The following is a 71,381-nucleotide window of genomic DNA, read 5'->3' as shown; positions in this document are numbered from 1 at the left end:
GGGCTAGAATCACCTCGGTGTGCCCCGTTACTTTAGGCTGCATGACAGAGCTGGCAGAGACTTGGTGTGTGGTTCAGAGAGATGCACATCCCCTGTACAAAGTGTGTTAATCATACAGCCGTACGCATGCTTTGATCTCTATATTTTTTTTTTTAAAAACGCTGCTTTGGGGTATCCCCGTTTGCACCCGGACCTCCTACACAAAAGGCTCAAGCACGAATTTACTTCCCTGAAGCAGTGTAACCAGTCGTGCAGATCCACCACCGCTGCTGCAGCGCTGTCACATTTTAGAATTACTTCCTCACTGTACATCTGCACAGCCTGGCTCCCTTCCCCCCCCCCTCCGCCTTTCTTTCTTTGCTACCTGCAGCACTGCAAGCCCTGAGAGCAATGGGCAGACCCGAGAAATCCCCCAAACTCACTTAGCCGTGCAGCTACTCAGCAGAGCTCTCACAGCACTCAACATGTGCGCTGCTCGCCCCGCTGGGTTTTTTGACCTTTTTCTGTGGCCTATCATCATTTAGCACCCTGCGTCACGCTACCTCACAAGCCCAAATAATGCGTTCTGGGATTAATTGCTGTGGTTCAGGGGCTCAGCCCAAAGTGCAGGGCAGAGGCTGCTGTACAACAGTCAAAGCTGATAATAAACCCCCAAGTGGAAAATTGAAAGAGGGCTGAGTTCTCTCCTCACCTCTACTCTCCTCTTCTTCTCCCCTCCCCTTTCTCCACACTTTCCTTTTCTCACTGCAAACTCAAACACTCAAAGAATATATATATATATTCTTTGAATATAGATGGGAAAGAATATATATATATATATATATATATATATATATATATTGGTAGAGACACATCAGAGTCTTCTTTTTTTTTTCTGTTTGGATATGGTAATCAAAGCTTTTGGAGTAGTCCCACAATGAAATTGCTCAGTACTGCAGTTTTACTGTGTGAAAAATAGCATAGCAAAATATGCTTCTTTTTTTTTTTTTTTTCTATTTTCACCTCTCCATCTACTGCTATGGGAGTAGAATTTTACCCCCAAATGTGTGCATAAATATTTGTGGATACAATTATGAAAAACAATTTTGGTTTAGAGTCAGAAGGTTGGAGAAACAAGTGTAGGACTGAGAAGTAAGAATGCTTAATCCCTGCCACTGACAGTGTTTTTGGCCAGGGGAAAGTTGTGTAGATTTTTTTTTTTTTTTATATAGCATTCATACACTTATTTCAAGTTAATGTATCTCATTTTTTGCGTGCCTACGTTGAAATAGATGGGGGTGTAGCAGGACAGATAACACCTCTGCAGGGCCTCCCCTGCTGCTGCTGGTGCTCTGGGGAATCGCGGTGCGCACAAGGCATGAAGGCTGGCAGAATTGTGCCCCTTGCCTGAGACAGGCCCGTGGGTGATGAAGTTTGGATACCCCCTGCTCAAGGAGAGCCTGAGCAGGATTTTTTTTTTGCCCTGAGTGGGAAATTTTGTGTTGCTTCACAGGAGAGCTGTAAATTACGATGGTGATTTTTGATACAGATTTTGATTCAGTCTTAGGAGGCGTTACTGCCATGCAGCATGGTGGCCTTTTGGCCAAATTTATTTATTTATTTATTTTTCCCCTAAGAAAGCGTATAAAAAATAAACATCAATGAAAAGATGAGAGAAATGGGAACGGGACCCTGCACTGCACATTAATGGCCTATGTAAATACGTCATAGAATTGAGCTAAAAATAATAAGGTAGTAGAAACCTCTGTGGATAAGTAGTCATCTGCTGAATTAGTGGTATGCCAGGAGCTGAGCAGGAACATTTAGCCTGTGGCTAACAGAAACCAATTTCTTCCTTTTTTTTTTTTTTGTTTGCCTACCAAAACCCTTGACCAAAATGCACTGACACTGCTCTTCTTCAAACATCTGTGTCTCATGGCAGGACTTCTTACTTTATCTGCAGCAGTACAGGCAGACCTGCATAATATTTGGTACCGACCGCAATGGAGTATGGATCACCTTTGGATTCCTCCAGGCACTACACTAATAAAAATCACAAGACAAATAGTGAGCTGCTTGCTTAACCTCCTAGGTGTCAGTGGTTGTGCTGCACAGACATTTAGCCAAACCCTTCTCACCGGTGACATGTTCTGAAGCAACGTGTTATTTTCAGGCCTGATGGAAACAGGCCAGGATTTTACTGAGCCTGAGGTGTGCCGGGGTATAACTTTTGAAGGCTGTGTGAGTATAAAAACGTGGTGTTCTCTAATTCTTATGGTTTCATCCCTTGTGATGCAGTGACTTATTTCTTTGTGTGCATGCACACAGCAAGTAGCGCTTGTAGAGCTGTTCTTATGTTTTCTGGGGTGGGTTGGTACATGACTTGCTAATGCCAGTGTCCTCTCTTCACGACATTGCTTTTGGAAAGTATTGTTCTGACAAAAAAAAATAAATAGATTGCAATTTCATTTTCATTTCCATATCCAACCTCTTCACTTGACTTGTCATCCTGGAGCAATATAAAACCTAAAATCATTCTTTCACTGTGTTGAAAGGTCTCTGGAGAGGAACTACATCTTAATAGTTCTTGGTGTATCCCATAGCATTAATTATTTCCTTTCTCACTTCCACTATACAGTTGTACAGAGCCCAATTACATTTACATCCTAGGATTCACATAAAAAGATTATGGAAATACCATTTATATTGTTTGAAACAGAAGTGGAAATGCATGTCTGCCTGTGTCTGCCAAGATCTGTCTGTGCAGGCACCTTGCTGACAATTTCTTTTGTCTGTATCATCGTCAGTCATCGTCACCCACTGCTCACCTTCCTCTGAACCCTGCTGAGAGCTCTCCTTGAGGTGGAGAATCTGTGTGATGGGAAGGAAATGGCAGTGGTCTAGCCAGATGTCAAACGTGCATCAGTTTTTCCTCGCTGACAGCAGAGCTCCAAGATGTGTAGAAGAAGGGTTCAGCTCAAAACTGTATTGCACAATGCAGCTAACCCCTCCGTGCCAGGATAGGCACGTTGTGTAAAGGAGAAGGTGGCTCAGAGCCAGGCGCATCTAGTACAGATCATGAGAGTTGTGGCGGTGCTGCCACATGTGGGATAGGTTACTCTGAAAGGTTTCCTCTGGCTTCCCCTAGAGTCTGAACAACGTACACCGAGCCAAAGGTAGAGCCACAAAATTTGTGAGTGGGCTTTCAAAACTAATTTCGTTTCTCCCCAGATCCCAAGATCGTACACTGTCACGTGCCAAATTTTATTAATAATTTTGGTTCTAAAACAAAAGAGTGTGGGTGTGTGGAGAGAAATGAATGTATTTAAGTGATGTAATGCAATCGTGAAAGAAGAAAGTGAGCCTTTATTCCCCTGTGTGCTTCATATTCCAAATAGAGCAACCTTCTGCGCCTTCAGAGGTAGTACAGGATGCACAGAAAAACAGCTGTAGGCATGAAAACCAAGACAAAGTCTTCAGTAAGACCCAGAATCAAAACCAAGTAACTTGAATGAAAGCAAGACTGTGAGTCTTAGATGTAAATCTTTACTATTGATAATAAATGAAATTGCTTTGTCAACAGAAGGACTAACTCTGACTTGGGCATGAATCTGCTCTTAACATCAGTGGGGTACAAGCTTTAAGCACTCAGCTGAGTGACCTACTGAAGCTTTGGCTTTTGCAATTTAAGAGCCTGTGTTTATGAAGCCAACTCATAATTGAATTGAATGTCACATTGTCTCCGTTTTTCTGGCAGTTTGTTCTGTGTTGGAAGGCAGCACACAGTGTAAGAGATTCTAGATTAACATCAATTAAAATAGCTGTGCAGCAGTGTACCAAATTATTGCAGACAGACTAAGCACAGCTGCAGCTGCAGATACTTCCTCTCCCAAAGAGAAGCCAAAATGTGTTATCCCAGTTCTTAATGAATTTATATTTCGGTGTTTGTCATCCAAAACTCTTCCTTGGAAATGAAACCTTGTTCAGAAGAAGTCTCACATCTGCATCTCATCTCACTGGCTTGAAAGATGGAGGGATGAGCTGATCTTCTGGGGATTTACTCTTCCACTGTCCGTAAATCTAATATTAACGTAGTGGCAGGACTCCAAGGGACCTACCTTGCCAAAGTCTGACTCCGTAGGATCTGATCCGCATGATGCTCTACTTTAATATTATATTTAATATTCCAAATAACATTAAGCCTCATGCTAGTAGTCTGCATTACAAAACAAACTGAACCAAAGACATTTTGCAGCCTGTCGGTCACCACCTTTATGGAGGAGCTGCGGCAGGACAGTGGAGTTCACCTCTTTTCTATAGGATCTTTTCCATATAAATACTACAGAAAAAAAAAATAAATTACAGGCCTACCGCAGCAAGATTTGCAAACTGCCAAAATTAATACTGAACGCCATGAGCCTGGAAATGGTACGTTGTGAACTGATTGCATCAGACTGCAGCCTGATGTAGCTGCAGGCTTTACAATGCCGGCCTGCAAAAGCCCTCACAGGAAGATCTCTTGAAAAAGGAGAAGCTGTTTAAAAGTTCTGTGCTTCCTTCCTTCCTCTGTGGGGCTGCTGTAGTAATACCTGAGTCTTGTGGCATACTTTAGGGTTTGTTCGGCTTTCTTTAGATTTGCCTGGCTGGGGGTTATGCTTGGAAGAATTTATACCAGAAGGACTTGGAAGAGAAAAGATACTTTGAGCTTGCTTGGAAAGTGCAACAAAAATAGTGGAGTCTGCACGGAGGGGCTAAAAAGGGACAGATCCTGAGGAGTCTGGCAGGTATGCAAAGGCTACTCCCAATGCAATGGTAACTGATATCTTAGCACGTGTACTGCAAAAGCTTTTGGAAAGGAAGTTATGAGAGAAAGCAAAGGGACCGCATACATAATGAAACTACGTTATGAGTAATGAAAGTACCACCTATCCTGTGGGCCTCCCTTTCTCCAGGAGCTGCTCAAGCCTTAATTTCTTTGTATCTGTATTCTGCGATTGGACGCTGTTTCATTTCCTCGCAAGTCCAGGAAACTCTTCCCTTGGTGGCTCAGAACATCTGCCCTGTGAGCAGTGCCATCGTGTTCATGCTGGTGACTTACCAGTGTTAGCCAGGACCAGCCCAGGGCCAGTGTGTGCCCAAGGATGGGTGGGGGCAGAAAATGGTAGAAGGTGGTGGAGCTTAGGGGGGACTTCAGATGCTCCTGGGGCAACAGCAGAATGGTGGGAGCAGCTGCTGCTTGTTGCCCTGATGATTGCTGCCTCTGTGAGTGCACCCATCCCTTCATTGGCAGCCAGCCTCGCTTTCCTGGGCTTTGACAAAGACGAAATGCAGCCATCTGGGTATCCTTCCTATGTCTTCTGGACCTCACGCATACTGTCTTCTCCTTTCATTCTTCAGAAACTGACTGAAGCTGGACAGTTCTGATTTTACTTCTTCCATGTTACCTGAGGTTACTCCCAACTGACCAGAGACATGTTGCAATTTTGTGGTTGATTTCTAGAAGCATACCAGAAGCCATAACTTCACCTCAGAAAAACAAATTTTTACATAGTGTTGTCTGCACCAAATTTACCTTCTTGTTTTAGAAGAGCTTTGTGTGATGGGCAAGGTATTTCCAGGTAACTGAATGTATCTAAAGTTTGCTGCTGAGTGTAAAGTTTGGCCTTCTTGAAACGTGACCAGCTCTGGTTTAGAATAGCTGTGTACCAAGAAAAGGGGGGAAGAGTTAAAAGGCTCATCTGTTAAACTGATCTGTAGATTGGAGGATTTCTAGAAGTGTAGGGGAAAGAAAGCATGGGATGAAGCCTAAAATAAAATTCCAGTATTTTTGGTTGAGACAAAATAAAATATGTTGTAAAACAACAAAAACAAACAAAACACCACCACCAAAAAACAACACGTCATATGCGTTGTTTAAGTACCAGCCCTGTCTTTTAGCGACTTTGCCAATCGTACTTTTCAAAAATTAAACCTGTATGCTTTCCTTTCTTCTCAATCTTTCTTCTGTTAAAGTTACTTGTGAGTGTTACCAGGACAGAATCTGCTAAGGGTGTTTTGCATGAAGTTCTGAAGTATCACCGATACTTCACGGTTTATAAAAATTGGATTTCTGCCAGTTCTTTCTGTGTTCACCTTGAGAAAACTGAGTCTTGACTTGAAAGATGCATCAGGAATTGAATAGTGGGTGTACTGATGGGCTGCCATTTGTGCTTTTTTTTTTTTTTTATCAGACTTAATGTCATAAGAATTCTTTTCTTTGACTTTGATGATATTCACTCAACTTAATGTCAGGGGTCTGATTCATAGGGTATCCTCCAGTCTCTTTCATGGCTGGAAAGTCACTACAACAAAGAAGCTAGGGTTTTCCCATCAAGGGAAGCCCCCAGTAGATGGTGAAGCAGGCCAGGACCATTGAAGACTTATTTTGTTTAGAGGCGTGAGAAAAACTTAGCATTCTGGCATACTGGCTCCAGGAGCATCATTGCATGCTGTCATATCCCTCCCACTCTTCCCCTGTGCTTCAGGGTCTGGGTATGTTATAGATGTCACCCTTGATTGCCTTCTTGCTTACGTGGTGTGCCAGACATAGCTTAATCAGATCCGAGGCCCCAGTAAGTTAGTGTAAAAGAGTAAAACCAGCACATCTCCAGTCATATACATTTGCCTTCATTTTTCTGTGATCATCGTTTTCTTTTTGTCATTAAATACATGTAGTTATAAACATACTTTTTGAAAAGCATGTATTCACATAAGCAATAAAAGTAGAGGACAGAATATAAGGCCTGCACTAAAGCACAGATTCCTCTTTTTTTTTTTTTTTTTTTTTTTTTTTTACCTGAAGTAGAATTTGTTATTAAACATTTACACAGTCAACAAAAATGAGGTAGCCATTCTCCCCTCAATTTCCATGGTAAGTACTTCCTCTGTGAAGAGGTTCAAAAACTTGATACACGGAGGTAAAACAACAAAAACTGAACAGAAATCAATGAATCTTTATTGCTTTATTGGCTGCTTAGTACTTTTTACAGAGAGGGCTTTCCCTCCCTCTAGAGCAGTAGTTCTTATATTTTTATCTGTAAGGCTTATACAGTTCCCTTTCTAAAAAATTCCTTTTCTTCTCTCCCATTATTAGAAAGTTTACTTTCATGGAAACTACTTGGGAGATTCAATAACCCTATTTCCACTGGGTTTCAACATATTGCGAATATACAGGAAGGTCACATTGTTATGTAAATTTAGGAGTTGCCTGGCAAATTGGAAAGTAATTTCCTTATGCTACTGTAGTTTGATTCACTGCCAGGGCTCAAAAGGTTTGCCAAAATCTACAGAAAAATGAAAAATTATATTTACTGTACTCAACAACGGTATTCAAATAGCTAGAGCAGAAAGTTATGAATGAAACAACATTTTAAATTTGATTTTAGTTAAATCTATTTCAAGTTTATTTCAATTAGAACTTGGCCAGTTAGGATCCGTACCAGAGGGAACCTGTAACCAATGGTTTGAATTCGACCACAGCGCCGAGCTTTAGAGCCTGTGTCTGCCAAAACTGGCAGGAGGGCCCTGATGGGTTTTCTCTCCTCACAGATCAGTAGCACAATGTCTTCAGCTATTGAGCCTGTGGACCCAACATTATGCTTGCATTTTGGCTTCCCTGATGTCTCGCAGACAGATGCTTATGGGGCCCAGGACTATTGTAGGGAGTTATTAATGACCGGTTGGTTTCACTGTGAAATGTGCTCTCAAGCAAGAGAAAGATATTCTACCTACATTTTCTGGTAGCCCACAGCACCCACATCCTCTGCAAGTGAGAGGCAAAAGGTAACGAGGATGATCAAAGGCGTTGTATGCTCTTTCTGGAACTGACAGGTCAAGATTAGGTTAATAATTAAAGAAAACTCCAAAATGTTACCACTTGGCCTCCAACCCAGGGAAATTCCTCTGCCCCTCCACCCAGCCCCTCTTCTTAAAGAGCACATCAGTGGTGGTGAACAACATTTTCTCTGTTGTATCTGGAAAACTCCACTAGCATAGTGCTTGCCTGTTTGATATGATTAGCATCCAGTACTCCTGTGAAAAATAAGTTGTTCTTGCATTAGACTGAGCACAGAGATGATGGAAGTTGCCTGGCACTGTTCAGAGGGAGTCTTATGGCAGAAGAGAACCTGAATAGCTTGGATATTGTAAAAGTGCTGCAAATTTGGGGCTGTCTTTATACCATTCTGTGCTTTCTTCCAAGTTTCTGCCTCAAGGTAATGGGAAAGCAGCAAAACCTGGTATTGCAAGAAGTTTCTCAGGGATCACAAGGGAAGTATGACACTTGGCAGCAAGGGAAATGGAAATGGCCCTGCTATGGAAGGTTTTCTTTTGCCTCTGAGCGTGATGAGGAATCTGCGTGTGCTGGTTAGCGTGTAGAAACTGTGGTCTTCCTCTAAATAGCTGTCATTACTGGGCGTGCTTCCCTGTTTGAAATGAGCTGAAAATCACTGCAGCCCTGCTACAGCGAAGATCCCCAGGTACCTAGATTGAGGTTTTATATCCATAGCAAATGGTCCATGTGCACCCTACAGTGCTAATGGGGTTTCTTTAGAAGTCTTTGGCTGCTTTGTACAGAACAAAAGGCAGATCATGCAGACATTACACTGGTTTTGGAAGCTGGTGAACTGCATGATTGTCTTCGTCTGAGTCTGGTATTTTGTCGTTCCCTTCAGTGTTTCAGGGGAGTGAGTGTTTCAGTGATATGTGAAGTGAGGCCAGTTTTGCTCGGGAAAGATTATGACTCGTCTTCTCCACGGGCTTTTTTTCCTACTGGTAGTTTCTGGGACTTTTCCTGGAAAGTTGTTCTCTGTGGCTTGCATTTTACGGCAAGCTTTCCAAGTCCCATCTGGCACCTTCAGGAGCAAAGCCAGCTTCTGGTTCATCTCACTACTCCCACTGAGAAAAGTTTTTAGAGCAGTGTAGAGCTGCAGCTATACTTGCAAGGGGGTCCCTTTTCTTTAGCACAGAGCGGTAGAGACTCTTCCAAGCTTTGGGTGTGGGTACAAAAGCTTTGCACAATCTTGACAGGCCCTATGTCCAAGATGTGGAGGAGGAGAAGGTTTATTTCCAAATGCCACAGTTTTTTGTTTCCCTAATGAACACTTTGTGGCTGATCAAAGAAGGAGTCACCTATCTGAAGTCTGAAAAATCCCTGTTAGTTCCTAACAGCAGGCAGATACCTTCTGGAGAAAATTGTGCATGGTGGAATTGAGGTCTCTGGAAATCTGCCCTTAGAACAGGACCGAATGACCTACAGGGTGAGTTGAGGAGAGGAAGCCAAGGGGGGAAAGGTGGAGAGGAAGAGGCAAATTTCTCAAGGGTTTTCACTGTAGCATTATTAGACTAGGAGCAGCTGCTAGTTTCACCCGTAACTGTGCCACGCAGGGCAGAAATCATTTGCAGTTATAAAGTAAGCATAGACAGGTGTTTAATTAAATTCATAGACTCTGACAGAGGAATATTTGCAGCATTTACTCTTGCTACAGCCTTCAGTACCTGGACTTCCTGCCAGACAAGCTGAAATAAATTGCATGCTAAGATCAGGGTGGTGACAACTGCCTCAGGCTGTGTGTCAGGCGAAGCAGAAGGTACATCCTGATGGCCGACACTCTGAAGAGCTGGACTAGGGTCATTTACTGAGGTAAAATGAAGTACGGCCACCTCACAGAGTGTCAGCCAGGATCCGGAGTATTTTTCACTGAGATTTTGTATGCACTCAAATCCACAGTAAAGCAAAACTCCAGGACAGGGAGAACACACCGATTACACTGGAGAAAGCTTGGCCTGAGGACCTGTGCACTGAGCCTGACAAGAGATGCACTGCCTAGTGTGAATTAGGGTCATGTTCCCTGATTGAGAGGGAGAGCATTATATTCTGTGAAAGCTTAAATCTGGACCCAACTTTAGCCAGGCAACACTTGTATGAATAAACTCATTTCCAATCTCTACATGAAACTCATTTTCCTGCTTTATTGTTGATGTGTGTTTGTTTGTTTTTAATGCTTTTTAGTTATTTTGCATAATGCGCTATTTTGGAAAACATAAAAATAAAACTGTTTGAACAGCATTTTTACCCTCTAGGATTCTTGGTTACATGATTGATCAAAGCTCATTTTTCAGTTTTGGTAGTGAAGATACTATTCAAATATCTGTGCATGCAAGAAAAGAGAATATTAGAGTTGAGATTCCCAGTCTTACTTAATTTTTAATTTCTTTCATTTTCATATTCTTCACAGAAAAGTTAGTCCTTGATTTAGATTATGACAAGATATATTGATAGACACCCACAGGAAACTATTAATACAGATTCTTTTTCCCTATGGCTCTCTCTCACTCAAATCTTCCTAAAATAGGGGGAGAAAGTAATAGTTTAGCATTAATTAGTGTCTGTGGCATAAGGATTTAGTAGAATATCTCTGTATCTCAAGATGCAGTGCAGAGATATGGAAGGAAGTGGGATGTCAAGTGAGAAGCTCCTGGATCTGATTCAGTTACAAGTCCAGATAGATGAATTTCTGTGTTCGTCTGAATCTTGATTTCATCCCCAGCACAAGACAAGAGACAGAACTGGACTTGTGGATGAAAGGATTCATATTATATAAAGTGTATCCACTGAACTGCAGGTACGAAATTCCCCCTTCAGAGAAATGATCCAAAGAAAGCATGAGTTGCACTACTTCAGCAGAAACAAAAGATGTCACTATCAGACACAAAAAGAGTTGAGCTAATTAAAGATTAGTCTGAAACTGTTCAGATCACACCATTGTGATACAATAATAATTTTTAGTTTCTTTCTTCATTCAAAGGGAAACCACTGAAGGCACTCTGTGAAACTACTTTATCTGGAAAAAAAAATAAATCTGGTTTATGAAGCTCCTTTCTTGAGAGGAATGTTTATAGAATTGCTTCCAAGTTCCTGTAAATGCCCCCATGTTTCACACTCATCGTATCATGTGAAGCTGTTCTCGACCCCAAAGAAGACACAGGGTGAATCATTAAACCAAAATGAAAGAAGAAGAATATGGAGAATAGAAAGTTTGTGAATTGTGAAGAAAGAGCATGGTACAGAATGGAACAAAAGGGGAAGTTTGCAAAGCGATAGATGTTGGAGGGAAAAGAGCACCTCAGGAAGATATTATCTTGCTGCTATCCCTCCTTTTTCAGTGGAGTTGCACTAAGTTTATTAGAATGATGGCACCATATGCATTTCAATTTTCATGATGCCACTGAGGTCAACCTCCTATTACCTCTTCTGAAAGGAGAAGTGGATTCATGCATTATAATCAGGCAAACCAGTAGTACAGCACTTTCTCAGAAGGAGAATGATTACCAGGAAAGTATCTGTATCTTCAGACACAGCCAGACTCTTTCCAAATCTGGTTGGATTTGCTTATCCTGCCCTCCTGTTCTGGGTTACGTCCTCCAGAGACACCTGGATCTGAAAATCATTTATTGGGACAACTCTCTCTCTTAGAGCCTTCCTGAGAGTTTCTGCTGCTCTGTCTGTTTCTCAAGTGTCATATAGCAGAACATGGTCCTTAAGTTCTCTGCAGTCTTAATGAGATCATCCAGTACTGCAAGAAACGTGCATGCATGATACTCTTTATCCCTGCTTCCACTTTTGCCTAGGCATCCTCTAATAGACTGTCATAACTCTTTGACTCTTGTTCAAATTTTTCAATGCTTGCCCTTTTGAGAGGAGTTAGTTCAAAGGAATAAATTCACTGTCCCTCCGTCAGTCCCTTGGGGAATCTGTACAGTGCTCAGCACAACTGGAGACATTCATTTCTCTGTGGGTCCCTTCTGCTCTGGGGAACTTCCCCCTTTAGGGGAAAATCCACGTTCGGCCACAAGTGGGGGAGTCCCAGACAGCTGGACAAGAGGAGAGAGGGGTGTAAAGGACCTAGAAAGTGCTTCAAAGAAATTAAGGCATCTGTGTAGATAGGCTTCAGCAAACATAACTGGATCTTGGGAGTCTGATGATGAAACAAGCTTGGCCCATCTTGGTCCCATTCCCTGGAAACAGCGAGTTTGGGAAGTTTGTGAAAGCAAGGTGTGGAAAGCGATGGGAAATTTTGCCTGATAAAGCACTGGGGAAAAGCTGAATGAGCACATCAGGATTTTTAGCCAGATGAAAGAGTAACAGAGGAGGCCTCTGATGTTTGCAGAAAGAAAAAAATAATGCTCAAATGACTCAGGCACATTAGTTGGGATATAGAAATTTTATCTACCACGTTGGGTCTCAAGCTTGTAGGTAGAGTATATATTTACATATGAGTGTATACATGGGCAGGTATGGTGCAGTAGGAAGCATGTTGTGTAGCTCAGTTGCTTATAAATACATTTAGAAGTTGAAGCCATTCTTTCTATATTTATTTTCAGGACCAGTTTTGATTATTGGTATTGTAACATTGATCTAACAGATTGATAGGTCAGCTCAACTGTGGACATCATCCTACACTGCGTTTAGAATGAAAGTTTATATATATTTACATCCATTTAGGTAGATTTAATTGTTTATTTATTTTTGTGACAACAGCTCAGGCAAAGAAGTCTTTCGAACATCATCTTCAAACCTGCCCAAAGCAATGGAAGTTTTTCTATTTCTTTCACAGGATCTTTCAGCCAGATTATCGTTTTCTAGTTGAATGATAATAGAAGTATTAGAGTTTTGATCTTACTGAGGATGAAGGACTAGAAAGAGTACGGCGCTATTTTTTCCCCATCTTATGAAAACTGCTAGGATGTCAGCAGAAGATGTATTATGAGATATTTCACACGTTGATAAAAATGTCAATCAGTTTTGGGTCTCATAAGAACTTCCCTAAAAGGTGAAAAGCACAGATTTATTTTCCTTATCTTGGCATCTCCTTAAATGAATCAGCTATGTAACTCAGCAGAGTATAGTGTTACATTAATTGCAGCATGCCTCACAGCATGGAATGAGAGTTAACTGATTTATTTTGCTTCAGGAATAAATCTAAAAGTCAAATTACTTTTGTTTCTTAAGATACATAATGTATAGAATTTGTATTTCTTAAGTGATTTGTATCATTGCCTAAATTTCTATCATTCCTATTTTTTTTTTTTTTTACATGTGTCTCTGTATAGCAAGTGGTTATATGACATATTTATAGATGTTCTTTGGCTGCCACTTCACTTTTTTGTTTTCCAGCAATTTGTTTTCTTTGGTTGTTCTTTCTATTGATGCTATTCTAAAACCTTATATACAGCTCAATAATATGCACTGATTAAAAAAATCCCAATATGTCAAAAGCCTTTTTTTTCAGTCATGCAACATCATAATCACCTCACCTGGCATTCATATCATATTGCACTAGTGGCACGTGTAGACATATCTCTGCAATGAATTGGATGCTGATCTATAAAAAAGTATTTTTAAAGAATCTGCTCAGATATAAGTGTTAGGGAGCATAGTGAGCAGAACTCTTGTGTTCACACTGTATTTGTTTGTTTATTGCTTATTGGATTCCCATAGTGTCCAGACTGAAAATATACGTCGTATGCTGTTGTGCCTGGAAATTAGAGCAAGACTTATTTGCGCTAGTCTTTGTGCAACACTTTGTGTTAATTTATTGGATTCTTTGCTGTATGCTCATTTTACTTGACTGTGGTGGAATAGGGAAGCTGTTGATGGATCTTGTTCAGTACTTAAGTATGATTAAGTTGTGTAATTTGTTATACAATCATCTGAATTATGCAAGCATTTACGAACCTCAGCCGGGATACTTTACATGCAAATTTTATTTGGAAGATGTGTAATTTACTGAAGTGTTCTAGCATTCAGTAGTAGTGAAGAGAACTACCTAATACAAGAATAACATAGTTATTATTTATTCACTTATCTATTCAGTTGCCAGTATTTCTATAATTTTAGAATTTTTACTCAGGAAGCACACAACCCATTGCTACCGTGGCTGTTCTCTCCTCTTAGAGATTCATAATCTAAGAGTAACTCAAAGACACAGCAGAGGAACAGAGTCTGGTGACGAAGAGGGAACTTGAATTGATCTCACCATAGCATATCGTTTTAGGATTTACAACACAGGACTATTTTAATGGGAAATGTGAAGGAACACATAAATAGGATAGAAGCAAATGCAGAGGTGCACATCTCAAAATTTAAGAGGTGGCTGTACCACCGGTTGTGTGAGAAGGCCCTCTTCTACTCAGCACTCCAATAGCAAGCAAGGCAGTAAGTACATTAGTGCTTTATTGTGACAGGCCCCACAAACAGAAGACTGGTAGGGTTGTATTTATAGTAATAGAAAAACAAGAATAGAAGGAGAAATGTCCCAGGAAAGCAAAGTAAATCAATATATCAAGGTACAAAATTTCATCTGTGCTGAAATATTTGCACAGCACAGGATGGTGTTGACAAAGCTAGGAAATTAAAAAGACTATTGCAGGTATCACGGAATCATAGAATCATTTGTGTTGGAAAAGACCTCTAAGATCATCAAGTCCAATTGAACTGAGATAATACATGTTGAGAAACAAATCAAAATTTCAGTTGGATGAATAGAAAAAATGTTATATTTAAGGTTGTTATTCAGAACGTATCTGCAAGATTTATTTGTAGCCTAGCACGAGGATCAAGAGAGAAATCCAAGCTGAACATGATGCTGCCTTTATGGGCCCAAATGAGAGGCAGGATGGTGATGTTTCCAGTGTGAGAGAAAGAAGGGGCAGGTGGGAAATGACTGGGGGAGGACGATTAACCATATTAAGCTTACACCGATGATTACACATCCACTGTGAGCTGTCAGAAAGACATGCTGAGTGGTTAGCTGAGCGAAAATGATTCATGCCTGGAGTGGAAACGCGGATTTGTAAGCTGTGAGCATGAAGTTGTTAAGTGCATTGGGGGAGTGATTAGTTAGAGATAAGGGGCAGAAGGAGAGAAAAGAGCCAAAAGCAGACAGAACACTCTGTCCCTCTTCAAGTGACGGAGGGGGGAATATAGATGATCTGCAAAAAGCTTTGTAAACTGTCACCGAGGTGGAGGAGGATTAGGAGAGAACGGAGACCCTGAAGCCAGTGAATGCCAAACTTTCAGATAGATGGCAGCTTTGTCAAGAACAACTGGCAGATCCAAAATGGGAAGACCGCAGTGCTGCAGTTGTACAGTTTAGTTAAGAAGGCACTGGAGGCTATGGTGAGAATAGTTTAGTTGGATTCAGTTGCCAGGATCTAAACTGGAGGGGGCTTAAGATTTAATTAAACAAACAGCTTCAATAACTTAGGGTATCTGAAATCATTAGTTAGATTTACTTGTGAAGTTAGACCACACTGCAAAATAATTGTGAAAGAAAGAGCTCTTTCCTGTTCCCAGTATCAAGCCTGCAGAAGATAGCTGTAGCTGGTTAAGGGAGAAGACTAGTAGTATAGGATGAATTAGTCATAAGAAGTGAAAATACATGTAAGAATAAAAACTAAGTAGCTTCTTTGGTAAAAAATCCAAAAAAAAAAAAAAAAAAGAAAGGAAAAAAAGGGCCACCACAAACACACCAATGCAATGAGCTAGTTGAAAGAAACCCAAGCTAATAAAAGTAAATGGTGAAAAAGGAAGAAAAGTAACAGAGATGTTGGAAACAACTAGAAGTAATTGCTAGAGTCCCGAAAAATACATTTTAAAATCAACAGGAAGAGCTATGTCAACACTGCACTGATTTTAGAGAGAGAAATTTGCTGCTCTTTTTTGTATCAACTTATTCTACATGTATTTTGGCTGTAATTTTAGTCCTTATGCCTTATTGATAAAAAAAAATAAAAATACATTTACCTGCTCCCTAATGAATCTTACTCTTCAAGAGATGAAAAAAAAGCTGTAGAGGTAGAAGACTTAAAGACAGAGTACAAACAAGGCTGTTTGATTAGGGAAGAGAAAGAGACAGGAAAGAGAGGGAGTGATGCAAGAAGGTGCAAAATAAACCAGGAGAAAGAGGGAAGGATCGTGGTGACAAGAGAAGACATTAAAGGAGAAAAGCAGGTAAAAAACTTCTTGTGAGGTGAGATGAGGGAGAAAGCCAAAGAAAAAGCATGAGTAACTGAAAGCATGCTAAAGTAAGGAAGAAAATCCCACTGTGTTTAGTCAGTGGATCACTTGGAAGAAATTGGTGGCTTCTGGTATGATTTAGCACATGTTCTGAAACATCCATAATGTTCCCAACCAGAAAGGAGACCCATGCAGTCAGACATTAGCTGTAAAGATTCTTCTTAACATTTTTGCCCTGCTTGGCTTTTTCCAGTGATATCAATCTACTTCCACAAACATCTTCTTTTTGATAATGCATTCCAGCTCTAAGTTTACTTTTCCCTTTTCCTTTTATGAAGACTAATGTTTTCATCTTGAGAAAGAGTGTTGAAAAAAGCTCACTTTGTTCTGGATTGTTTGTTCACTTTCCAGACCTCATTTTACAAACCTACGCTCATTGCAAAGTTCATCTTCTGATGGGTACTGGAAAGAGTTGTCTTTCTACCCTAAAAAGTAATGAAGTTACTTTTCATCTTTTCTTTCTAAAAGGGTACGATGAAGCTGCTGTTAGTACGGGTCCACTCTGCTTCAGTCCTGTAAATTTCATCCCCATTGACTTCTTCCTTACTCAGATTAAAAGTCTTTTGGAAATCACCTGAAGATTTGTTTGAATGTGGTCTGCATGCTCGATGCCAAGGTGATATTTTAGAGCTATCTTCAGGACTGAAGACCAAAGGAATAAATCTGAATGATGAAATGAAACTTGGAAGTGCTTGGGACATTGCAAATCAGCAAACCAAAACCAAATTTAAATTCTAATTGGAATGCACCCAAAGTCGTAAAACTAGCAAAACTTCAGTCAGGAGCAAAGGGTGAGAAAAGCTTTGGGAAGTTCCAGCAAAAGCTGAGATTTGGTTAAGGCTAATCTGCAATTTCCCCCACCCACATGTGTCACCTGATATTCAAAAATATTCAGAGAAAACAGAAACTGTATGGAAGATTTTAGTTTCAGCTGCATTTCCTAGCCTTACTTACAGGACCAAGATTAAATGGCAAAAATTAATCTCAGAAGGTAGGAATCTCTTCTGAAAGGCTGCAGCACAGAGGAAGATGCTTTTCATAGAAGACTGGCCTTTAAAAGATGAAGCAGTAAAAGCTGTTGGTCTTCTCTTAATTTCTGCTTAAAACCATGCATTCATTAAAAAGAGTGGATGTCTGGCTTTCCAAAGTAAGTTCCTGCTGCAAAGATCTTAAGATCAGCATAAGCAGATGAAGAAGGGTAAGAGGGAGGAACTAGTGTTAGCCTCATTTTCCCGATGTGCAATTTTTAGCATGGTCTTTGGATATGTTTACCCTCTCTAGACTTCAGCCTGGTAAATATATATCACGGGTAGCTTTAAATAAGGAATTCTACTTTCACAACTACTTTTTAAAGTCTTCATGTGCTCCAGGAGAACCACCTTTGCCTCTGAACTAATTCATATGAAGCTCCACATAGCAGTGTAGACCTTTCTAAATGCAGGAAAGAACCCCAAGTTTCTGAATCTCAAATCCAGTATCTTTGCTACCACCCTTCCCATCTTCCAATAAAAAAGGCAGGATATGAGAACAGGGAGGAGAACAAAGATCTAGAATTCATCTTCCTTTTTAACTTACAGAGATTATTATTAATGAGCTGAGGAGATCAACAGTTTTAGCAAAAACGAAAATAATGGAAAGCAGAAAAATCCCTGATGCTCTAGAATATCTTAAATGAATCATCAAAGACTACAGGGAAAAATGTATAGTAGTAGATATAGTGCTAAATTTAAAACTCAGATCTCTGGCTCCCTGTCTTGGATCCCTGATGAGTGAAAGGGAGGGATGAGTCTTTGAAAGCCGATGTGCAAAGGAACTGTAACATTTGGATACCGCTGGAATATGTAGGTTTCCAGAGCTGGGTAAGTAAACGATGGCACATAATAGTGAGACTGAGCAGAAGATGTTTGTGGTGCCTTGATGACTGAGACTGTGCAGAAGGTTTTGGGGAGAAAGGCTTAAACGTTTTGCCTGTGTTGTTTTCAAAACTGATGGTAGACACTATGACAGAAAAAAAGGAAGGAGGGTATTCATTATGGTGGCAGAAGAAAGGCCAGAGAAAAAAACAGATCTGTGAGGCTACGCCTATTAGTAAAGAGCTACTATCTCTGTGTTTTTATAGATCTCTTAGCAGTAAGTGATTTCAGGAAAAAAGAAGCACAGTCGCTGAATCTGAGACTAATTTAGGTTGGAAGGGGTCTCCATAAGTTGCTTAGTCCAAGCTTTCTTTGGGTTTTGGTTACACACAGTCTCTCTGGGCACCTGTTGGAGTGCTTAACCATCCTCCCTGTGACCAAGCATGAAACTCTAGAGGGCCATGCTGGAGAATGAAGGGTACAATCATTTAATTTGAAAAAGGTGATTGCAACATTGGAATAAAGTGCCAGAAGTTGACAGTGAAAGAGGCTGCAGGAGTGGCAGGACAACAGCAGTTTTATATAATCCCTTAAAGTATGGCAGCAAGAGTCAAGCCTTTGCAAAAAGGCTCCTGTGAGCTCTGGGCATAAGATAATTTAGGTTTTATTTGCATTGTTAGCTGGCCAGTTAACTCATATCATTCTGTAGATGTTATCTCTTTCAATGTTTGACTTGCACATATTTCTAACCCAAGTTTACGCCCTCATCTCTGTGATTTATTCATGGTCAGATACCTCTCCTAGTGTTTAAAATATTCTGAGGAGCTAGAATCAGGACTAGGAACAAGGATTTAATTTAGCCAGAATGCCTTCAACAGAGGGACTTCTGTTTGGAGGATCTTTCTGGCTTTCAGAAATGCCTGGTAGTGCACAACCTTCACCCAAAGCCAAATTCAATAAAAATGTTGTTGACTTTGGTGGAAGCAGAGTTAGGCTGACACTTTGTGGTTTTGAGAATCCTACCCAGAGATGACAATTGAAACTACTCAGAATAATAACTGTGATGGAAAAAATGCATAAGTACTTATATTTGAGACTGGGAGTCACAACTTATAACGTAGTAATATCATGTACTCCTGTAGATGCCAGACCTACTCAGTTTTCTCACCTCCCTGCCACACACACATGAGTGACACCCAGCCCAAGGCAAGGCAGAAGTATCTTATTTATCAAAAGGTGTCTCGGGGGCCACAAAATAATGAAACAATAGTCCAAATGTCACAAGCATACAAGAAGCATGTAAAGCACGTAGCAGATTTTCAGCTGAAAAGCAAGCAGGAGGTTTATGTGGCTGGTTTTAGGATGCAGCTAAAATGTGCACCTGGTCTCTGGAACTGGGGAGTTTTTCCTCTATTTCTTAATCTAGAGGGATCTTCAAGTCCCGTCTTTCATTTCCAAGAGGTGTAGTGCTTCTGACTTTGCTGCTGCCCATCTAACCATCACCATTTCTCCCACATCTTTGTTGAGGCAGTGACCTTCTCCCTGGTCAGCCAGCAAACTAACATTGGGATAGGGTCACCAAAGGTTCACTGCATCCTAAAATGGGATTTGTGTCTGATACTGAGACGAGCCGAGTGTCATTCCAAATGTGGCTCTACTCTGGGTTTGTGCTGTCATATTTTACACAAAAATAAGCACACTTACCAATGGGAAATCCTGAAGATGACCACCATGAAACCCCACTTCACGCAGTAGAACTGCCCCTGAGATGTTAATTTTGAATTCATAAAGCTGGATGGTACCTTTGCTGAGCTCAGTGGGCAGTAGGTGCTACTGTACATAAGATATCCTTATTTTGAGCCAAAATAGAAGAGCATAAAAAGAGTTGTGCCTGGTCAGACTGGATACCCTTTTAGCCCTTTTCCAAGGGTGGATGACAGCAAATGCCTAAGAGGGAGTAAAAGGATAAGGTAAGGTTACAGTGAAATTTTTCCAGTATATTCTTCTGTCCTTCAGTATTGTGTAGCTCAGGGACTCCCATTGCTGAAAGCTTTCCTATTAACTGATCCTTTACGGATTTTGGTAGTTGCTTATTGAACCTTATTACACACAGCCTTTTGCAGCAAGGACTGTCACAGTTTAACTCAGTGTGTAAAGGATCATTTCCTTTGTTCCAGCCTGCTCTGTGGAAGTTTCATTTGATGCCCCTTAGCTCTTGTATTGATAAATAAATAAATAAATAAATAAAATCTAGGAACAGCCATCACCTGTTCACTTGCCCTGTGGCACATAATTTGATAGATCTCTGCGCACATCTTTCTTCGGCCACCTCTTTTCCAGGCTGGAGTCTGTATTTGACACAGAAAACAGATATTTTGGTTTACTTGAAAGCCTGATGTTACTTTTACACTGGAAACCAGATTAGGCAAAACAAAACAACAACAAAAATATCAGTTACTCCCCTTGAGGACAGGTCCAAAATAAAGCTCCTCTGTATGGTCGCTTTCATTCGCAGTGGATGAAGGCCAGATTCCTGGAAGGCAGAAGTGGAGGTAAAGGCAGAATTTCATATAAAGAGAAGCAAGCATTCTGTTGTAACTAGTGTTTGACCCACTTACCATTTATCCTTTAGGTATTATTATTCTGCAGAATAAATTATTCTGCAGTTCCTAGAGAATGAAAGATACTAAGGCCTGGGGCTGTGATTTGTGAGCAAGAAGGGGACTGGGGTACTGAAACGAGTAGTGAGATGAGTGAAGGACAAAGATTAAGGGAAAAGATAAAAGGGGAACTGGATAAATATGTACTAGGGAAACAGGGTAATTTTGCTTCCACGTGTGCAGAAAACCTGTGCCTTGTCTACTGGATTGAGTAATGATTCGTCGCTACAACAGAATAAAGAAAAGAAATGTATATTTCCTTCCTCATTCTGGCTTTGACACATGGGTAGAGGAAACCGACTTCATGGTCTTAAGATTTAGTATCAACGTTTTCAGCAGAGACTCAAGTATGCACTGAAGGTGTCAGACTAACAGCACAGAGACCGAAATCCTCCTTGCATAACCACAGAGAGGCTCGTAGAGGCAGCAGCAGAATTGAGACTTCACAAGCATCATTATAGAGCAGTCTTACTCCGAGGGAATCACTTCTCCCTACCTCCCACGGCACTAGGAATGGCTTGAGTGAAGTCTTCTGTGTCAGAAACTTGTTGGAAGACTTTCAGACATAGGGGCAAAAGATGCAGCTCGACTGATTTCAGTGAATGCTGGGCTCAATGTACCAGACCTGGCTGTCACCTTTGGGTTTCCAGTAAAATATAAACTACATTTGGGAGTTTTAGAAGGTGGACACACAGCTCTCCTATTAGACTCAGCAAATGCAACCCCTTTTACTAAAGGTCTCTTTCAAATTTCTTTTAGGGGCAGGCAGACACTGAATCTGCAGCACGGATGGGATGTCATAGCTCCTGTTCCTCAAGAGTCAGTGTTTTGCCTTGTTTGGTTCCTGCAGAACATACTGTTTTTGTTGCTTATGATCTAAAATAATAAGACAAAAGAGATCTACGTGCTTCAGAGAGCATCCTGCTACTACGTAGGCTGTCCACCAAAACACCAGCTGGAAAAACTTTTCTTCGGTATGATCACTCCTGTGGGTGTCAGCTATTTATCAGCGGGGCAGGCTTTAGTGAGGAAGGGACAGAAGAGCCAGTGGAGCAGCTGCTCTTTGGTTGCTGCATGACCTCTTTTCCCCTTGGGCTTCTTGGGATTGATACTTCAAGCAGCTTGAGATGCTGTCACCTGGATCAGCACCAGCTCGGCTGCTCAGGCGTGATTCAGAGCAACATAGAAAGCAGAAATGTGTCTTGAGGAAGTCACAGTAGCAACATGAACCACCCACCCCAGGGGATGTGTATCCCTGTCCCTGCTACTTCCACTAGCTCTCCTCCTTCCTGCGTCCTTTCCACGCAAGTCTCTTCTGAAATAGTGACATACAAAAATGTTAATTTGCTCATCTCTTTGTGTTGCTTCTCTTTCCTGTTGTATTGTAGGGGCCAATGTGTTTTATTAATATAGTTGCTAGCCTTTTTCAAATGTGTCAGTGCTGCTGACTCCAGGCTGTGGAACGAAGACAAATCTAATGAAGGCGTTGAGATTTGTGTGTTGGGTTCATGAAGTGTTCCTCAGGTCTGGAAAATCTGCAGTAGTCTTTTAGCTCTAGCTTTTTCAGGCATGCTTTCTGGGCACCGAATCTCTGAAACCACTTCTAGGAAAAAAGGGATCTTGTGGTCCAGCTGCCCCAGCTCATTTTTGAAAGCAGTTCTGTTCGAGTGGCTTTTGTCTTTGTTATGTCTTTCCTCCTGTGATATTTTATGTGCAGCCCTGCAGACAACCTGGTGCCATTAAGCTACAGCCATCGCATTGTTCTGTGGTGCTTCCAATTTGCATGGAAAATTATTCATGCTAATAACTCTCCATTGTTCATGTCTTATCTTCCCAAGTCATGCTGGAGAACTACACAATACGAGCCCTACTGTCAAAAGGCTTCTGTATACTTTAAGGCATGCAGTGATTTGCCTGCAGTGAATTCAAATGAATTCAAGGCTTTTAGGGACTTAAGCAAAATCAGCCAGACTTCTTCAGATTTTCTTAATTTCCCCTCAGGTCACGTTGGCCACCTTTGCCTCTGATAGCAGGCTGTGACCTAAATGCTTCCGCCTGTGCCATGGCTGAGCCTTGTCTTGCTTCAGAGAGAGACAGCTTGTCATTCTGCACAGACATGGCATTTTTCCAGTTTACAGTCCAAGGGAAGGGAGTTTTCTGAGCTGAGACGGAGCTAAAAAGTTGCATTACAGATATCAGGTGAATTCAGCAAACACTTTTGCCTAGCGTTGCATGCGCTGCAGAGGGTGTTTTCTCTTCTTATGAACCGACAGGATAATTGTTGGTTACGTGGAGATATGAGGCTTTTAGGTTCGCTGCCATTTTCCCCCATTTGTAGGCAGAAGATAATGCCCTGGAAGAGAACAAATGCTTTTTAGCAGTTAGGTCCATGAGCATGTTTTCCTGCTCCTCAACAATAGTTGACACGCTCAAATTACAAGACAGAAGTTAATACTTGGTTGGTATAATCCAAGCCGCAGAAGCAACACGTATGTAAGACGCGGTGCCTCGTAGGTAACTGCAGAAAACTATTAGATGTTTTAGAGTATGAGGCAGTGCTTTAAAAAACATCAAAGCATCTTTTCAGTTGCTGTTTAAAACCACTCGTGTTTCTCAGTTTTTAAGCACTATCACTCAGCACTGGTTTTGCTTCCTAATGTTGATTTGCTTTCAGCTGAGCTTTTGTTTCACAAAGTTTGTGAAACACACCTGCTTAAACACTTCAGCAATATGGAGCAAATCTGAAAATGGCTCGGTATCTATTATTTCATAACTGAAACCTAGTCAGGTTTCTTTTGTATTTTAGTATGATATTGTAAGCCACACAGGAAACCTACCTTCATTTCTATAGTGACTTATTCTAGAATATTTGGTCAGATATTATCAACTATATAATATTTTAAAATTACTCAGTGTTGGCACCACTCCTAAATACGGGCCCGTCTACGTGCATTATAGCTCTGTTTGGATATTAAAAGAGATTAAAGTGAGTTTCATTTTCTGCCAGACGACAAATAAAGTAACCATCAAAGCAGGTAAAGGAATAATAAAAAGAAAAAAGACAACACTGTGAAGTTTCCTGAAACGTCTTCCTTCTTTATTTACAAAAAAGGTTGTGTCAAGTGATTCTTCTACGACAAATGGTGTTCCTGTTCCTACCGAAATGAATGACAAAGCTTCGCTGACTTCGCTGGCAGCACAAGCACAAACCCTGACTGTGCCTCCTCTGACTCCAGTGTAAATCTGCATTAACCCTACTCGACTTCGGTCCGACCAGAGCTTGGTGTTTCTCGCATCCCGTCAAAGTGGGTTCGATTCCTGCTGATCAAAGCACAGTTGGTTCGCAGTGAAGACGCAAGAGGGTTTTTACCGAGAGAAGCAAGTTCAAAGACATGAGCTAATAAACCCGGACTTAATAAATCCACTGCTCAGCAGAATATTCAGCTGGCGTCATCAGCATTGCCAGATGGATTTCAGTGGAAATGTACTGCTTTCTCACACAGGCAGTGGTCTGGCAGACTGCGCAACTTGCCCAGGTCGGGGGAGGCTTAGACATAAGGAAGACTGGAAACTTTCTGGTCTCAGAGAAGGTTTCACCTTTCCTCGTTCCCCATCCTTCTCCCCATTCTAGTCTCCCCCAGCATTTGTATACCAGTGATTTTCAGAGAACTTTTCACAGGATTCCCTACAGCCCCCCAAGGGCTCATTACAAAGCCCTAGCTTGAAGGAAGGTCCCTTTGTGAATCAGTAGCTGGACAGGGGGTGAAAAGCAAAGGTGGGAGCTACTGATCATTTCTCACAATTCAAGGAAGTCACAAGAGGAAGGCAGGGGAAGGAGACTGTGCCAGATCCTGCATTATCCGACACATTTACAAATGGGCTTGAAAAGACCATGGATAGCCAAGGTGGCTGATGATACAGCGTCGTTTCCAGTAGCCAAAAACAAAAGCTGCCTGAGAAATTAGCACCAGGATTTTACATCAGCTGCCTGGGTAGTATAATGGTAAAGAAAATATGGGGCTGGTGAATACAAAATAGTGCAAAATGCAACCCCAGAACATGCAGATAGTTGTGAATGAGCTGTTGTCACTCAACAGACATCCTGGAGTCACCGTAAATGTTAATATTAAAAACAACAACAACAACAAAAAACAGCTTAATGTTCAGGCCAAGGACTGGGCGTGCCCCTTGGCTCAAAAACCTCTTACTACTGGTTGCCAGAAAGTGGAAGATATAAAAGGGGAAGGAACCCCCTGTACTCACCCTGTTTCCCATAGATGTCCACTACCTGTCACTGCTGTGAGACGTGGAGATCTCTGCCACGACCTAATACATCTGCTCCCGTCTTTGTATGTCAAATGAACTGTACAGAAGAGCTGATCTGTGCTGGGGTCACAAGGGAAAGCGAAACTATCGAGAAGCATTTGATCTGAGAGCCAGTGCTGCAAGTCTCAGGTGAAGGACCAAAGGATCAGAACAAACAAAAAAGCCGCAGAAGAGACCACAAGGAGACCCTGAATTAACCCCCGGCAGGTTAGAAGCCTCCTAGGTGTTACTGGTGCTTTAGCACAGGGGATGACTGAAATACCGGACTAAAACATCGCAGAAACACTTGGAGAGCTCAGAGGCAGATGTGAGGAATGTGCCCTGGAACTGCGAGGTGTCCTGCAGGTGCAGAGAGAGACAGGCAGCAGCTTAATGGCCAGGAATACAGGTCAGCTGTGTGCAGAAAAGTATGGGTTTACAACGCTGGATGCACTTCGCTGGGCCATGTCAGCGGGATATCTCTCAGGAGACACCATAGAGCTCAGCAGGAGGTGAGGTTAGACAGACATGTGATGTGCAGAAGCACAGGGAGAAAGAAGTCCAGGCAAACAACAGGATTTTGAAGTCCTGGCGTTGTTGCTGCTTCCTGAGCTCGGCATTTTTCCTGTCCCTAATCATACTGATCCTGTCCTATCGATAGAGAATAGTAGCATTAACCATTCTTAATTTTCCAAATACAGGAAATCTGTACAAACACATCCCATTGTGCAGAAGCTATGGGGAAAATGTCACCAAAATCAAGATCTCTGCCCAGCATTTTGGCTGGAGGCAGGTGGTAATGGCTGAATACCCCAGCCTACACTCGTGAGGATCCTGTGATTGTGGGAAGGCTGGGGACTATCTCCTTGCACTGACCACAGCTGCTTCTGTGGCTGGGTTCAGAGATTCCTGCTGCCTCGGGCAGATCATACCCTAGTGATTCCCTGTTGAGGGGAGAACATCTCACTGATGGTCACCAAGCTATGGGAACTTCAAAACTGATCTCTTTCTACTCCAGAGTCTTCATGGACTATGTAAGTTCAATGGATATTATGGTTTACAGGCTTCCTGCAGAGAAGTTCTGTGAAGACCTCGTTTCCCTAGGATTTCCCATACATGACCTGGAAGCAGCGCTTAGGAAAAAGCTCTTAAAGCTGTTTTTCCATTTGAGGACACTTTGACGTGTGCCTAGAGAAACAAATACATACCTAGCTTATCAAGGGAATGCGTTTGGATGCTTTCATTCACACTCAGCAATGGACTATTCTTAGTAACTATTAATATACACGTGCCTTGCAGTATGCTTTTGGATAGCCTTGCTTCTATTGAACATACTAGTCTTGCTTTTAGGGATCAAATATTTTACTGTCTTTCTCCCGAATCCTGGCTTAGTACACAATGCCCTACTCCTTTTTTAACACATCTCAATGAAAAATGAATGGACCTGCTAGAACCAATTTCTTTCCTACATAAGCTCTGGAGGTAAGGGTGTCAAGCTGACCTGGTAAACACGGGGAAAAAAAGTCGAAGCGGTATGAGTTATGGGTTAGAACTGACAGCTTTAAAGGTTAAGAAGTTGTGTATATTTTAACTGGTTAGCAAAATCAGAGTTTTCAAGGCATATTATTTTTCCTACTTCTCTCTTCCAAATGTTTGAACCAAGCGGCTCAAGAAAATCCCTTCTACACCTCATTTGCAATCCAACATGATTATTAAGGTGGATTAACTTTTTTTTTTTCTTTCTTTTTTTTTTTTTTTTTTTTTTTTAAGCCTTAAAAACAAACACACAAACAAAAGTGACTGCTGGCAGGTTTAGAGGCACAGAAGTGCAGTAATTTGGTATGTGGTTGCCATGGGAGCTAACCTACATCTGAATTATCTTGCACAGTTTTCGCAGCCATTGTCTAGTGTTGTTCCTCCTGTCTGAATCATCAGTTCCTTCCTAGGGGTCTGCCTAGAAAGAAAAAAAAAACAACACACAACTCCTTTCTGCCACTTTTGCCTCATCTCCTGGCTCAGCTCTTTCATCCTGGCACACTCCTTACTCTGGTGATGCTGATGGAAGGGGTGGCAAGAGGAATGTGAGGCAGAAGGTGACCACACTCTCAGCACACTCAGGAAATAAGACTGGTGTTATTTACGAATTTCAAGGTTTCGGGTTGTTTATTTCCGGGTGAAACAGTTCCTTCCTGTCAAACCAGCCTATTTCAGAGGAAAACTGACAATTTCTGACTAGCCATCCTTTTTATCTCCCTTCTTGCCACTTCAGGAGAACTAAGTTGTGACGCCACTTCAGGGGAACCCAGCCCAGGTCTTATCAGTTCCTGGCAGATCATGGATAGCTGAGATACCTTTTGCTTATGGCCAAATGTGAGCTCAGCACTCCAGGGTTTACAGAAAGCGAGATCAGAGGATAAGAAGAGTATTTACTTATTTATTTTTAACATAACAAGCTCAACATACTGTCAAAGCAGAAGTTTTGTCTTTTTTTTTTTTTTTTTTTTTGAAGTCGACATAGTTTCGGTATCGGTTTGCTTCTGTTTGTTAGTTTTCAGGCAACTGCCTAGAAGACGATCGCTGCTGCTGAACTCTTGGCATTACCAGGTTATACCTGTGTGTGCAAAGTCAAGAAGTAGAGATTACTCAGTTTACCATCCTCTTATCACAGAGCAGTGGAAGCATCGCCAGATCTGTGGGGTTAGGGGCCATTCCGAAGTGATAGCTCTTTTCAGGGATACTGAAAGCTATGAGATCTGGCAAGAGCTTTCTGCTCTTCTTTGCAAGTTTGTTTATTCAGTCCAGTCATCTCAGGATAGCTCGCTTTTTAAAATGGACTTTCAAACCATTAAAAACAGTGCAAATATTAAGCATAAGGAATAAGACCCCAAGAAGAAACACTCACTGAACACCGTATGTTGATTTAGGTCTGCTGAAGACCAACTTCCATAAATGCATTATGTGATCATTTATTAAACAGCACTGAAGAACTGCAACAATCAGTTTTTGGAATAACTGGCAAGAGGGATGGGTCTGGCAACTATATCAGGATTCCCCCTCTAGAGCTGTGGGGAAGAAAAGCAGATACTATACATCACCCTGAATGTTTAAGGTGCATGTGGATTTCCTCCCACTGCTATTTAATCTTGGTATGTTGCACTCTCCCACTCTACTTTGTGTTCCTTCACTGTAGAAAGCTGCGCACATGCAATACAATTCTAACAAGGGAAAGCACTGCAGGCTGAAGTAGACGTTCTGAAGGGAGTCACGAAACTTGAAAATAAAACAGAGAAGACTGCGTGGCACTTCCCATTCAGAAAAATGTTAGATGACTAAGCTAAATGCACTTGTATTCCGTCTGTATTGCCTAAGACAACGTAATGATTTCGCATGTATTGCCCAAGCACAGGACTTTTCAGGGCTCTTCACAAAGGACAAAAATACTGCCCTTTGCAGATGGAGAAACCAAGTTATGGGGAACTGAAGTGACCAGGCAAGACTTCCAGCATATTGAGCATGAGGCTTTCCAGTTATTGTGGACCTCTTAGCACCACACAGATCAGGAGCTTTACTTCTTGTTTATATTTTTGTTTCATGTAAAGAAAGCATTTGCCAGTCGCTGGCAAAGAATTCTTCCACTTTGGGGACAGAATGTGTTGAGTAGTTATTATAGAAAACTGCATTTCAGACCTTTTGGACCTCAGTTGTATTTTGTGTGGCATGACAATAAAGTAAATTGCATTCTGGAGAGCTTTGCCAATGAAATATTAAAGCCAGTATCTGTGATAAAGCTCTCTGCTATGCTTCTCAGAAGGACTGATGAGGAAGGAAGGAGAGAAGTGAAGTACATTAAGTTGGGTAGCTATCCTTCCAGCCTTACAAAGAGCTCCTCTGATGTTTCTGCGACTAAAGACGTCATATACACCACAGACCCTGTGGAGCCTCAGGGATGTCGTGGTGAAGCTAAGATCCTGATCCAAAATGGTCCGGGCTGAAACATGAGATGGCTTCCTACTGACTTGCTGCCACGGTCCTATGGAGACAACCAAGGAACGTAGAAGGCAGGAGGGGCCCTGAGCCTCCCCTAACACGGGCTGAGGTGTAGCTCAAAAGTACTCTCAGGCCCTCCCAGTCCAGATATGAGTGGCCTAGCTTCAGCATCCCATGCTGGTTTATTTATTTCCTCTTAAAAGCCCAGGTAAGATTACTCAGCAAACCTCTTGCTATCAGCCTGCCTCCTGGCACACCTATGTCACAGATGCTGGCTCTGAACTGCCTGCCAGCTGCAGGCAGCTCAAATCAGTCCTGCATCAGCTGCCGAGGGCCTGTGGGGAGCAAGCTGTCACCCCCAGCTACCTGTGGGGCTGGGTCTCCAAATGGGCTCACTGCTGGTGTTGCTCAAGGAAAGGGGCACATGTACAGCTGAGGGCAGCACGGAGGACGCGTGACCGCCTGTCTGCCAGCAGCCAACATTAAATTACAGCTGCAGGTTGTGAAACCACTCCCTGAGAGCATGCTTGTATTGGCAAGCACTGCCTCCACGTAGTGTTCCCAGTCCCTTATCTCCCAGCCCTTCCAGAGTTCATCCAGCAGGCGTTTGATACCTGGCCGTGTTGCCCGTCAGCCCTACCGAGGCGTGCCCCACAAGCACTTGAGTCACAGGTGACGCACAGACATCCATTTAGTTATTGCATTTATTTTTTTAGGGTATATGTAAAAGTGACTGTGCATAATTGCCTGCAGGATCTTTTAAGTATTTGTGTAAAATCTTGTAAGTTTTGTACCAATGCTTGTACAAATATGAGCAGAGCACCTGAAGAGAGCTGCACAGCAGTGTGCCTCCTGCTGCTCGTGAAGGATGTGTTATTTCGGCAGGTTATGGGGCTGGTTAATGGGGTAGATGAGACATGAGCCATGAAGGATGTGTTACTTGGGCAGGATATAGGGCTGGTTAATGGGGTAGAGGAGAGGTGAGCCACTAGGGATGTGTTACTTGAGCAGGTTATCGGGGAAGATTTTACACACTTGCACGTATGAACTGCGCATATCCCCTACACCTTTCCCCACTACTCTAATGTAGGACTCTGGCAGCCGTGCCCCTACCGGGGCGCTGCCCCCTCCCCGCCCTCACTGCGCCCGCCATGCCGCCGGGCTCTCCAGGTGGGGCAGGCACGCGCGGGGGCCGCCGGGAGTTGTAGTTCCGTGCGTGCTCCTAGCAGCTTGGCGGAGCGGTGGCGGGGACTACAACCCCCAGGGCCGCCGGCGGCGGGGGCTCCGCGGCTCCGGCCGCCCGGGGGAGGCGGCGCGGCAGCGGGGGCGGCGGAGGGGAGCCGAGCCGAGCCGCGCCGTGCCTTGCCCGCTGCGCACCCCTGCCCCATGCGGCGTGCGGGCGGCGGGAGCCATGGGGAATGGCATGAACAAGGTAACGCCGCCGGGGGCACGGCCCCGACGCCCCCCCCTGCACCGCACCTGCCCGCCGAACAAAGGAGGGGAGAGAAAAGAGGGGAGGGGGTTGTCCCCGGCGCGTTTCGGGGGCTGATTTTTCCCTTTTTTTTTTTTTTTTTTAATTTTTTTAATGTGTATGATTTTATTTTATTTTATTACGTATTTATTTTTTTTAATTATTATTTTTTTTTTTTCCCGGGGCGCGCTTCCTGCCTGGCCGCAGCCCGGGGGTGGGGGTGGGGTCCCGGTTTGGGTGATGCTCTCCCGGTTTCGGTGATGCTCCCCCAGTTTGGGTGATGCTCCCCCGGCCGCCCCACGCCTTCCCAGCCCCTTCTCCCCACCCCTTCCCATTCTCGACGCCTCCCCGTCCCCATATTCCCACCCGTGCTCCCCCCCCAGCAGCCTCCAAGCCCCCCAGGCTCAGCCCATGCCCCACACTGGAGGGGCAGGCAAGTGCTGGAGAAGGAAGATGAAGCTGAGCTGCTCAGGGTGTTGGCTTTTTGGCAGTGGGAGCTCATCCTCAGCACCCGTTTCCCCGCACCTAGTGTTTTTATAGGACCAGCACCTCCCCTGGTCTTTCTTCCTAGGTCCCAGGTTTCAAATTCCTGGGATCGCCTTGTGATAGGTATTGATGCCTTGCAGGTATCTTCTAGGAGCAACCAGGGAGGAAGGGACGCAGCTGGAGAGGCTTCCCTTGGGTTCCTGGGATGTCTGTAGCATGTTGCAGGGAAAGTTTGGAGTTGCCCTGTCACTCTGAGTGTTTTGATGAAAGATGTCAATGTTGTAATGTGAACAAACACCATTCCCAGCCCCCTGAAGCTTAGTACTCTTTGCCTTGCGTCTCGCTCTGGTACCGTGTGAGCAGGCTCTCTGTGACTCAGGGAAATTTGGTCTTTTGGGTTCTGTTCGCTGTCACCCTGCCGTGCTCCAGACAGGGCGCTCAGCACGGGCGTAGCCCTGCTCTGCTTTTCCCCCTCCGCTCTTCCCACTGACACCAAAAGGATGAAACAACGTCCAGCAGGTCGGGGAGAGTTGGCTCCTTTAAGGAGGCTACTGCCACCTTGGGTACTGGCCATCAGGGTTTATTTTTGTAGGGGTCCCGTGTGCAGGTCTGGGACTTGCCACCTTCAGAATGTGCCCCTGGATCATCTGTTCCTTTTGATCTTGGGAGCCAGCGGGAGCTGGAGGGGCGAGGAGAGGTGCGGAGTCACCAGCGCCGACGCTGGGGGCTGCTTGCTTGGCTCGCTGTAGCCTGCCAGTACAAATTACCTTGGTTTCCAACTGGTTTTTATTTCCCTGGTAGAGTTATACGTGCACAATAGAAGAAAATAAGCAGCTTATCCAACGGTGGATTATTTCGTTTAGAGAATCCCTTTGTACTGGAGCCAGGGGAAGAGGATTAGTGGTGACCTGTAACGGGTATGGGTAAGGAAAAGCCCCAGAGACCGCTACAGCTGCTGTTGCTGCTCTTGGATGCTGAGCCTTTCTCAGTGGCATGGTCGCCTCCTCTTTTTCTGTCACATGATATTGATGTATTTCATGGCAAATAGTAGTTGCACCTGACCTTACGTGGCCATTGGTGCTGACTGGAGGGCTTGAGGCCTGACATACACTTATTTTTAGTTGGGGGCATTTCTTTAGTTTTCTCCGTAAAACTACCTGCGTTTACTTTTTTATTGAGGCTGTCCAAGCCTCGTTTTTCCCAAATTAAACCAAAAGCAATGGTTTATAATACTCTTTTTATGCAGCTCAGAGAAATGTTACCTGTTAAGGCTACAGAAAGGGAGTTGGCTGCTGACTGTGCGATGGCTTCAAACCGATCTCGTAGCTACTATTAATTTTTGGTGCTTTACTTCTTAATCTCTAAGTACAGAATGAGTAACTGGGTCTGATTTGGGAAATTGGGCAGCCTGGTTCGTTTTTGCACTTTGACTCCTAAACAAAGTTCAGGCTGAAGCCTGTGGTTGAGAACAACGAAGACGGTTTTCCAGGAGCTCAAGTCTAGTGGCCAAGATGGTGAGAGATCGATGGAGCCAGCAGCACTCAGATCTGATTATCTGCGAACAGGGTGTGATTAGAGGAGAGCTTTCCCTGGGCCTTAGTCCTGTGTCCCGTTAAGGTTAGTTAACCTTATCTCTGCAAGAAGGGCAGATAAGCTGTGGGGGCTGATTGGTAAGACACGTAAACCAGCGTGGACACTCGCAGCTGGTGTGTGCGCTTCTGTGGAAGCCGGCAAAGCTGGGCCAGTTCTCGTCCCTCTGCTTTGCTGCCTGACGAGGCGGGTGGTCTGCACCTCCTGCAGCATCCTGCTGTCTCTGTGGGAAGCCTGATGGATGGACGGACTTCTCCAGAGCACCAGTGCCTCAGGAAGCAGTGTTGGGCAAGGAGTGGGATGCTCTGCATTAAGTATCTATCTAACCAGGGGACAGCAGCCAAGTAGCCCTTCGAGCTGTTCTCCAGAGAAGCACCTTTTCCAAGAGGACTGATGACGATGCATTAGCTGTGCACCGTAGGGCTCTGCCCTCGTGCGAGGTGCAGGGTGTGAGCCTCTCTCCTGCGAGGCATGTCCGAGGACAGGCGTTGCTCCCCTCGCTGCTGGGCTGTGCACGCTTCGACATCTGTTATTTAGCCTGCGGTCATTTTCTCAATGTTTCGGGTTATATAAAGAGGCTACTGTTTTTATTCAGAAAGCGGTGGGTGCGGAGTTGACGAAAACAACCACCTTATTTTTTTTTTTCTTTGCTGACTCCCATCCCTTCTCTCACACGCCCCTGGCAGCAGCCATCGGCCTTCGTTTCGCGCGGCCTGGAGTTGCAGTTACTGGAGGCAGTGTGAGATGACACAGCTGAAAGTTCCCAGCCGTAGTCTGGTGCCGAAGTATTAGTCAGCATGGTACGAAGATTCACTTCTTTCCAGGTAGCTTTCACCCAGAGTAATGTTTCTTGCTTCTAGAATGACTAGGACAACTAGGGCTGACAGCTGTCCTTGGTTGCACGGTGCCCTAATTTTCAGCATCGCCTGGTGATGCACAGAAGCAAACTTCTGGACCTTTCCACCTTTGCCAACAGCCATCTAAAAAGCCTCCTTCTTCAGTCCCTCCGCCCCGGTGCTGCTTGGTATCTCTTTAATTTATAATGTGTAACATTAATGACCGTGACTGGAATTTAAGCTTTCGTCATCTCCCGAGAGCATGCAATTGATGCAGAACAACATCCTGGAGTCTAAAAGGCTGTGCTGAGCAGCAGTGGGGTTGTGATTTCAGACTTGGGCTGCAGATAGGAGATACCAGGCTGCTATTTAAAACTACCAGGAAGGCTGTTTGGGGAGGGTTTTAAGCTGAGGGAGCTGGCTGGAGTGGCCTGATTAGGGAAATTGGTTCCTAATTAGGCTCTCTTTTGCTTTAGAGCATGATTTTTGTTTGCAAAACCAGGCCCATAGCAGCGGCGTCTGCTGCCTTGCCTGGCTTCTAGCAGCGTCATCAGGCGTGCCTAAAATAATAAATCAGTCCAGGAAACCTTGAGTCTTCTCTGTTTCTCATAAGCCTAGGTGGATAACAGCCACCACAACACTTTTGCCAGGTGAAAGGCATGGCCTCGAGGCAGACCAGGGCTGCCTTTCAGCAGGAGGGCTGCTGCGAAGGGGGGGGATTATCGAGCGATAATCCCCAACGAAAAGCCCTCCGCAGCTTTCGGGGCTTTGCGGCTGCCGGGCCGAGCAAAACGGGAGGAGTTTTCCCTTTAAATAGCCCCGCTGGAGATGCTGTTGCCGCTGTTGCGATGACACTGGGGTGTTGCTAAGGCTTTGGGAAGCCGGTGCTGACATCTCCGTATGGGTGGCATGCGCTGCATGTGCCCGGGACAAATGGCTCGTGCGCGCGCCCTGCCGCGCTTCTGGTCCCTTCAAAGGATGTGGGCGTGGGTGGGATCGTCCAGGTGGCAGAAAGCGAAATTTTGGGCCAGAAGGCACGAGCTGGGTCTGCCCGGGTGTTTTATTTTTACGTCCTCGCTGCCGTTTCCAAGCCGGGAGGGTTATGACAGGGTGTGTGCGTGTGGGGGGGGGGGGTAGCGCTGCGTGTTCACCCGGCTGTGCGTGCACGTGTCCTCGGGCTGCCTGACCTTGACGCTCACAAGTTGAGGAAAGTCCTGTAACCGAGACCCGAGTGTGCTTCTAGGAGGGCAGGGGAGGAAAACGCAACTCTCGGGCTTTCATCAGTTCTCGCCCCATGAAGGCACGAGGAGCTGCACACAGCGATTTGCCCCGCCGGGGCTGCAGCCCCCCTTGCAGGGTGTCGTGCTTTGAAAGTCTCGCTGGAGTTTGCTTTGCAGTGCTTTGTCCAGCCTGCTTAGCAGCTTTAGGCAAATTGCCTTCTCCTTTCGAAGTTTCAGCATTAGTGAAATCAGGGCAGCTCTTATCGCGCTGTCGGGGGGGAGGACGGGGTGCGAGGCCCACTCCATGTTCCTCAAACACCTCTCGTATCCTCGGGGAGCACCCCTCATGCCAGCCTCCACGTTATTAACAACCCCTAGTTATCAGTGAAAGCCTCCAAAGTGCGGTGTACCTGGAACAACACAGCTTGAGACGGCTGCAGAGGTGCACAGAAAGCCATCGGCGCTTTTTGGAGTGCCTTTGACAATAGTCTGCTAGAGTAGTATGTTCCATCCTGTATGCAAATCGCACTTTGTCAAGCTGTGTTACCACAAGACATCTATATTTGATACTATATTTCTTTCTCACAGATTCTGCCTGGCTTGTTCATTGGCAACTTTAAAGGTAAGATTAGTTTTATCCTTTTCTCTAGGCTTGTTTAACAGGGGTCTTGAGGTGTTGTTTCACAGGCCTGCCCGGTTCCCTGATGGCTCTGCAGCTTCTCTAACCCTGTCTTGCTTCGTTCCTGGATTCACCTGGCAGTGCTTAAAGAAGATCCTGTGTGCTCTGTCGTCCGTGTGCTGCGCTGCTGCAAGTACTTTAAGAGAAGAAAAACGAGCACCATCTCCTCGGTGCATGCTTCGGCTGGGATTCCTAAACACTGGCCTGCCTTAAACGATTCCTGTGCTAGGCAGGCAAGCATGTGAGCCAGGCAGATTCTTTATAAGGCGTATTGCGAGCCCTCCTTATAAGTAAAGGCTTAGCATGCCTCCTGCTCATTGCTTTCATTATTTTGGTTATTTATAACAGCTGCTAAAGAGTTCTGTTATCACTGCATGCGAGACCAGCAGGTCTGCAGGCTGCTGTCTGACCACTGATACTTGGGCTGTCCGTGCTGCAGGTGTGCCATTCTCTGGATTGTTCACCCTTTTGCACGAGGTTTCTTTCTCGTGCATAGAAAGACAGAACCACGTTTAGGTACAACAGGAAGCTTTTTACATGGGCATCCCAATAAACGACCTGTTGTGAAAGCAGTCTGTTAGCAGCAGCTCCAGCTGACTGTCCCTGCTCGGAAATCAGCGGGTGCTGCCTGTACACTCGTGTTGATACATGCTGTTAGCTAGCAGGCAGGACTCAGGGGCTACTGCAATGTTGTACCCTTCCTGGTCTGTTGGATATCGTAGCTGCTCTGTTAAAATTGGACAAGGTTTGCACTGGATTCGGGTGCTGTGTGTCTTCTCTGTTCCACTCTCTCTCCCCCTCCTCCACCCAAACCTGCAACTTCACTTTTCTTTCTCTGAACTGCTGTCTGCTGTCCCTGACTCTGGCCATACCAACCCACGGTCCATGCTGCTCCTGCCACGGTAAGGGAAGTGAAAGGACAGAGACAAGCATATAGTGGTGGAAGTTGGCGAGTTGGCAATGAGAGGAGGAGAAAAAGGAAGGGGAAAAAAGGAAAATCAGGGGAAGAGGATAGGTTTGGAGACTCCTTGGATTGACCACGGCATTGAGCCAGTGACAAAACTAGCTTGCTCACGGCCACATTGCTTCCTTCTCTTTGTCAAACAATGTGGGCGAGGGGCAGGATGGGAGGATGGATGCCGGGCAGCAGAGTCCTTCAGGGCGGCTCTTGTTTCGTCCCTCTTGCTGCAGCAGCCCTGCTGGTGAGCCCTTGACAGCTGCCCAGGGGAGTGAAACTCAGCTCGGTTTCTCGGTGCCCTTCTGCTTCCAGCCGGTGAACAACTTGGCCAGCTGAGGGGAGGTGGCCAGGGTTGTGGAGTGAGTCAGTGCCGCTGCCTGTGCCAGGGCTGTGTTGTGGGCTCTGTTTTTATATTCATTAAAAACGGGGCAAATCAGTCAGTTAATTGTTGCTGCGACTTCTGGTCACGTTGCATTTAATTGTCAGCCATCACAAGCATCTGATACTACATCTCACGTACACCAAGAGGAAGAGAAAAGGTTGGTGTTGCAGTACTTCACTAATACAAAAGCAAATTCTCACAATTTCGTTTTTTTCTGCACACCCTACCTGCTTCATAGCGATTGCAATAAGCTTTCCGTGCAGTGAAGTCACCCAATTTCGGAACAGGCTATTGATTTATCACCAAAGTGTATTTCTGGTGTAATCCGATTACCGTGTTCTTGGGGCATGCTCTGATTTGTGGCACTCCTTCAAAAAGTGACTAATAATGTTGAGGCTTCCATAAAGGGGATTGTTGCTGGGAAATACTCGGCAGCATGCAGTTGGGCTCGGTTGGAGTCTCCCGGTTTGGGCAGCAGAAGCATCTAGCTCCTTCTAAAGACACGGGTTTAGGGAATGGTTTCCTGTAATGCCCCTCAGAGCAGCCTAGCTGTTTATTCAGCTGGAATTGAATACAGCTGCATCTGGTCAGCAAGAGCAAGGCTGCATCCCTGGCATTGCTCATCTCTCCTGGACGCAGAGCTGGGGCACCCTCGGAGCCTGTGTGCAGGGGGAGAGGAGAGGAGGGAGCTTCCTCCAGAAGGGGAGCCTCTGAAACGCTCTGATCTGCCCTCTGGAGGATGGTCTCTCTCCTCCTCGCTCCAGTGACTGTGCAGGGAGCCCAGGCAGGCAGGCTTTCCTCAGCTAGGTCCTGGAAACGGTGTTCTGTGCATGCTCATCTCTCCCTGCTGCACGGAGACCTCTGGAGAAGCTGGCAGCCTAAAGGAAAAGGGATGTTTTTCCAATTCCTGCTTTCCTGGTAAATGAAAGCAGGGTGTGGAAAGATGCTAAATAGGGCAGTCCTGGAGGTGCATTGTCCAGAGATGGCAAAGAAGGAGCTCGCCCCTTCTGGTTTGTGTGCTGCTGCTGCTGTGCAAGCCTTCGGGCACACAGGATGTGAGGCATTTTTGTAACTGCCTCGGGGTCCTCAGGTGAGAAAGTCACATGTAGTCCTGGTTATGGAAAGCACTGAAGCACGTGCTGAAACCCCACTAGGTCCACAGCACTTGAGTGTGTCCCCGTTTGTTGTCTCTGAAGATCTGTGGGCATTATTCTACTCGGGCAGTAGCACGTTGAAGCTGTAGTATGTTCCCGAGTCAGCGTGTTTGAGGTTGCACAGCTAGAGGGCAGAAAAATTCAAGAAGAACCACAGGTGTCCACACAAAGTACTCTAGCCCGAGTTCGGTGTGAAAGCCCAGAGGGAAACAGGGCTCTTGGGCTTCTTCAGTGAAAGTTAGTGAGGAGCTGCTTCATTGCAAAGGGGATAGGAGGGGTAGGGGAGCAACGTGAGGTAGAAGTAGTAAACTCTTCTGCCTGGCTCTTCTTTGGGGGGAATTTTGGTTTGTTCCTTTCAGGTGAAATTCAATCCTGCAGCCCTCAGAAGACAAGGAATTTATTGTGGGATTGCCTGTGTCCTCTGTGCTGGAAACTTGATTTCCCTTGAAAGGCACCTGATGAAAATAGATGCTTTGTTTCTTAACAGACTGAGCTTTTTAGCCTTTTCCTGCACAAATAGAACAACTTATTTTTTTTTTTCTCATCTGAGGCTCCAAGTGAGTGCTTGTTTGCCTCAAAAACCAAAAGATGTTGCAGTAGTGAGCCCCAGAGATTCAAGGGTGTTTCTACCTTGAGTATTTAAAGAGCTTGTGTCCTTCCTTGCTTGTACTCATAGTTGGAAGATTCGAGTTTTTCCAATGGAATATTTGGGGGCTTTTTGATTTGAAGGGGAAAGCCACAATATGAGGTTTAATTCCCCTGAAGAGTCCGGTGTTGCCGTGGATGACCTGGAGAGTCTTGGGAAAGTTTGTGCCCTTCCTGTTCCTGAATATAAAATGGCAGTGCCCCCCAAGTGGCTCTGCTGTGTTTCTAGATCCATCCTCCTAACAGCTTTTTAGTGCTTGTGGGAAAAGTTCCCTTTTTCTAAGGCTTTGTTTCAGGTATTGAGAACAGGAGAGACTGCGGTTTCTATTCCCTTTTCCAGGTTCATCTTTTAAAGGAAGACCTTGTATAGGTACTGTCACTAAAGAGAGCATCGGGCACTTTTCCTCAGCTTCCTCACTCCCTGCAAACGTCCTCCTGAGAGTCTGGGACAAAATATTTGTTAGAATGTAATACGAAGTGGTGATGGGAGGTGTGGAGTCTTTGTGCAGGTGCATTGTGTGTGTGAGTGTGGGTCACTGCACTCTGCTCTCCCATCAGGAGAGCTTTGATCCATTCGTTTTCAGTAATAGCTCTCAGTGGTCTGAACCACTGGAGATTAGGTTTTCCTTAAAATCCTAGAATCATTGAAATTGGAAAAGACCTGGTCCAACATGTCCCTTGGTGCCACATCCACATGTCCCTTAAATACCTCCAGGGATGGGGACTCCACCACTTCCTTGGGCAGCCTGTCCCAGTGCCTCACCACCCTCTCTGAGAAGTTGTTCTTCCTAATACCCAGTCTAAACCTCCCCTTTAAATGGCTCCCTTGTTCTCTGTAAAGCAGAATATAAAGAGTAGAAGAAAAGGTGTTTTATTTAAAAACACACACAAACCAAACAAGGAAACGCTAGAGATGATGAAACTCTGGAGTCTCCGTTTGTCTGCAGGTTGAGACCTGACAACGTTGTACTTAGGGGCCTCACTTGCTTTGTTTTTGTATACATAACCTAAAATTTTATGCTGAAAATCTAATAGCTACTGGCGTACTGCATGACAAGCACGTTTCTTTTCATGCTAACAGCAAAGTCAATTTGGCTTTGGCAGAGGAAGAAGAAAGGATGTCTTTAGTATGGAATAGCTAGCTAACCAAGGGGAGGAAAGGTAACAAACTGAAAATATGAAATGAAATCGTCTCCACTGTGTGGTGACATCTAATCTTCTAAATTAACAGGTGTGGTGCAGTTACATGTTGCAGATCGAAACCTGTGCCACTGAAATGGTTTTTTTTTTTTTTCGTGTTCCTGGCACGATCAATGCTTTTGTTGTCAGTAGTAGGGATGGGAAAGACTCTGCAGCTGAAACTGAGGAAAAAGAAGCTAAGTATGGGCATGGGAGGGAGAGAGGAAGACTTCTTCAACGTGGACTGCATCTTCTTATACCAGGAGTGAGTTTTCTGAAAGCTTTACTCAGAAGTCCCCATTAGCTCAGAAGCGTTTCGGTGTATGAAGCAGAACATTAGGTAATCTGCTGTGAGGAATAGTCCCACGTTTGAGGGACCTTCGGGGATGCACAAGGTAGATTTCTGCCAGGTTTCCTTCATCATCACGTTCTGAAATGGGGTGGTTCAAAATGCGAGCCTGCCTGTGGTTGTACAGCACTGCGCTATAGTAAGGAAGTTGGCATTGCTGTCAGTGGTAGGCGATTCTTCTGGCTTTTGGAGGTTCTTTACATAACCCCTTACATGTTTGGGAGTTTATGGTGCAAGACTGGATATCTCATTTGTACTGCTGTTGAAATCAGTGTTGTCTATATTATCTGTAGAAGACTTATGGCAGGGGCCAGGGGGAACAAGGGGGATTTCCCTTCATAAACTGTTTACAATTTAGACCCAGATAACACAGTCACTGGCTGGGAAGCTTTTTCTCCTCTATTTTCCGTGATTTGAGTGATTGGTTCCTAAATATATTAAGGACCGGATGTTACCCTGGGATGCAGCTGTAGGACAGAGCCATTTCCAGCTTGCTTCTGGGAATGTCTCTTACTGTGTAGTTCTCATTTAGTTAATTGAAGAAGTAAAACCTTTCAATCCTTTTGAGTTGTACTCTATCCATAAGGGTTTTAAGTCTTCACCAAAGCAGTCAATGCTTAATGTGGGTCATAGCTACTTCGGAAGACATTTGCCCTGTATATCAAGCCACTACTTACCATGTGGGTCATGCTGATAATTAGGGGATGGGATCTGATTATGCTAGGTGTGCATTCACACCATGAGTTCTGGCCAGCAGGCCCTGAAGTCTGTTGATTTTTAGACACGTTTAGGTTGGCTTCTAGGGTTTCCAGCCCCTTGCCTGCCTAGGTGTTCTCAGAGAAATCAGGACTGTCCAGTACGCTGTTATTAAATCTGAAGGTCTGGTGTATTAGAAGACCCCTCCTGGCAAACGCTGGTATTTCTTCTTCGAAATGCACACTCTGAGGATCTTAGGATATTTTAACTGTTCTGTGAAGCTGGACCTTGTTTCTGTTTTAGATGGAATTTGTGCTAATTCTCTCCTGAAGGACTAGGTATCTGTGTTAGTCGTACAGGCTTGAGCAGCAGCAAGCGAAATTGATTCAGTTTTGAATCTTTCTATTTTATTAGCCCCAAAGGAGCTTTCATAATTGGATGAAGGTTAAACTTTGTTGCCTCTTTTTTTTTTTTTCTTGTGTGGATCTTGTTCATGGGGCAATATAATTAAATGTCCAATTCCTCTTTCAGATGCAGAAAAGGCATTGAAACTTTATAGTGGAGTGGAATAATACGAAGCAGGAGATGCTGATTGAACTCTTGCCTGTACATAAAGAATGTACAGGTGATGCTATTGTTATTTTTGTACCTAGAGAGAGCCGGTTTGAAACCTCTGTGGTCAGTGCTCTTTTTTTTGTGTGAAACCAGGCTAATGTGAACAGATTGTAGGGGTTGATTGGGAAGGCAGGTGTTCACATCTTAAAACCACTGCTGTAATTGCCATGACGTGTCGTGCCATATTCAAGCAAAAAGGTCAAAAGTAAGTGGACACAAATTCACGTTTACCTGTATTAGTGGCTCTTTGGGGTCATTTTCTGACACGCTAATGGTTAAGCATGGGGAAAGTTGTTCAATGATGACAGATAATCTATTTTACCTTCTTTCTCATAGAAACAAACCCATGTTTTCACAGTATCTAGCAGCAAAATTTCTTTCACCCGAGTTTGCTTTCCAGTTTTGAATGTTTGAAACTCCTTGGTCAAAGGTCTAGGAACTACCTTTTCACAACTATGCTTCCTTGCTGCAGCATATTTCGTGCTTTCAATATCTCCTCAGTCTCTCTTCGGACTTAAAATTAAGCTGTGTATTAGCTAAATGCACCTTTGACCCTGCTAGTCCACAGAAAGTAAGAATTTAGTTGTGGTGCTGGCTGGCCTGTTAATACCTTCGTTCAAATGATTCAAGCCACCTGGTTGGCTTCACTCCTCAGGCCTGGATATCACCAGGTTGATCCCCCAAGTGAAATTGTATCTCCTGAAGGGGGATTTGTGGATGAGAGGAGGTAAGCTATTTCGCATGGAGCTCTGGCTGCTTGCTCAGATGGCCATCACCTGCACACAGGCATGCACAGACTTATATTTCAGATGCAAAATACATGAAACTTTTGACTTAAGAACACATTCCTGAGTCACTTAAGCTTGTTCTTTATATAGTATATCATTTGTTTTGGAGTAGAAATGTTTCTTCCCCTTCCCCCTCTGCTGATGGTGTTCTAGAACAGCTGCATTTGGGGTTTTGCTTTACTTCACGAAGCTTCAGAAAGAAATGTAGCAATGACAGTGATTTTCTGTGTGTACAAGGGAAAGGGGAGTGGGCTGTTTCAAGAGATTTAAAAAAAAAAATCTTCCTTTTTTTCCTTCATCACAGATGCCCGAGATGTAGAGCAATTGAGCAAGAATAACATTACGCACATTCTTTCCATTCATGACAGTGCCCGTCCTATGCTTGAGGTAAGAGGGGTGGGTCTGCCATAAACCTATACTTTGCAGTTGAGTGTCACGCTCATCTTGGGGTTAATTTCATGTTCTGTATGTTTGCTGTTTTGAAACGGAGTTTGGAAATGTTTGACAGCTGTAGTCTTTGGATTCAGTCACAAATTCTGTTGTTGCTGCTGTTACAACAACAAGGAATGTAGCTGACGAGGGAAGAGACAATTATAGTGTCAATCAATATAACACAACAATGGGATTGTTATTAATCTAATAGTAAAGGTAAGTTTTCTTCTGTGTGGAGTTCACACATCACTTAAACAACTATATTCCTGTTCCCCTTTTCCTACAACCAACTCTCCTTTGTACTAGGCCGCTTTCCTGAATCTTTAAAACGAATCATCTGAGAAGCTTGCAGTCCTTTTCCCTGTAAAATAGCCTTACTCAGGCTTGGGGTGTGGGTGAAACAAGTGCTCTTTCATATAACATTACCCTAAAGCAGCAGAGCATCTGTGTGTCTCCAGCGCTGTAACATGAAGTATTATTCCCCGTTTTACGGAAGGGGAACTGAGCTGAGGAGTTGAAATGACACAACTTGCTGTGTCATCTTGAGCAGCGAAAGAGCTGGAACCAGGCTGCTGGTCTCCTGTGTTTGACTCAACTGTCAAACTTTCTTTATGCCATGTTACCTTGAGAAGAAGGAAGTGTGGCTGGGCCTTGCTACACCTTAAAATCCTGATTTATATTGGAATTCAAGGCTTACTTCAAACTTAGAAGTGTGTGATGGTTTTACCACAAAAAAACTACTTTTTGTAGTGTCCATTTAACTTACGGTGTGCCTGATGCAGGTTAATTTGGAAACCTTGAACTTCAAGACTCTCCTTAGTTGAGGAGAGATGCAGTTGCACTGACTAGAGGAGATGTAATGTTTCCTCTAGGGTGTAGTTCTTTAAATGAGCCGGGGTTTGACTTGTTTTATCGTCATGATTAGCAAGGTAGGAAGACTAATTATGGCACAGTTCAGCTGCAACCTCAGGCCAGTGTTCCTTGTGGTGTTGGCGGTAGTTTTGGCAGCCCACATGCTGACCCTTTCCCCCCCCCCGCCATCCTTTGTGGTGGTGCATCTGTTTGTGGGTCTGCGTGGTGAATAGATCTGGGAGCTCGTGTGAGTTAAATATAACCAAGTCACCTTTTCTAGCTACCCCCACAGAAGGCATGAATGATTACATTTACTGAGATCAGTTCCCAATCTGGTTCATGATGCAGTCTGAAAACTTACAGGGGAGTAGGAACAGTGACTGGCTGAGGGTGGACTTGCCTTGTTCACCTCTGCCTCTGAAAGAAAAGTTTCTCTAACTGTGCCTTCTGTTTTTGCAGCATGCAATATATTTGTCTGTGTGCTGGTGGTGTGGAAAGCTAAACTTCTCCCTAGAAAATATCTGTTAGGTTGTGTTGCTTCCTTTGTTATTTACACCTTTGCCAGGTTGTAGTTAGGTTTCTGTACAGCTTCTGTATCCACATGGTGCTTGAGGCTTGTTCTCAAGCCCACTGAAGTCAAATGGGACAGCTTTTCTGATGCATTTTCAGACGTCACTGGCAGCAAGTGAGGGTTCATTGTGTTCAGAACACTTGATGTTATTCGGCCCTTTAAACATGCAATTGCTGTGATATGAGAAGCATTTTTCCCTGAGGCGCCCTGTTTTGTGTGTGTGCATTTATGTGGATGCTGATCATCTCTGAGAAGCTGTGTTTATTTTTTTTTTTCGTGCTGTGGTAGTTGTATTTATCTTTTACTAACAATATTTTAAGTATTTCCTAATCATCCTGTAGGAAATGCTACAAATATTTCATTAAACCAAGTTTTCTCTGCAAGCCATGGAAGGGTAAGTGTTTTTAGAAGTAGAAAAAATGATGTTCCTGACATCAATTACCAAATTGACAAATTGGTGACAAATTACCATATCTCGTCAGATTTTGAAGTTACACTAGTGATTGATGTGATGCACAAATTCTTCTGATACAGCACTTAAAGCTGAAAACCTTGGGTAAAGAGTGAAAATGACCCATCTGGTGTCATTGTCCATACAGGGTAGGAGCAATACTCCAGAAGTCAAAGCAAATGTCAGCATGTAAGGTGAACACCAACTTGTTAGATTGTAAAATTACTTTCCATTTTAGTAACTGACAGCATTGCCTCTCTCAGAGTATGTGATATTACAGACTGTTTTCACCTGTTCGTGTTTAAAGTATTCACAGTAGCTTTTAAAATGTGTGCTTCTTTTTGTGCTTTGCCTATGCTGCAGTATTTGGAAATACGCCTCTTTAGTTCCTCATAGCTTACTAGCTTGCTTGAAAATGACTGTAGAGTTTCACAAAAAACACTTGTTATATCGGTTTAGGTTTCATAGTGTGTTCCTGTTGAGGAGAAATGATTTAAAACGAATGTTTTCTCACTGAAATTTGGTTTCAGAAGTTATTTTGATGATTATTTACAAATCCTCATGGACTTGCGAGTTACGGGTGTCTCATAATCAAAGTTCGGCCCTGGGAAGCTACTGGGGACTTTCAAGCTGGGATAACTAGAAAATGTAGGTTGAATCAGGTGGAATATAAGACCTTTTATACCTTTAGACATTGGCAGCATACGTTAAGTACAAGACATAGAATTGATTTGTAAGGCTTCAAGTGTTTCAGAACGGAAGGGATCTGCCAAAATCTGGACTAATCTATCTTGCAACATTGCCACTTAATTCCTTTCATATAAACTGCTTCAAGAAAATTTGTCCTCTAATAAAAAACAAATCTAGAATTAATTTAGATTTAGAAAGCATCCTAAGGCTGTGACTTCAACGAAGTACACCGTTGCTATGCGGGGTCTTAACCACTAAGGTAAGCATTTTTGTAGTCTAAAGATGCATGTTTATAAGTCCATCAGAAAAACTATGGGTAACTGGTGGCCTGTCCAAGTGAAAGGACTGCATGCCACACGGAACAAGGTTTGTTAACTCAGAGGCATGGAAGGAACCCCCTGAGTAAGAGTGGTGTCTGCCAGCACCGTGTGTATTCCTGCACAGAGGCATTAGCCTACTGTTTTATAAATCCGCACAAAAGGCACATGCAGAAGAGAACAATTATGTTTCTTGCCACCTGCTTTCTAATCTCTCTCTCAGCTAGTTCAGGTTTGAAAATCTCTATTCAGAATGTAGGGGGAGAGTGAAAGGCAGATGGGAAAACAGGTATCCATGTGCTTTAAATAATTGTCTATCTGGCAGTGGCCAGTTGGATCTCTCAGTAGAGCTCTTTTATTAAGGACGGGATAAATAGCTTTTGGGGGTGGAGACCAAAAGGCCTAAAGGCCTGACTTCTGTGCCATCCAGATATCCTAACTGAGCAGGTGCAGTCAGAACAGACAGTGAAGATGGGCACACTTAATTCTTCCTAAGCAGTTTTTCCCCCTGTCTACAGACAATATATTTCTTCAGAAAAATCCAGCTAGGCCACTTAAAGCCTTTTGCTTTTGGATTGCCCCTGCAACCATTGCTCCTTTGGGATACTCTACAAAAGGTGTGAAAAGGCCTCCCAAGATACATTCCTGTCAAATACAAATGTTCTTTACCTGCTGGAGCTTTTCAGCATGTTAGAAGAGACAAAACCTAATGTGTTCCAACATACCTTGCTGCTATTGAGTAGTACACACAGCAAAGTCATGTCAGTGACCTTCACCTTAATTTCAGTAACTCTGCTCTGTTAAGGCTGGGGTATAACAACGTTTGTGCCACTTGATCTAAATGAAGGAGGTAAAGGCAAATCTTGTTAATTGTGTTTACAGCACAGCACAGGTTACAGGTCTGTTAAGTGATGTGTTTTGCCATTGAATTTCCAGGTGTTTGACCCTGTTTTGAGGGATGGTGCTTGGAGAAGGATGTGAGTCCAAACCAAATTGGATGCTGGCGTGGACTGTGCAACTGCTTAAACAAAACTGCATCCCATCCTGGGAAGCACGTGCTGTTCTGGACAGTCATGTTCCAACAGATGGACTTGGGGCATCCTTAACTACCATTCTTACCTGTCCCCTGCCACTGGGTGCACACATGGCAAAAGCAAGAGTGCTTCCTCCACTGCATTGGGCAGTGGTTGCTGTGTGCAATGCAGGAAGGCACTAGTGCTAAGGGGTGCTAGAATTTCTTCTGTTTTGACAGTCGTTCAAGTCCCAGAGACCAATATCCACAGAGATTTTGGTCTCTGGGACACAGAGAATGATCTGATTACAGCCCATGGGTCCCCATGCAGAGGAACCACCTCAGAATACCATGATGTGCCTGGCTGACAAATGAAGTTGCACACATTCAGGCTGGAAGGAAGCAAGGCTTTTAACAGGGAGAGTAAGTTGTTGTTGAAACATATGGCCAAGGCAACAGTGGATTTTCTTACGTGCTTCACTTCTGTGTGGAATTTGGTTCAAGTAAGGCTGTTACAGAGGTCTTGTTTCTCAGTCCTTGGTCTGTCCAAGATGCTTTGGGGTGCCAGTTGAGGGGACTGCTGTGTATGTTGTAGACACCTGTCCATCAGTCTGGAAGGGGACTGAAACTACCCGCTTCTTTCACATGGTCCACCACACGTTTGTCAGTTACTAGTAATTTTGTTGTTTCTCTTGAGTAACGCCACAGGGTTTGACCTAGCAAATGCTTCAAATGTCTTACCAGTCACTTGTGGTTGCGGAGCCCTTTGGGATTAATTGACTTGCAGCGCTGTCATTGTTAGACAGACTACTCGTGCATCACAGGGCGCTGTGTATGCTGCTCTCATCTTGGAGACATCGTGATGACCACAGTCGTGTAGGTCTTAAATAAACAGGACTTTACCTGGGCGTTCTTGTACTGTCCTCTGTCACAAGCTTTCCATGTTAACAGCAGCTCTGTTTACAACACATTGCAAACATTAGGAGTAGGTTTTTGCATGTGTGCCGCGTGTGAGTTTTTTCTGTGCTTTCTGTTGCTAGAGAATGTTTTTCTTTTTAGTGTCCTTTTTCAGATAAGGAGCGTATCAGCGTATGTGGCAGTTTCAGTTGAAGTCATTTGAATGAAGCGTCAAAAACTGAAATCCCAGCAAAACATGCCTGATTCTGAGGGTCTTGGGGCTTTTGTCACGTCTTTCTGCCCAGTGCCAAAGCACTTGAGGTTTAGGCATCCCCATATCATGTGAATAGCCAGTCTGTGTCCTGGTGATAAGCATGTATGCAGGTGGTGCTGTTTCAAGTCTTGTGGCTTGTTGGATTTCTTCTCTAGACAAAAAAAGAGTGATCTTAAAGTGTGGTGTGGATTTTTGAATGCTGCAATGTCTTCCAGTTAGTAAGAAAATTAATACCTATGAAGCATCCACTCTTCTTTGCCTCCAATGCTCAAGATACTAGCTTTACAGGTTGTTTTTCTCCCCATTCTGCATAGTTAACCAGAGCACCAGCAGAGTACAGTTATTTGCGCTTATTTTCTTTATTATTCTGGTGGCATTAACAGTATCATCTTAACCTGGTACATGTTGTCTCCAGAGCAGTGGCTTTCTTTCTCATTTTCCTGAATCGATGACTATGTAAATATGGTAGGTAGGTGGAGGGGGTGGTAAAGAACAGCTAATTACTAACTCAACTAAGCATCTTTCTTTTCCAGTCTGATTGTGCAGCCAGAACAACTTGAATTAATTGTATCTTTAAGGTAAACCTCATGGGCCAGGTCATCTTATAAAGAGTTTGATTTTCCTTGAAAGTTTTCCTAGAAATTTTAAAATTTCTGCCAGAGTCGAATTAGGGTTTCAAATACTCAGTCCCTGAGAAACTGAACTGAAAGGGAAAAGCACAGCTAACACTCTGTGCTGTTAGTTTAGAACAATCTTTCATATTCCTCGAGTAGACAGCCAAATACCATAATAAAACAATATGGCCAACAAAAATGTACTCTAATTAGAACAGAACCAGTGTGTGGAACAGAAGTTGTAGAAGAAATAAGGTTGCAGAGAAGCTGTACAACTTTTCAGCACCATTTTCAGTGCTGAATGTTGTGATATACCTGCTCGGTAAGGTGTTAAGGATGAGAAAGTTGCAGCTCGGGAAATAGCAAGAGAACATATTGGGTCGAATTTATGAATTAAAAATAAAAATTGTCTGGAAATAGAAAAACTAAACAGCTGATCACTTATAAAAAGCTGAAAATTATTTCCAAGATCTAATGGTCATAAAGTGCAGATAATAAAGTATAGATAATGTAATAAATAATGTCATAAAGTATATATAATGCATTAATATCAGCCTGCATTAAGATTTGAAATCAGACTTCATGTTTTTAAACCTGTCTGGATGTTGCAAATCTTACTGCATTTCTAGCTGGACCTTACAGCTTTGCATGTCTAAAGCTCATCTGTAAACTATACTTCTGCGGGTTTTTAGAAAAGGAAAGCAAACTAATCTGTGGAGGAGCTGAACTGGCTGCTCTGGTATAATGCAAGTAATCTGCCTCTACATTTTTGGATAGTATTTTTGCTGAGGTGTTTATTTGTTTGCTTGTTTTTTCTATGTGCTATTGTTAGCACTCAAGAATATGATGGGGTTTACTATGGGGGGCTTTCACAGAAGCTATGAAGGGGGTGATAGCCTCAGCATTTTTTAGTTTTCTAATTCTCCCTTTCCATCAGCACTTCGTGGTAGTTTCTCTTGGCTACACATTCTGGGCAGGATTTTTCTTTCTTTTTTTTTTCTTTTTTTCTTTCTGTTGTGTGTATTGGGGCATACAGTGCTGAAACAGATGGAGAAAAAAAAAATCCTGTCATGCCCTTTGCTGCTTCAACTCTGGAAGTGCTGAAAGCCACTTCAGTGCTTTCTTCTTTGGTTCTGTATTGTGAAGGAATATCCCCACACAGAAAACAGTCCAGAAAGTATTTGACTGGACTCAAAAGCATACCATTGCTCAACATGAGATAACTAAAAAGAGGAAAAATTGGGAAACTAAACAGCCAACATGTGCTAATTCTGGACAGATGTGGCTCAGTGAGTGAGAAAGGCTAGTCTGTTAAAGCTGTGTTACTATGTTGGATAGCATACAGAAACCTTGAGCTGTAGGAGCCCATTCATATATCAGAATTGCATCTTGATGATGTGCTGAAAGAAACCCCTGCTCGGTATGGCCGCACAACTTGTTCTGTGCATAGGCTTTGCTGTCTTCCGTATCCAGCCCAAGCACTTACGGGAGCCATTAGAGTGAGATGGAAAGTCAGCCTTCAAAATCAGAGTTGCTAATATCATATCACAAGGCCATTGCTGTTGTATCGAGATCAGCTCTGGAAATGATTTAATCAGGTCAGGGTATTGCATTTCCATTTTCACCACTGAGCTCTCATATCACTAGCGTTGTTACCAGTGTTGCCACCACTGGAAGCCATCAGTTTTCAGCCTTTGTGCTACCATCAAGAGGAAGTGTAGAAGTACCTCTTCTACTCAAAAACTTAACTTTCTTTTACGGTGTTTCACTGCTTTTTCATGGTAAGGTTTTCCCCTCATGAGATGTTTCAGAAGACCATGCTGAGCAAAATAGCTACCATTTTTCTTTCAGGTGTAGCAGCGCCAGAAGATTTTCTCTAGCTTGAAGTAATGCCCAGTCCGGCTTTGGCTCTGCTTGTGAAGTTAGGGGCTCTGACTAATTTTTCAAAAATGACTTTGGTGCCCTGCTAAGAAGCCTCCAAGAGACTTCCACAGAGCAACTTTTAAAGTGTGTCAGGCCAGGTCTTCGTCATGAGTTACCCTTGGCAGAGGCCGCTGTGGTGGCGATGCACTGAAATCAGTTCATCGTTTGAGTTGCTCAGCACACACCAGCTGTGTCAGGGGAAGCATGTTCCTCTAGTGACAGGTGGTAGGAAAGAAAGGGTGAGGAGCTTCGGAAGCTTTCAGTAGCCAGTTGTTGGTATGAGGGGTTTTTAGACCAGCAAGTGCTTGGGCCGGTGTGTCTCACTGGTTGGATACCACGTTGACTGGAGCAGAACAAATGCTCTGGCCCACCCTGTGGAGAGCCTTAATCCAAGTGTGTGATGTGAGCGTGTTACAGAGGTGTTGCCAGCGTGTTCCAGCACTCCCTGAGAGAAAGGGGCAAGTGGGATTTATTGCTTTATCGTTGTACTCAGAGATTCCCCTCTAGGGTTCAGGGACCAAGTGCGATAGGCAGTGCTCAGATGTTAGGTTTGCCACGACGTGTCTGGGGGTTTAAGTACACCCTCTAGTAAAGGCATATGAACGAGGTCCTTCCTCTCAGCTGAAGTGTGTAGTCCTGTAAATACTCTCGTTTACATCTCTGAAGGAGATGTAAAGTGCAAAGTTATTAGTATTTTCTCCTACTTCCCATTCTTTTGGGTGAGCCAGGTTAAAGTTACCATTCACGTTTAGGGTTAGAAGCAGTATGTGCAGCTCTTTGTAAGTCAAGTCAAAGCCTTGACTTCGCAACATTTCTCCTTATAACGTTAGAAAGGTGGACTGAGAGGAGAGATTGGGAAGGGGAGCTTTAGTAGGACACTTTTTGTATTTGTGACTGGCAATTTCCAGCCTTAAGGCTGGGCTTTTCAAAAGTGTTGCAGAGCCTATTTACTAAGAAAACCATAAACTTCACAAAAAAAACAACACAACACATATGACTTGCAAAAAGCTATTTTATTATATAATAATACAACACAAACTGAATGTATAAATTCTATTGCAGGAGCTTCCTGCTTTTCTGCAGTTCATATTCTCCATGTAATTTCAATTTCATTTATAAATATTTTTTCAAAACCAAACCTGAATGTGGTGTTCACTAAAGTCAATTAGTGGTTGTGTTTTTTGCTGAAGCACAAATGTATTTTCTATGAGTCATTAATAAAATCAACACCGATGGTGATTGCTACACAAAGCAACTGAAAGGACAAACAAACGGTTGAATGGTTTTTCAGTTTAGCATGTTCAGTTTGGTGTATTACTGGACAAAACTCTTGATCAACTCTTGTTGGTTTGGCTTGAGGAAGCTTCGTGCTGGCTGTTTCCCACTTTAGCTTTTTTGCTGAAATGCCCCTAAACAAAAATAAGTCCTGTCCTCATCTGTTGATGTGACGACTCAAATTAACACATGGTTTTTGACTAACCTGAAAGAACTTGCCAGGTGCTGGAGGTTTTCTATTTGCATCTGGGTTCACAAATTTAAGTTTAGGGTTTTAGGTTTAAAAAAAATTTCTTGGAAGTCGTTGATGGTATCTTTACATAAATTTAAATATAGCGAGGTTTATTGCCAAAAATACAATCCTGCTCTTTTTAAAGTATTTTTTTTATCTAACTCCACCCCCCCGATGGAGAACAGATTTTTGTAATTTTACGTTCTTTTTTTTTCATCTTTCTTCCTTATCTTTTAACATTCTCAGTTCTAGATTCAGATTTCCAGTGCTAAGAAGAATGTCCAAAATGTTGTATATATAGCAATGGAGGGGACCGTGTTCTGAAGAACGTCTGCCAAGTGTACTGAGTTTTATATAAATATAATTGGTCTTTAAACTATATGTTAATATGATTTTAGCTAGTAATCAAACTGAGACTCAATCACTTCAGAATGTCTTTTTCATCATTAGAGAGGAGAAAATGTCCGTATAGGTGCTGCGCTTCTCTCATAGTACTACTCTTTACACGTTATCCTGTTTGGAGTTGAATTTTTTCTTGGTATTAAGATTTGTGTGCTCTTTAGTGATCTTATTTTTAGTCGCTGACCCATTATCTGACATGTAATACGTGCAGAATTTTGCTGTAGCAAAATGACACATCTACATGTTCTACTATGAAAACAATGCCAGTTTTTGCAAGTTCAGTTAAAATGAATGAAGCTCGAGTATTTTTTCTTTTTAAGCTAAGCCATAGTAAGTAGATCAGAAATGGAGCATTCATTAAGAAATTGGACTGTTATCTTTCGTGAGCACTATGTAAAGTACTGGATTTAATAACAAAGATGTATTTTTTTTTAAGAGCTAATAACATTTAGAAGGTCTTGTTTTAGTGTTACTGGCTTTTCCAAATGTGAAATTACTGTTTGGTTTCCGATCTTAGTAGATTAACCTCAAAAAAATAAACACAAGTTTGAAAAGGCCTGCAATTACTGTAGTATCTTTTTAACTTCAGTGTAAAGCCTCTGTTTGCGCGCATGCATGTGTGTGTGTGTGTATATATATATATATATATATATACACACACACATATATATGCGCACCTAAACCTTTTTAATCTTAATACCTATATATTGACTGTCACGGAACTGATTTAGTTCTAGGACCTCTGAAATTGTGCAAGTGTTGTAGTTTCTCAAATACCAGTGAATTTTAGAAATTTTACCAAACTCTCGCTTGTTTCAACTTTGACAATCTTGAAATCAGAATACTTGCTCTAGTTTTGTTAGCTCTCACTGTATCGGTTTAACTGTAGCATGTAGTTTCAGGGCCTAAGAGACAGAAATCTAGTTTTGGTGGTTACTCTGTCTGCTGAAACAGAAAACAGAAAAGTAAATGATGTTTTATTTTATTCATTTTTTTTTTTTAATCTTAGCAGTTCAAATGCAGCAGAAGAAATAGGAGTGATGTTTTTAATTGATTGGGGTGTCAGAGTCATCACGTGGATAATCAGGAAAAAGTTTAGGAAGGTGCATGTTTCAGAGGGTTTGTTGGTAAAGGTGATCGATGGAGAAAGTAAAGTGAGCAGTGATTTAAAAGTACCAAATGGAGAGTAGGAGTGAATTGAGAGACAAGCAGAAGGAAACTGTGTTCAGCATCTCATTGACCTAGAAGCTTAGATTTGACCTGATGAATATTCACTGGAGGACAGCCTTTTCTTTTGCATTAGGATGTGTGTGAAATGTTTCATTACCGGAGAACATACCTATTTTCTGTTTAATGAGAAAATTGGGTTGATTTTTTTCTGATAATCTGGGAAAAAGGTGGTTTGGAAAGAGAAGACAACTGGCAGGTGTCAGCTGAAGAAATGTTTGAATAATAACATTGGCACCAGTATTCAATAAAGTTAATCTCATACTTCATGTATGATTTAATACTTCTTTTTGCCTGTTCTTACAGTTGCAAGCTTTTCTCTTTGCTTTGAGCAAATACCATGGTTTTGGGACAAGTAGCTATTCTCTGGCACCTAATTTCATGTGTGCAGTTGAAGTAACACAATATCTGTGTTGAGGTGTTTTGTCCTTTCTCCACTGAATAATTCTTAGAAAACTGTCAGTCCAAGGGAAGAAAAAACATTGATTTAAAACTAAAAAAAAAAAATCCAGACCTCCATACAGCGTGACATTAACCTTATATTTTGTATTCCCTTCACTAATGTGCAGTTTTGGATCAACTCTGTATTGCGTGTGCAACCAGATTAATGTTTATTGAGTGAAGCTGCTGACTTGGTACTGGTTTGGAGATTGCTGAAATTTTCACTGGGAGATAGTCTGCTTTACTCTTTAACAGTCTTTTGATGTTTAGCTTACTCTCTTTTAGTTGCCGTGTTTCAGTGGTTGTTGCCTGCTTACATCTTAGGCTTTGCAGTTTCAGAATTGCAAGCGAACTCTGCAGGATAATAAAATAGCGATGTCTGTGTCTTTCTTGCATGCTAGTACCCTATCTAAAATGTTGTAGCTATTTACTTGTTTCCTTGACAAAGTGTTCTGCTTTGAGAGGTCCCTTTGGGACAGTTCTTAGATGTTATCTGCAAAGGTATGTGCTCAGGAGGAAGAATGGTGTCTTGGGGCACAAATAAACAAATATTATGATCCTGGGTAGTGTTTTTTTTTTTTTTTTTTTTAAATACAGACAAGAGGGTTCAGTCATGAAGTGTCTTCCTATTGCCAATATGTTTTAAAAAAAGAATGTGTATCCAGCATACGTGAATAAAAGCTAATCCCAGCAAAGTATGAATAGCTACACAAAAAAAATCCTAATGGGTCTCATTTATGAAAACCTGCCTTGTGCAGTCCTGTGTAGCTGCTGTATTTCTGGTATCCGATTGTGATGAATGATATTTGATTCTATCATTATTATTGTTTAAACATAAAGACGCAAAACTTGATGGTAGGGTGGGATCCTCGGGAGTTACCAACTCTGGCCAAACTGCTTGGGTTAAAGTCACAGAGTTTCACTGGTTTATTTTTTATTTTTGTGCCTGTGAGAGTTGGGTTAGGCCACTGCACAATACTTCTGAAATCCCACCTCTAGCTATTTCTGAGTTGAGTGTGTGATTATTTCCTCACAGGGAGGAGTCCATCACCACAGCCTTCCAAAAACACCACACGCAAGACACGCATCCGTCCAAATACCAAATTCCAGCAGCTTCTCAAAGAGGAGGTGTTTAAAGTTATTTTAATCAGGCTCATTGGCTGATGCTGAGCGTTTGTCGGCACAATAATGAGAGGAGTGCTGGTGTTACTTCACTGGAAGTTGTAGGTGCTGCAGTAGGATCAGGCTCTGGATGAGCCATTCAGTACCATATGCGGTCTCCTACAGGCGAGTTTCATGCTTGCTTGCGGTACTGGGAACTAGCCAGCCATGACAAAGAAAAAGAACACTGTGGGTCTTCACCTTGTGCTGGTGCTACTTCTGCTTTTAGAGTGAACATCATCTGAAAGCCCCTCTGCATGCAGTTTGTGAAGAGCACTCAGCATGTGCCACAGCTTCTGAAATCCGTGGAGCAACTTGTATCAGTCAGCCTGTGTTGTAGGAGCAAACCCAAGGCACATAGCGTGTGCTAGTGTTAACCTGTTGCCTACTTCAGTTTTCTTTGTCTTTCTTCCCTTGGCAGTGCGGTTAATGGCATGGAGTGGTGCAGAGGTGTGACAGATTGGCATACACGTTTACTTTCAGGTCTGAGGCCCTGTTTCTACTGGAGTGACTCACTTGGAAGTGATGCTAGTGTCCAAGATGAACCTCTCAAATGTGTCATACAAGGTTGTTATCGTAATTACCTGTCACAATGCGATTACCGTCCTTGGTTCAGGAGCCTGTTAGTGGATGTATTACTACTACTGCAAGTTTCTAAGTGGATGCGTCTACATGAGCCCTTGTGGATCACCGTATGGCTCTGAGGCCATCCTGGTGCCTCACAGTAGACATCCCTTATCCTGACACAGGGCAAGGAAGTCTGGTAAAGCACAGGCATGCTCTCAAAACTGTGTGGCTGTGAGGAAAGCACTGGCCAGAGAAGTTCTGTCAGGCTGAAAGAAAGGCTGGTGCTTTATGGAAGTGTTAGTAAGGAGGTGGGGGTGAGGGATCACCACATCCTTTCTGACGTAGCGGTGAAGTTCATGCATCTTGTAGAGGATTAGTGTGATGGTGTGTCATGGTGCAAGAGGCCAGGGCCACTCACACAAGTGATTATTATTCTTTGGTGTGAGGTGACAGGTGAAGTAACAAAGTGCTTGTAGGGAAGAGCAAAGAGAGGATTCTGAGCCTGCAGAGTAAAGGCGGTGCTGGAGAAGATGCTACCTCAGGTAGCTGTCACATTTGAGCAATGAACTTTTCACACGCAGCCTTCCACCTAGCAAATGAAATGCCTGGCAGATGTGTATTATGTTCCACCTTGTTGGCAAATGTCACTTGAAGGATCTCTTGTAAATAAACGTTTGATTTTTTTTTTTTTTTCCCCTTGTGTGTTACTGGATGAGTGTGCAAAGTTATCAGGGGTTTTCGTATTGTTACAGAAAGATAACCTAATGTGTATTTTGTGGTGGACTCTTTGCTGTGAATCCTTATCTTTACAAGTACATCTGAAAAATTTACAACTCTGCTTATCTCAGATGCTGAAAGACTTCCACTGAATAATTTAGTTTTTATGTATTTGAGCTGAAACCTATTTTCTTGGAAGTCCTATTTGAGAAGTCAGCTAAATATGCTTTCAGAAGCGTTCGTTTTCTTAATAGTCAGAAGGGCAAAGGGGGCTTTGAAAATAAAATGACAGTTAAACTGAGCGTTAACAATGCAAAGCAGTAGAGTATGATTACACTGATGTTTTAAATATACCCAGTAACACTTCCAATGCATGAGAAGTGCTTGTCAAACTTCCCTAATTAATCTTGTAACTTACTATGGTAGCTGACTAAAATGGTGAGGCTAACTTTGTGGAAGAAAAGTACGGGTTTTATGGTTGTCCTTCTTGAACTTTCAAAAAAAAAATTAATTTTAAAAGCAAAAAGCACCCCACAAACATAATTTTCTTCTCCAAAATGCATTGCATTTTGTTTGGTTTACCAGCCATGTGGAAAAAAAAATGATTAACACAGATTCAAAAGAAATTGCTTATCACCATTTTAAGTTGAAGACTTTGTTCAGAGAAAGGGAAGGGCAGGAGACAACTTAGTTTTACTAGAAAAATAAGAATGTGATTTTTGGGGAAAAAAAAAAAGAGCTATGCTTTTTTAGTAAAGATGTTTCTATTTAAAAAATCTTGCTGCTGGTCCCTTGGATAAGCATAACTAAGTTAAGTCTTGGCAACAAAGCAGATGTGAAAACAATGTTTTAAAACCTGGCTGCACAGAGATGGTAGTTGCTTGTCTGAATAATGGTGCATCTTCCTCAAAATCTGTAAGGCTGCACCAGTCTAGACCACGAGTAGCACAGTAGTAGATAAGTGCATGTGACTTGGATGTTTTCTTCTAATTTCTTTTTGCTTCTTTACACAGGGAGTGAAGTATCTCTGTATTCCTGCTGCTGACTCACCCTCGCAGAACTTGTAAGTAATTTAAAAATAAAACACAAAAACACAGAAGTCCTTCAGTACACCACGGTGCCTGTTTCATAATAACCTAAAAGATCTGATTCTGATCTCTCACAAATATTGCACTAATGTGTTTTTTTATCTGTTAACAAAACACAATAATGCTTTCTTGCAGCCACTTCGGTTCTGCCCCTGCTTTTTGTAAGGGGTTTATAGGAGGGTCAGTGCATAAACATTGTTCATCCATTTCTGGCTCTAAACTGTAGGGGTTCCTCAGTGTGCCTGCTTGGAATTTATTCCCAGTTTATTCTAGCCATTATTTTTGTGAATCTTTTTGCTTGACTACTCTTTCTTGCTTGCACTATCTCTAGCCCCTAAGAAGTGGAAAATATGTGCAAAAGCTATGAAGCCTGGTGCTTCAAAGGTTAAAATGAATTCCTCACAGTGGGCCTTTTATAAAAAGCCCCAGTGTGCAAAGTACTCCTGCAACTGTCTGCTCTGGATGAGTTGCACCTACGTCTGAAGGCCCCACTGCACTTATTAGTAGACTGGCATGGTGGGGAATTTGTCTGCGCTGGAGTGATTGTTGCCTTGAGCATGTATGTACTGAAACTGCTGAGTCCCAGCCTCGATCTTTCTCATTGCTGCTCACATTTGTGAAATGCTGATTGATTTGCCCTTGGTTTTAATGTTTTGAACCATTGAACTGAAGGTGCGTGGCACATCTTGATTCCAAAGAGAAATCAAAACAAATTTTGTAAGAGAACTTGGATGGTGACCAACTCTTTCTTCTAGAACTCACTGTTTATGTTGGGGACAGATGAGGGGGGTTTCAGCCACATCCTGCTAGCAAGTTTTGTAGAGAGGCAAGTACTTGAAAGAAGCCTGGTATGTACGGAAGGAAATGCAGCACTGCTTTTCTCTCACATCACAGCAATATTCCGGCTGATGCTTTCGGTGGATATTTTTAGAGAGTGTATTTCTCATACCCTAGAAAGATTCCAGTGTGGCATTTGATGTATATTGGTTTGTCTTCTCATTGTGATGCGTTTCTTTAATGATTAAAAAAATAATAAAAAGCTCCCACCAACAACAAATAAACACAAACCAAAAACAAACAAGGCCCCCTTGTCCCCCTCCCCGAGCCACAAACCCTTAATTTTCAAGACAGGTCTGTAATGAGAAGGCAGATGGTTAACTACCTTTGTCACAGACAACTAGCTACGTTTGATACTTAAACTAAAGTAAAAAATCAATCCTTTTTTGTAGAGGAAAAAAAAAAAAAAAGAGATTAGAGGGAAACGTTCAATGTCTTATTAATTGTTCATTGGTATTCTGAGATCTATAGCATTTCTGAAATGTTTTCCAAAATCTGCTTCCTTTTCTTAGTAGAGATCTGGATCAATTCAGGGAAGGGACTAGAGGGTGCAACATTTGTGGTGAATATTAATTATTGTACAGTTCAGTCCCTCCATCACTGTTAAATATCAAGGAGTTATATTGAAAAACCACCTCCAGCACTTGAACTGTCTGGTGTGGTATCAAAGCTATTAAAGCTTCAGTAAGAAAATACAATATTTGCATGAGTATTGTTTCTGTTATGCTGAAGGCGTCTATGATTCTTGCTTTGGTATCAGGTGGTTGCAAGCAAACGTCATTACTTCTAATACTGAGACATTTTATCACTTAAAATAAAACTTGATGACTAACCGATTTTTCTTTTTTTGCTTTATACAGTGCAGAAATTCAAGTAAAGTCAAATCACGATGTCCCCAAGCAGTGTTTCTACTTGCTTTGCGCGTACAGCCCTCTGAAGCAAGAGGAAACTGTTTTTGTTCAGACTGTGGGGACATGACAGTCATATCTAGGAATGGGTGACCGCACCATGTATATGCCCCCTTTGTGGAGGGGGAGATAAATGGGGAGGAGATCCCTCTGCAACACCCTTACATATCTACCCTCTTCTCAAAGGAGATTCTGGTGGTCTTGGGGAAAGAAAAAAAGAAAAGCACCCTCCTGTGTTGCATATCCTTGTGTTAGCAGTTGCTGCGAGGCACGACAGACTGGACATGCACTGCTCTCTTGCATGTGCTGCCAAACAGCAAGTTTGTCAGAAGCTCCTGAAGCTTTGTTGCTATCTTGCAACAAAGAAGGTCCAACTGAAGGCCCTAATCCACTGAACTTCAGGTCTGTGAGCTCCTAATTCACTGCAGCTTAGTTTTTGTGAGGGGAACTTTACATAATGTACCAGTAATCAACATAGGCTTGTTTAGTAGATCTCTTATCCTCAGAGGGATGAATTGCCAGAGAAATATAACAGGGATTTACTTCCCTGTTAATACATGAGCACTCACTGAAGTGGCTTGAAAGCTTGCCTCTGCTCCTGCGTTCTGCACCCACTTAGTACAGCAACACAGCAGTTGCTGTTGAGACCAGAGGTGCTTCCTAGGAGTTAAATGAGTGTTTCCCTGGACCGTGAGTATTTTGCCTTGGGCCACTGACTTCCCCAGAAATGCGATGTCCTACAGAACCTGTTACTAATAGGGTATTCTGTAGAAACCAAACCTTCCGTTTCTGCCCTGCTCTAACCAATTGTCTTAGGCTCTGTGTTTCTAAGGAACTAGCATCCAACCGTCAGGCTGGTCATGGTGATAACCCAGAAGCCAGGGAAACCCATTATGAAAAGCAGTTTAGGTGGACCTTTGCATTTAGATTGCCAGAGGAAAGCAACATCAAGATACCTCTTCCTATCTGTTTTGTTTTTTTTTCATGCATTCTTTTTAGCCTTTATAGTATTTCTAGAAGGCTGAGCAGCAACTGTGATATTTAGGTCTGGTGTTGTAACTCGGCCCTCTGGCTAGCTTTGGATTATCCAGTCTGCTACCGTGTAAGTTTAGGTAACTTTGACATCGTGCTGGTAGGGGCACTCTACTGGTTCTTCTTCCTGTGGTGTTTCCCACTGTGAAGATGGTGCAGTTTGAGACCGAGTTTTAAGCTAGGAGATGTAACAGTAAGATGTCACATAATTAATTGTATTGAAGTAGCTGCTCAGTCCAACAAACAGGTTGTGATTCAAGGCATTTGTCAAGTGTTTTCCTGTTACAGATGATAATCAACTATTCTGTGGTTAATGTAAGACTTGCCATTCTTTGTGTCTCTGGCAATTGCCTCACGGTTAACTGATCCTCAATCTCAGTTTTTTGTGTAAATAAGTTTGTGTCATAACTTTGAAAATGTGTTTAGGCAACCGTGTCCGCTGTGGAGCCAGCAATGCTCTTATACCATCGGTTGTGGAAAAGCACGTTTCTCTTTTTCTCTGACTCAAGGTGAGGAAGGGTTGTGGTTCTACAGAGCAGCCCTGGTTCTGAGCTTTGCTATTTCTCTTCTCATTTTCATGATTGCCTGCAGACACTTACACTTGACAGTGAATCAGCAGACTGAGTGTCAGCAATAAGGAAGGACAAATAAAACTGAGTGAATGGCGTTCACTGCAAGCTATATTTAGTACCTTGCAAAGGTGCTGTGCTCATTCACAGATGCTTTTCAAACCAAAGCATTGAAGTGTTTAACCAAAAGTTGTGCTAGACCATTGAAGTGAATTCACGGTGCTTGGAGCTGCTCTGTTGGCCAGATTCTCTAGAGAGAGAGAGGAAAGATAGGTGTATGAGAAGATAGGGATGTTGTCAGTCCAACCCTAAGCAAGCTTCACCTGATCAAATCCACTTGATCATGGGCAAGCAGTCCTGATTTGTGCAGTAGCAAAGCCTCTTGTACATGCAGCCTGGTGTCATTTGTCACCCGGGTTATCTATGTGAAGCTGCTGATTCCCTACAGGTGGACCCGAGTGTCATGATTTGTTGCAGTTCAGCCAGTGAAAATGTTTTGGAGCAGCCGTCTGAGTAGAAATGCATTCATAAGGCTTCTTTAGTTGTCTTTGCTCATCTCAATTGATAAGTTTCTTGAGAAACACAGAGTCCTGAGTTTACTTTCTGCCTTAAAGCCTGGGGTTAGCTCATGCCGTGACGTTTTTCTTACAAGTTGCTCAAGTTTCTTCCGGCTGCGTTCTCTGTGTTGCATCCAGTGATGCAAGAACCGCTGTGGGGAGCGAGTCCTGGCTTTGTGATCCTTCTTTCTGGATATATCAGCTTATATATCAGTGCCTTTGCAAGTCCCGCAGGCAGTCGCTCTTGCATCAGTGTCCTCCTTCAGTTCTCAGTGTTTACAGTATCAACAGCTGCACTTTTGGGCAGGAAGGGAAGCTTCCTTTTATGTGGGCATTCCTGATTTTTGTGTGGCTGCTGGTGCCGGGCTGAGGTTTTTTCTTTTTACCCTTGTGGTATAATATACACTCAGCGGGAGGGGAAACATCTTGAGTACAGGACGTTGTGTTTCATGGGTGTTAAGTGCAGTGTGCTTTCAGGTTCGTCTTTGCTTCTTGCGAGGTGTTCAGTGCCGTGCTTTCTGGCAGTCTCCTGTCTGTGCTACTACTTGTGAGCTTGACATGCATGAGCACTCAAAGGCTTAAGTGAACTCCAGTTCTGTTGAGCTGAGAGGTGCTGCTGGCACCTGTGGTCAATTACGGACAGCCCCAAGGGGTTTCAGCCCAAAGGGCAGGGGCAGGGTGAGCATTTATTTTCCGTGAGTCTTTTTTTTCCATGTTTTCTACCACAGTGCTTAACAAAATGTAGACTGTAGGCAGGGATTGGATGCTGTGCTAAGTAACAGTGGGGTCCTGAGATCTACAGGGAGGAAGCTAGAAGGAGATGAAGTAGCCAAGACTTGAACAGAGAATTTTTTTCATACCAGTGACAGAAGGGAAAGATTTCATGTTGCAAAGAGTCATAATGTTTAGGTGTGTCCTAGTGCATGGTTTGAAGGAGAAGTCAAAGTTAAGCTCCAGTTTGGGTAGCAGGATGCTGCTTTGTGAAAGGCAATATACTGAGAGTTCGTGTAGCCATGCTGAGTTTCACCTGATGTCAGAGTATACTCAAGGAGACGTGAGGTTGAGTTACTAGTTAAAAGAGGAATAAAACGCAAACTGAAACACAGACTTGACAATCATCAGAACAAAGCATTTGCTAATGTTTATCGCACCATAGTACCTAAAATACCAGTTTCTCCTTCAGGTAGCATGGTGAAAAACGATGCCAGTGAATTTGGGGTTTCATCGATAGATATCAGCTTTCACATTGCAAGCCCCGTGTTCAGTTCTAAATTCTCGAAACAGCATTAAGTAAGCTTTCGGATGCATTTTTCTCTAGGTAGTGATTTTACTAAATAGAGCACTTTCTTTACTCCCCTTCTGCTTCTGTTTTCAGGGCAAGGCATTTCAGAGAGAGCATCAAATTCATCCATGAGTGCCGGCTTAAAGGTGAAGGCTGCCTAGTTCATTGGTATGTATATCCCTGATCAAGAAAGCTTCAAGGTCTCTGTGCTTTTACTTGTATGTTCATCATGTTAATGATAAGGTAGTGTTTATCTCCATTTTATAGCAAAACCTGTTTGGACTGAAGTGCTCTTTTTATTTGAGGATCCCCAGAAAATTTGCAAATGCTATTAAAGCATCACGCAACTAGAACTTCTGAGCCACTAGGCTAGGCAGCCGCCTGGTGATAAAAGGAGCCCAAGAAATTCTTTGATAAAAATCAAACCTCTTTATTGGTCTTTCCTAAGAAAGTAATAATAGTAACATCTCTTTGACTAGGGTTCTTAATTATTTCCCATTATTGTTAATCATTGTATTTCTAAAGGTTTCTGTTATCCTAATAATTTGATTGGTTTCCATGACAGCTATTTGGGTGACTTCAATGTTACTACAAATAAAAAGTAGTAAAAAAAATTGGAAAATATTTTTTTTCTTTCAGCTGCTGAAAGAAATGTTGCTTTTTTTAATAGCAGGTCTCTGATTGGAGACTCCTGGGACTATAAAAAGTAAAAAAAAAAAAAAAAAAAAGGAAATCCCACCCTGTTTGTTTTTTTTTTTTGCTCTCTGCTATTGGTTGTAGTCTGTGTTGTATGTCCATATGGCATATCTGAGTCTATATCTGGAATCGGTGTCATCTCATGGTTTGAACACTGGACTTGAACACAGGCCCTGAGTATAAACCCTTGGTTTGCTACCAACTCATAGCAGGGCTGTGGACAAGTCATTTGGTCAGTCTCCATGTATGTAATACAGGAATAATATCTCTAAATTTTGATGGGTTTAAAAAGCACATGTTTAAATTTTGTGATATACTTCAAGAGCATAAGAGGGCTTGGAAATGCCAGATGAAAGAATCTGATACAAACGTAGCCCAGGCACGTTCTTTATACTCACCATAGTAAGACTTATAGGTTCTTCTAGAGCTGTCAAACCAGCACTAGTGAATGATTCTTACTTTATCCTACTGTTTCAGGAAACACGAGTCCTGAGAGCGTAAGTTACAGAGTGCATGGATAGCAGAAATAGTAAAAGAGCTCAAGCAACCAGACTCATGGACTTTACAATTCAGTTAAAGTTTCTTTCAGCCCCATAAAAACGTAGCCTTTATTCATGGTGAAAAGGGAACAGTCCTATTTTAGTGCCCTGATCTGTATAGGCAGAAGAATGTGGGTGACTTAGCTTACTCAAAACCAAATCTCACTTAGAACATGTGTGCTGTCCTCCCCTTTTGTGAAGACAATGCTTGTTCCTTCATTTCTAGTCTCATATGAATTATCCCTCTGAACCAGCTTTCTCAATCTTGTCATCGATCTGTTCTGATGCATTTGAAAAAGCAGTACCCAAATCCCCTTAGCTCAAGTACAGCAGTATTTCTTTATGGTGGCAGGCAGCACAGCAGCCTCCTGTGGTTTTGGGAAGTGATGCTTTCAGTGCTGTACTTCATCTGTTTGTTGCACCTCGTTTGTCATGCAGCCTTGCAGGTGTCTCCAGGAGTGTAACGTTGGTGGTTGCCTACATTATGACCATCACCGACTTTGGCTGGGAAGATGCGCTGTCTGTTGTCCGAGCAGCAAGATCCTGTGCCAATCCCAACATGGGCTTCCAGAGACAGCTACAGGAGTTTGAAAAGCATGATGTCGATCAGGTAAACGACCTACAAACAGATGAAATGAGAATCAGAGCTCTGACTTAATTCATGAGCTACTTCTCACTAGCTGGTCTGACTCCTTGGTTTTGGTTTGTGGGAGTGGCCTCTTGGTTAAGCCTGCTACACTGGAGAGGTACAGATGGAGCTGAAGGTAACAGGGAACATGGGATGGGAGGAAAGATGAAGCACAGCATCTAAGCACACCTGCCCAGCTACGCTCTCAATCCAATGATCTTCATGTGTGCTGAAGACATGATACAAGACTTAACACCTTTAGAGAGAGGAAAAAGTGAAGAGTGAGTAGCTCAGAATGCTGCAGTAGTGAGATCAAGCTTTAATGCTGGTTGCATAAAAGTATTTTTTCCTCACATTCATTTGGAATAGTAGGCAGGAAAGAAATCATAATCAGAGAACTTTGCTATCCAGGAGTCAAGTTAGGTTCTCATTATGACTTACGTCCTCCCTCAGCAATACTGTCTGTGGCTGAGACTTCATAACCATTCTGATTTGTAGAACAGTCTCAAATCTGACTCTTCTGCTTATTTCCTAGCCTTTGGAGGCTTTGTAGGGCTAGGAGAATTGAGGAAACAATAAGACTGCGAAGTGGTTATTACGAAATAAAAATTAGTTTCTTACCAGTAAAAACAACCATCCTACGCAAAAGACCTGCTCCCCATGGGTGATCAGTGACTTCCACTTACACTAACTTCCTCCTCGGTCTGTCCCCTCTGTTTTCCATTGCTCAGCACATTGCTGTTCTCTGGACTTGCTTGGATTTTACTTATTTAAAAAAAAAGAAATCAATAACAGAGGCAAGCCAAAATACACGAGGCAGAGGAGTTTGGCTTTTTTACCCCCTCCCCATCGTTCTGCTGCAGAAAGCTCAGAGTTTAGAAATTACCATTTGTTTTGCATGATGCAGCTTGCAACCATAAATATTTGTGTTGATTTTTTTTTTTTTTTTTTTTAATATTTAACCGAATGTTTCCTGGATCGTTTGGAACTGATGTAAATGGTAGAGTAACTGATTTTTAAGAGACAGAAGTCAGAGGGGGACTTTCCAGACTTGTCTCCTTCCTCCCTTACAGTCATTTCTACTCTAATTGGTCTGGGCTAACAGCAATGACAATTAAGGCTGTATGCAAATAGCCCGATAAAGACAGTAACGTCTCTCTTTTTTCATCCACAATGGACGGGGCATTCTGCCTATTTCACTGAGGGGGAGGCAGTAGGTTGCAAAAAGAAATATCCACCTGTAGTCAGCGGCAGGGCTGTAGTTTCCTACCGGCTCTTAATAGCAACCACATCCTTAGCAGGTGTCTGTTTACACACCTGATTTCAGTGGAATATTGCCATCTGCAAAGGGTGTGAACTTTTTTTCTGATTGCAGCACCATGGGTGTTTTGCTGTGCATACATAGGGTGGTATCCTGTGGGGTTTCTGGGATGGGGGTCCCTTAGATCTTGGCCTCACAGGAAAGGGTTTAGTCACTAAGAGGGCCGTGTGGTCTGCAATAACTCGGTGCTTCCAGGCAGTAGCCTGAGGCTTCAGATTTGACTTAGCATGTTAGGATCTCTTAGGAATGGGAGGGTGTAACGATACTGAGGTCTTGTTTCCTGATGTTCAACTAAATTGTCTTTACAGCTAAAGTTGTCCATGAGCCCCAAGTAGAACAAAGCTATGGAAGTTAAGGCTTGAAAAATTCACAGAAATAGTATCCCCACTGGGACGGGATAGATGGGGTCTGTGTCTTGCTGCTTCTAAAGAGAAGACCAACAAAGATTGCCAGGAGTGACTAAATGGACTTAAATACTTCAACTGGCAAAGAAATGACAGAGTAACGTGACAAAGATTTATAAAATTGAGAGGAATAGAGAAGGTGAACAGGTGTGACTTGTGCTCTTCCTTGTAATATAAAGTGGAGCTATCAAGTGGCAGGTCCCAATCAAAGAAAAGCATTTCTTTTATTACAATATGTACTTGTGGATGATGTTGGCATCCACATACCTTGTAGCAAAAATCTGTGGATTTGAAAAGTGATCTCATGGTAAGGAAAAAAAATAAATGATATCAAGCACAAAGATCCTGCCTCAGTTAAAATATCTGGAAGCTGAGGAAGATGTCCCAGCATGATTGACCTGCAACTGCTTTGTTTTCTCAGCTTGAACCAGACCTGGTACTTCTGTTACCATATTCAGTTAGTCATTTCAGTAACATGTAAGGTCCTGTGCTATAGCTGTCAAAGCTCATGGCCTTTTTCTTCCTAGAAGATACCCTTCCTGGTATCTACAGTTCGGTTTCTACTGCTGGTGTTTGTTAGCTCAAGATGAAAAGGCCATGCGAGTGGTTCACTTTCTGATCTCCTAACCTTCTGAAGTTACCTAAGCCTGTTGTGACTGGGGCGAGTTGACTGATCATGTTAGCTTCCACACTTACTCATCTCGTTGTTTGGACGTGCAGCAGGAGGAGGCTGCTCTTGACTCCAGGATGTCCCAGTGGGTGTTCCTTGCTTGGTAGCACTCCACTCAACCAAGCTGTTATGTGAGCATGTCATTTTAAGGGATGTAAGGGATCTCAGTGATTTCTTCTGTGTTCCTGTGCCTACGTATTCTGTGCTGCTTGGGAAGGGCATGAAATATTTACGCTTTTTTTTTTTTTCAGGTTGCATGTATTCTTAAAGGCTCTTGAAATTCTGTAGGGCAGGAGGGAGTATTACTTCTGCATCAGTCTCTCCTGTTGTTGCTTCACCATGTTGTATCTGTCTGTTCATTTTCTGCAGTTCAGGCAGTGGCTGAAAGAAGAATATGGTGAAAACTCTTCTCAGGATCTGCAAGAAGCCAAAAATCTTCTGAGCAAATATAAAGAGCAGGCAGAGTTGCAGCAGAGTACTGGGGGAAGACAGTGGAATAACAACTTCTCGTCTGTGCCATCCCTCTCGTACAGCAACTACACAACAGAGACCTAATTGTAGAAGGTTGAATTTTTCTACCTTTGAAAAACATCTTGCCATAATTTCCATCCCATCTTCAAGACTGTCAGCAGTAATCATGCAAACAGTTGATTTGTAGAAAGCTTCTTGATGAAAATACTATATTATGTGTGTGTGGGTGAGTGTGTTTGACACAGTTTTATAATTTGGGCAGGATCGAGCTCTTCGTATGCTCCGAGACGTGATCCAGTTACTGTGGCTAAGCCAGTCTGTTAGCCACAGCTGTTATCCCCACATAGCCTGGCATTTGCTGTGAGGTTAGCTCAACTCCTTTCGTTGTAGGCTAGCAAAGGGCCCTGAGAGATGAACTCTGGTGATTCAAGCTGTGGCAGTTTGACATCTCTGTGCTTTTAACGTGGCAAAGATGTTATTGCACCTGAAGAAGGGAGCTCAAGTCTGTCTCCTGCTGTTGTTCACAGTTCATTGGCAAGTAATACCCTGGAGATGGACTTGCACGTGAACGCTAGACTGTAAACTGGAGCAGGTGAGATACATGCATATACCTTTCTGCCAACAGTAGCATCTAGGAGAGAAGTGTGACAGACAGCTCTGACTAATAACATCTTCAACTGCCACGACTGTACTTGCTTCAGTGCACGTGAGACAGAGCTGTCGGCAGAGCTGCCACAGGCCACGAGCGCAGAGGCTGTCAGCACAGTTCAGCTGATATGCAGTGATTTAAGCCATGTTCGCCTGATGGTCGGGAAACCAGATGCACACGGACTGCTCTGGAGAGTAGTTTGTCAGGTTTCCAGTACCACTGACCTTCATTCCCTGTGGAACACGTGCCTCTTCAACACATGCCCCTGCGCGTGTGGTGACGTGTCTCCAAAGAGTGGGCTTGGTGTGAGTGCGAGCACCTGTTTCATTGCTTGTGCTGTGGTTTGCTCCCTGACTTCAGCTACCTCAGAAATGCTGTACTTGTCATTGTGGTTGTAAATGCAACCTTGAAAATTGCCTTGTGTAATCTTAATTTGACACTGAGTGATGTAGGTGTGCGAGTGTGTGTGTGTGTGCACGCGCGGGGGGTGCGTGTGCATGTTTCACAAATGTCTGTATTTGAGAAGTTTTTCTTTTAAAGTTGCCCATATTCCTCACTAGTTTAAAATTTGAATTGTTTGCCTTTCTGCCATTTAAAGACCACGTATATTTTGCTGTGATCAAATTTATAGGAATGCCTTTATAAATCGTGTTTTAAACTAGGTTAAAATTAGGGGCCGTTCTCTGCTCTTGGTTAACAAGGTCTGTTTCTAGGATGGAGCCATTGCCTGACTTAAGTGTATTTCAAGAGTGTAACGTCAAATACGTCACCAGAGATGCTGGGCAGTGTGTGTTGGTTTCTGATGGTGTAATTGGGGCTGTCACTGATGCTAAGATAATGGTCTCTTGTCTTTGTCTCAGAGGATGAAAGGCCTTTTTTTTTTTTTTTTCCAGAGGATTGAATAAAAATTAAAATATCTCTCTGAATAACCAGGGTATTTAAAAACAAGCAAACAAACCCCGCAGTTGTTTAAACATGTGATGTATATCGTGCTAAAAACTGAGCACTGAGGGAGAGTCAGTCAGCATACTAAATACAGCTGTCATCTCTTTCAGTTGTTTTGGTGCTCTGGCCTCCCACCCCTTCACAAAATTCCTCTTCGTGTGATTTCCTGCCTGCTTTGGGAGGCAGTGAGTTCTTTGGATGCTGGGAGCAAGGCTTTCGGGGTCAAGTAAGCTCAGGCCTTGTTAAATATTTTCATATCATGTATGTTCTGTTTTGTGAAATATGGATCTTGCATATCAATAAGTGTCAAAAAGGAGAAAAAAGTAATGGGGTGAAACTGGCCTGAGCTCTTCATCCGAGTCCAAGCCTAAATCGGACTCTTAATTGTGCAGGTGCTTTAGGTTTTCTGAACAAAATTGGAGCAGGATGATCATACCCATATTGGAGTAATGGGTGCTGTTGGGCTTGGGGAAGGTGCTGGAGTTTGTTTTCAAGCTTCTGTAGCTAAATGAACCACTACCTATTTGGGATGTCCAGCACCTGTATTCTGTGTTTGCCTGGTAGCAGGAGTATTTGGCTCTCCTCAGAGGTGTTGGGCTGCAAATAAGTAGCTGTTTAGGAAATCCCTCTGTGCTCTGAGAGCGTACGTGCTAAATGGAAAAGGCTTTCCTTGGTAAATGGGTCTGATAGATGTTCAGGATGGCGGTCCATTTGTTCAACCCTCTCATAAGGTCGTGTAAGATCAGCTGGTCCCCAGAGGGTAGCTGCCAGAAGTACCCTGCTGGTGCTCTTGCAGGTATTCAGCCGGTCCATCCCGTAGGTAACTGCCAGTGGTATGTGCCCTGTAATATCTTTGGGCCTCTCGTCCTCAGAGTAGTAGCACTGAGCACAGATAAGTCAGCAGTTTGTCTGTTCAGACAAATGCAAGGCAGAGCAGGAAACACATGAATGTTTGTGCATCCAAGATTGTGCATCTTACTGATTTTCTAAAGTAGTTTTGTTATCCCCACAGAATCAGTCCCAGAAATGGGATTTTCTTAGAAGCGAATTTGGATTTAGGGCCACCTCGCCACATCAGTGTGCATTATGCTGCAGCTGGTAAGCAGATACAGGGTAAAGCAGGAAGACGGGGGGAATGCCACATTATCAGCAAGTAGAAGTGCTTCTCTCCTTTTAAAAGACAGAGGAGGTATTTTCTGTTGTCTCTTGCTCCTACATCTTTAGTGGACCGTGCATGCTACATAACATATTTAAGAGTGGCAAAAGAGGAATGGCAGTACAAGAAAACTCGAATCTGGTTCTTCTGTAGGGAGCAGGAGGATGGTTTACTCTTACCACTTTAAGGTGCAGAAGAGGGAGTAGCTACGATTCTAACCCTTGGGATTCTTGCCTTTGGTCTTCTAGAAAAAGAGAGGAGTAAACGCTGTCTGAGAACTTGACGTGATTTGTCTTCCAGCCAACCTTTCAGTGGCAGCGTGTAGGTCTTTCTGACTATCTGGGACATGACCCCCGTCCACATCTTCATTGTTGGCCTTTATCGTGTAGGTGATGGGTTCAGTTGTTTTGTTTCTGTACTTCAAACCACTGTCCTCATTTCGATGTTCACTGGAAGATGTATAAAGTTTATAACACCTTATTGGATATCCAGATTTGAAACGTGTAATCTTTTTTTTTTTTGTAAACTTGATATCCATGTGTGATTATAAGGAAATGCGTAGTGTTATACAATGTAGGTAACGGGTAAATGCATTAATATTTATTACCCTGATTTTTAATCTGGAAAGAGTTGCTTCTTTACATTTTGTGACTGATTGGGGAAGATATGGGAAATCATATCTGTTTTTTAAAAAGGGCAGTAATAACATTGGTTGCTATAATGGCCACTGTCTATAACGAAGTCAGTGAAAAATTATAGTAATTACTTCAGCTAGTTTAAAAGCTCTAAACCTGGTAAGCTTCTTGATTCTTTGTCTTCCTGTTCCTGGGCATCTTAGCAAAGCCTTGATTGCGTTTTCCAAATGTTTGTATTTAATACGTTCTACAATTTTTTTATAAATAAAAGTAAATGTTAGCACCTGATCTGCTTGTATGTTTCTTAAGTAATAGTCTCTGAAAAAGGCTTCTAGTCACTGTATCCCTGCAGGTATAGTAGGAGCACCACACTCACTCATTTTGGAAGTTAGGTGTCTTTTTGCCTGTAGGCAGACATGCTGAGACTTCGCCTCTCTTCACCGAGTTCTTCCAGGTGAGTACAACAATCTCCAGCACAAGCATCTCTTTGATAATAGTCCCCGAAGAGGATGCTTTATGTTGCTTTCTTGTTGCTGGCCCATCATTGCAACGTGGTACGTAGCGAATCCAAATTGTTTTATTATTCTGAAATACCCCGTTTTCCATACGACACTGGTTTAGGGCTTAATTAGCTGTACAACTGGGTTTAAAGGTTGCCAAGACTCAAGGCTGTCAGTAGTGGTTTGTCAGAGGAAGATGACATAAGTGCCAGAAAATGATGCCAAGGCAAAAAAAATTTAAAAACTTCTTGTGTAAGGGGGAAAAAAGCCCCATTTGAATTCCCACAGACAATGCGCTACATTTTTGGTTTGCCAGAATTACCCTCGAAGCAGAGGTAGTGTCATTCAAACGATTAAAAAATAAATAAAATAAACCACACCAAACCACCCAGCCTGAAAGTATAATCAGTCATGCCTCAGCAGCCAAATCTCACGGCCACTTCAGTTATTGCTGAAGGCTGTGTGTCATGTCGCTGAGGGCAGCTAGATG

The 71,381-nt window shown here is 42.9% G+C and overlaps 1 protein-coding gene across 4 annotated transcripts; it reads left to right on the top strand.

Moving 5' to 3' along the window:
- Positions 1-24,889: 24,889 nt before the first annotated feature.
- Positions 24,890-70,679, top strand: DUSP22 (dual specificity phosphatase 22). 4 transcript variants are annotated; one of them, XM_082754428.1, is made up of 8 exons: positions 25,293-25,426; positions 25,616-25,948; positions 35,093-35,126; positions 42,254-42,336; positions 57,018-57,067; positions 62,371-62,445; positions 63,951-64,122; positions 66,905-70,679. In XM_082754428.1, exons 2-8 carry the CDS (start codon positions 25,898-25,900, stop codon positions 67,088-67,090), a joined length of 651 nt encoding a protein of 216 aa, XP_082610554.1. In that variant the 5' UTR covers positions 25,293-25,426; positions 25,616-25,897; the 3' UTR covers positions 67,091-70,679. The 4 variants fall into 4 exon arrangements, with proteins under 4 accessions (XP_082610553.1, XP_082610554.1, XP_082610555.1 ...); XM_082754427.1 differs by lacking the exon at positions 25,616-25,948 and having other exon boundaries at positions 24,890-25,426; XM_082754429.1 differs by lacking the exons at positions 25,293-25,426; positions 25,616-25,948 and adding an exon at positions 30,155-30,333.
- The last annotated feature ends 702 nt before the right edge of the window (positions 70,680-71,381 follow it).

Source organism: Aythya marila (assembly GCF_965140915.1).
Source record: "Aythya marila genome assembly, chromosome: 2".
NCBI lineage: Eukaryota > Metazoa > Chordata > Aves > Anseriformes > Anatidae > Aythya > Aythya marila.
This window is presented reverse-complemented; position numbering and strand designations above follow the sequence as displayed.

Bases quoted from the DNA above. Each gene is read 5' to 3' on its own strand.
- DUSP22 (XM_082754427.1), top strand. From the start codon at position 25,250: ATGTGCCCTGGAACTGCGAGGTGTCCTGCAGGTGCAGAGAGAGACAGG. The intron at 35,127-42,253 runs GTAAGATTAGTT...CCTTCATCACAG, and splicing joins GTTCATTGGCAACTTTAAAG to ATGCCCGAGATGTAGAGCAA. The intron at 42,337-57,017 runs GTAAGAGGGGTG...TTCTTTACACAG, and splicing joins GTGCCCGTCCTATGCTTGAG to GGAGTGAAGTATCTCTGTAT.